Source organism: Panicum virgatum, chromosome 4K, assembly GCF_016808335.1.
Source record: "Panicum virgatum strain AP13 chromosome 4K, P.virgatum_v5, whole genome shotgun sequence".
In the NCBI taxonomy this organism is placed as follows: domain Eukaryota; kingdom Viridiplantae; phylum Streptophyta; class Magnoliopsida; order Poales; family Poaceae; genus Panicum; species Panicum virgatum.
Genome location: NC_053139.1, coordinates 4,064,392 through 4,125,714, shown reverse-complemented (window position 1 = coordinate 4,125,714; position 61,323 = coordinate 4,064,392). Strand labels below are relative to the sequence as shown.

At 46.5% G+C, this 61,323-nt stretch overlaps 4 protein-coding genes and 1 long non-coding RNA gene across 5 annotated transcripts; 2 read left to right on the top strand and 3 right to left on the bottom strand.

The window, feature by feature from the left end:
- Positions 1-32,053: 32,053 nt before the first annotated feature.
- On the bottom strand, positions 32,054-33,538 carry LOC120704964. Its single transcript, XM_039989515.1, has 2 exons — positions 33,146-33,538; positions 32,054-33,085 (listed from the first exon to the last, which is right to left on the bottom strand). The coding sequence occupies exons 1-2, from the start codon at positions 33,536-33,538 to the stop codon at positions 32,054-32,056; spliced, it is 1,425 nt and encodes a 474-aa protein (XP_039845449.1).
- A 2,657-nt stretch (positions 33,539-36,195) lies between these two features.
- On the bottom strand, positions 36,196-39,834 carry LOC120702616 (nucleosome assembly protein 1;1). Its single transcript, XM_039986479.1, has 12 exons — positions 39,633-39,834; positions 39,498-39,541; positions 39,264-39,359; positions 38,078-38,170; positions 37,871-37,961; positions 37,734-37,795; positions 37,472-37,656; positions 37,182-37,359; positions 37,056-37,099; positions 36,768-36,960; positions 36,651-36,674; positions 36,196-36,544 (listed from the first exon to the last, which is right to left on the bottom strand). The coding sequence occupies exons 1-12, from the start codon at positions 39,697-39,699 to the stop codon at positions 36,485-36,487; spliced, it is 1,137 nt and encodes a 378-aa protein (XP_039842413.1). The 5' UTR covers positions 39,700-39,834; the 3' UTR covers positions 36,196-36,484.
- A 51-nt stretch (positions 39,835-39,885) lies between these two features.
- Positions 39,886-41,651, top strand: LOC120702618. Its single transcript, XR_005686467.1, has 2 exons — positions 39,886-40,104; positions 41,159-41,651. It is a non-coding gene; the product is annotated as an uncharacterized LOC120702618 (long non-coding RNA).
- Positions 41,652-42,933: 1,282 nt separating this feature from the next.
- LOC120702614 lies at positions 42,934-49,635 on the top strand. The gene is made up of 9 exons (XM_039986477.1): positions 42,934-43,199; positions 43,304-43,502; positions 43,740-43,935; positions 44,542-44,745; positions 45,301-45,612; positions 45,702-46,565; positions 46,677-46,819; positions 48,281-48,365; positions 48,475-49,635. Exons 1-7 carry the CDS (start codon positions 42,975-42,977, stop codon positions 46,681-46,683), a joined length of 2,007 nt encoding a protein of 668 aa, XP_039842411.1. The 5' UTR covers positions 42,934-42,974; the 3' UTR covers positions 46,684-46,819; positions 48,281-48,365; positions 48,475-49,635.
- On the bottom strand, positions 49,174-50,850 carry LOC120702615 (GDSL esterase/lipase APG-like). The gene is made up of 4 exons (XM_039986478.1): positions 50,546-50,850; positions 50,329-50,459; positions 49,665-50,154; positions 49,174-49,560 (listed from the first exon to the last, which is right to left on the bottom strand). The coding sequence occupies exons 1-4, from the start codon at positions 50,790-50,792 to the stop codon at positions 49,364-49,366; spliced, it is 1,065 nt and encodes a 354-aa protein (XP_039842412.1). The 5' UTR covers positions 50,793-50,850; the 3' UTR covers positions 49,174-49,363.
- Positions 50,851-61,323: the final 10,473 nt, after the last annotated feature.

Below are 61,323 nucleotides of genomic sequence, written 5' to 3'. Positions count from 1 at the left end.
GCGAACGGGTTGAGAGCGATCACGCGGTCAGTGCCCTCGGTTATGAGGACCCAGCCACACTTCGAGAAGAACACGACGAGCTTGCTGTCGCCATGGAACAATCCTTTCCCTTGGCAGTTGAGGTCGTAGTCCTTCGCCGTCATGGGATCGAACAGACGGTACCTGTCTCCTGAATTGGAGCAGATGGTCATGAGCATTGGGTACGATCTGCTGCCATCTTGAATTGGCGTGCTGCTCCCATCCAGCACGAGAGTCTCGCTCAACTGCAGAAGCAAACTTGCAACTGTCAAAGCAGCCATCAAACGAACAGTGAACATCGTAGCTAGTAATAAATGTTGTGAACTTGGGCATTTTGTCTCTAAAGAATCAACGAAAACAGCTGCTATATTATTTGTCAAGGAACTTTCCCAGCACAGAAGCGTACACATAAATTTGTGTCCAAACAAAACGGAATCTACTTAACTACGACATGATGAAACAGACGATGCTCAGTCATGTTCTCGAGAAAAAAAGAACAGGAAGAAGCATGAGCCATATGAGCTAACCTTGCTTGAGAGAGCACCCACAGGCTGAACCGTGTCGACACCCGGAGATTTATTTGGTGGTTCCAGATGTAAACTGCAAATAATTAAAACACAATGTTAGAGAACGTATCAGGTGCAAACCAACCTCTCCGTGCAAACTATAGAAATTTCAATCTAAGTCATTGGATCAGCATCCAAGGGATATAGACGATTGGTTAATTTTACAATCTGAACCTACCCTTGGATTGGGTAATCACACTTTTGCAAATCCCCCCTCCCACCTCTCTGCGCCCCCCTCCTTGGATGTTGATCTGATGGCTCAGATTGAAATTTCCATAGTTTGCACGGAGATGTTTCATGTTTCTTTTGAAAACCATAGATGATAACTACTACAGTGATGCTTCAGGAACCTTTGTGGAATAGCCCAGTGCAATGGACGGCAATCCTCCGTAGGTACCAAACTGAACGTGACAGTCCTGTCCCTCAATCCGATTGTGTACAGCCGGAGCCCATCAGCCCGGGACGGGTACACGAGGTGGACGCAGTCCGGCAGGGTCCCCGCCTCCGACGCCGGCGACACCGCGACGGAGTCCATGGCCGCGAAGACGGTCATGTCGCCGACGTTCTCCACCAGCTCGAAGCTGCGGCTGGAGTCGAAGCGGTGGATGTCCACGTCGCGCAGCACCATGCTGTCGAAGCCGTGCAGGTGGAACCGCAGCAGGAACGTGGCGCCGCCCGACTCCACCCACTCCGAGAGGTAGTCGCCATTGACGGGGCAGAGCTGGTAGCAGGGGACAAGCAGACGGGCGGCGTCCTCGTCGTCAGCGCCACCGCCGCCGTTTTCGATGTGGACGCCGGCGGCGAAGTCCACGTTGACGACCAGGAGCTCCCTATCTATGCTAGAGGTCGCGTAGATCCTGCCGCCGGAGCCGTGCATGGGGCGGAGGAACGCGTCGTAGCCCGGCGGGGAGAATTTGGACCACTCCTTGTCGCCGAGGCGGCAGTGGAGGAGGAACTCGGCGCCGTCCACGGTGACGACGACCACCGTGGAGTCGGGGAGAGTCGCCGCGGACGAGAGGGCGCGGCCACGCCGGCAGCGGCTCCGGCAGCGGGGGGAGAGGGATCGTCGACAGGGAGGCGAGGTCGAGCAGGAAGCAGTAGTTGGTCTCCTCGTTGAGCATCAGCGACCAGTCCCCGAAGCAGCGCAGGCACTTCGTCGCCGACGACCCCTCGACCGCCGGCAGGTCCACGTCGACGGAGCTCCCGTCGAAAGGGTTGAGGAGCATCGTGGTTCCGGAGAATCTGATGAGCCATGGTTTAGTGCCGAACTCCGGCAGACCAGAGGTGCCGCCCCGACGATGATCCATGCCGGCGTGAGCTCGGCAGAGAAGAAGAAGATGGAACCGAGACAGATTAAAACGGACCGGAGAAGTCTTTTGTGTATACATAAAGCAGCAAATTCGGAGTATTATTATTACATGGATGATGAATCAAACTCTGTTTCGTTCCAAAAACAGAGTCCGCATTTCTTTCTAAAAAAAGTAAAAAACAGAGTCTGCATTGCTACGTATGGAAAGGATGATTAGGATTCTGAAAACATATTCATATTGGTCAACTGTCCACTGTTTCGGATGAGCCATGATGCTGCAGCACTCTGGATGGTTACAACCTCTTGCTCTCAGTTCCTTCCTTTGCACTGTAGGTGATTCAGATGACAAATTGCTCATCTGGTGATAAGGTTGAGGCGCCGAGCTGAGCCAATCCTTACACCCGGATCCTGTCTTCTTCTTCTTCTTTTTTCCTTTTTTTTCTTTTGGTTCTTTGGTTACATAAGTTAACGGTTTGGGTTTTGTAAAGCAATGGTTCCTGCATGTGCCAGGGTTTTGAACGCTGTTTATATGTCGCAACTGAAAGTGAGTTGTTTTTTGGGGGCTTCATGGACAGAACAAGTTAGTCAATGGAGGGCTGGGGAAATAATGAAAAGAATTATGTGTTACAAACTTTACTTGTTTCTTGGAAGAAGGGGGAGACATCTACTCTAAATCTCTAATTGTGGAGTGAACCTGTTTGGCAACTCAATGTGTTTAAAGCTTTATTAGTTGGATTCTCATAATGTCATCCTTAGGCTATGTTCTGCTTCGGATATTTGACCTTGAATTTGATGTGCGTTGTTGAGAGGGATTGGCTAGGAATTGAACCATATTCCATTCCATTCCATGCCAGTTCCTGCCAAACATTGCACAACAGGGACAACTTATGACAACGAATTGGCGAATGCCCCTTCGGCTGAGAAACCACACAAAAGTAAATCAGACATTAGCTCCACTTTATTACACAAAATATAGCACACTGCTAACTTACAGCACGACCATGTGAAAAAAAAAAGATTCACCCAGTTCCCAAATTAATTTCAAATGTAAGGGACAAACGTTCACGAGAAAGCACATAACCGTAAACCAGACAACAACTCTGCTTCATCCTTACAAGAACAGCACACTGCTAACAACAAGATCCACACTGTATTGATTCCAGCTGAAGCGGACGCAGTATGCTTCATTCTAGAACAAGGGCGAGGATGAAGACTGTTTTGATTCCTCAAACCGGAGAATCATGTGCAGGGGCACCATTGTTACCTCCCACACCGTCGGTCGTCGAGGGGCGCTCCAGAATGCCAGCGTGTGTGAGCAGTGCCCAGAGGTGGGTCATGAACTCCCCGCCGGCGGTGAGCTTCTCGGCGTGGATCTCGGCATTGCTTGACGGCGCGAGGAAGAGGATGAACTCCGCCCAAAAGTCAGCCAGCACCTTCCACCTCCGTGCCTCTGGAACCACGCCTCTGAGCTCTCTCCCGAGCCTCCCCCCCAGCTCTAGGATTGTGCAGTTGCTGTCGCTCGGCAGGACCATCATCGTCAGCTTCTCGCACCTGCTGTTCACAGTGTCACATGTAACACTCGGGATGTTCCGAAGGAGAGCCGGATCATCCGGCCCCGTTGGAACGCAGCCTTATATTTCCCCCGGGGCTTTTTTCTCTCTCACTCTCTCTTCCTGTTAACTCTCTCTCCCTCACTCCCTCGCGAGCTCTCTCTCTCCCTCGTCCCTAGACTCCAAATCCTCCACCCAAACTCGATCTCAAGGTCAAGGACGTTTCGAATCGGCATGCGGAACCTTCTTCTCCACGTGCTCCTCCCCGGGGTGCCCTCGATGTCAAGTTCTTCGTGCATGAAAAACTCATTCTAGGTACTTCAAACTTGTGCCGTCCCGATCTATCTTTCTAGGAGGTTCTAAGTGATTTCTTTTGGTCAATCGTCTCTATAGGCATCCCTCCACCTTCCCCAAACTCCGGCGGAGATCATCCCCGGCCAAATCAACGGGAATCGACACTCCTCCGGCCGTTCACCATTGGAGCCACTCGAAACTCAAGGCCACCATCGATCTGCTCCCTCCGGCTGTTTCTCCTTGCCCCGGACCCCAAGAATCGATTCCCGGTGAGCCCTCAACCTCCCCCGCCCTTTTCCCCATGATTTCCTCGCCGGAGCACTGCCACACGCCGCCTGCGCGCCCAGGTCCGAATCATCTGGCCTAGGGCCGGATCATCCGGCACCTTCCAGTGGCAAAAAGTACTGTTTGGCCAGATCATCCGGTCTAGGGCCGGATCATCCGACCAAGGGGACTTAACGGCAACCCGAAGTCCAAACTTTCTGGTGATAGTCGGATCATCCGGCCTTACTTCGGATCATCCGATCAGCACAGACCTTCAGTGCTTGTAAAATGCGTAGAAAATTGTAGAAAAATAGGAAAAAACAAAATCAGTTTTGTTAACTTTGTATTTTTATGCTCTATAGGATAGAGTCATGGGTGGTATTATTTGACAATTTTTTCCATGCAATTTTGTTTATGCTAAGTAAAGGCCTTCATAGCTTGATAAATGCATAAATAGAGAGTTAGAATCATGCATGCATTTCTCATATCATATGCATACGTGTAGCAAGCACAGCGAAGGAGGTTATCTATGAGGTGGTTGCGGAGCCACAGGAGCCGCTAGAGCAAGCCCAGCCGGAGGAGAGGCGTGTGAACCCGGCCCAAGGCCCAGTTCACCCTAGTCCCGAACAGCAGTCCGAAGGCAAGCCCTGGTACATGTCCTATTATTTCAAATTATGACACCTATATATGTCTCTATTACTTGTGCATTAGGTTTAGGAATTGTTTGGAACCTTAGTTCTATGATCCCTAGGTTCCCTGGAGTTTATACTAGTATGTATAGGACGATAGTAATGCTATGCTTAATAGTTCTCGATAGAAGTCGAGTGATTTTGCATCACTTGAGAGATATATGATGTTTAGAAGTCGAGTAATTTCTGGTTTTATGTATGTATGTATGTATGTATGTATGTATGTATGTATGTATGTATGTATGTATGTATGTATGTATATATGTATGTATATATATGTATGTATATATATATGTGTGTGTGTGTGTGTGTGTATATATATATATATGAGATCCAGTTCCTGAGTTGTTGAATTCGATATGAAATGAATGGAAGTTTGAGACCAGACGGGAAATGATGATGATATATAGGTATGGCAGCAGAACAGGGTTCCTAGGTGTCTTAGTCCCGTCTGTGTCGGTTAAGGACCGTACTGTTGTTGGACCTGCTGATCATGTTTGAATTGTACTAACCGCATGCCGGGAGTAGGAGGTAGTCGAAACCAGTAAGCCGAGTACTGCCTTACTTCGAAAGTACAGAACTTCTACCCATCCCTTAGAGCGAGTCGAGTGGCCGCGGAGAATTGGGATGTATGAGTTTACTTTTGGTGGTCTCTCGTAGGGCTCGGCTGACTATATGCAAGTGGGGCGGTTCTGTAGTTCGAGGCAGGGAGGGGAATGGTTGGCATGTATAGTCCGACAGGGCAAATGTGTGCCGTGTTTGTTAGGTCCACATTGCAAGGTTAAATCGGATTGATTTGCCGCCAGTCGCTCTCGGATATGGGCACCTTGATCTTCGAGTCACATTGTAGTTTTATGTTGGATTGATAATGATATTTATGATTATGAGTACATCGAATTATTATTTGTTGCTCCACAATGATTGTTATAGATAGTATATGCAAATGTTAGAGTATGGTTAAATTTTTATAGAATCTGGGGCTAAAATTTTGAAAATTAGGACTTATTTTAGTCGCCTTTTTCTGCAAAATAACCACCAGTCAAACGTCTTGCATGTCTAGGTATGTGGGCTAAGTTATACTCACTAGTCGGTTAAGTCTTGCTGAGTATTAGTTGCTCAGGGTTTGTTGCCACCAATTATTTCAGGACCTGCAGGTGTAGACTTTTGTCCTTGCTGCGCCAAGTTCATCCGCCTGGACGCGGATGGTTGGAGCGTCGATGACCCAGACTCTTAGTTTGTAGCCCGTGGCATTGCACACGCATGGGCAGCGTGTGTAATTTCTTATCACCTTTATAGCTCGTAGTGGTCGGGTTTTATGTTTTATCCAACTCCTGTTAAATAACATGTAAATTATCTATGTATTTGAACTCTATTTGTAAAAACTAATGTTCCTTATTACGTATTGTAATTGTATTTTCAAGTATTTGTTGTGCTTGTACTATCTGTGCCCGCCTTTGCGTGGGACTACTGGTGTTGTTTCGATCGGACCGTGGGTTGGGAAAGGACTGTCAAATTAAGCCATTAAGCTAATGCGCCTGATGTGTTCAAATGACGGCCATTACGCTTAATTGAGAGTTTTAATTTGGCGGTTCCGTCACAGCTGGTATCAGAGCCGAAACGCATTGGTGGTGGTACGAGCATGACTAATTTTCAGAGATTACAAATTAAAAATGAATTCTGACTTACAATGAAAGTAGTTAAATGGTATGGTTGGGATTAACTGTAATAGCCCTATATAGTAAGTAGTGATTGAGTGTAATAGGTATGGTTTTATTGAAGAGGATAACATAGGACGTTCACGCATCATATGTGTTTATATTTTTAATTGCATTTGACAGTTTCCATAGGAAATCATGCATTAAATCATGCATCATGGCATCTATTATTTTCAAATTTGCATTTGAGGATTTGGTTTAAGGGGTGTAGCACGCAACTTTAGCTCTGGACTTGATTTCTAGGTGGTGACCAGTCTAACCGGTCTTGGCTACCAGTCTGACCGGTTGGTCACGTGCACAGTACTGCGCAAGCCATACAGACCGGTCTGACCGGTCGGTTATACCGGTTTGACCGGTTGATGCAGACAGAACCTTGCACGATGCATTCAAATGTTTTATTTTCTGCGCTTTCTTCCATGATTCGGATATTAGTTGCGGTCATGATTATTTTTATGTAATCAAAAAAATGTAACTAATCCAATCATGGTTGAATGCAGAATGGCAGACCCACCGAACCCTCCTGATTTGGTTCAAGCCATTGCGGCCATGCTCACTGGACGCGATGAGCAGACGACACTCCTCCGTGAGCTTGTGGCGCTGGGCAGAGCGCCGCGACCTGACCATCCCCACCAGCCACCGGCTCCTGGATACCCGGAGTTTTTGGCTACTCAGCCACCGCTCTTTCATAAGGCGGATGAACCACTGGAGGCGGACAGTTGGCTTCGGACCATCGAGTCCAAGTTTACCCTGCACCCATACAACGATGGGGATAAAGCAGGATTGGCAGCCCAGCAGTTGAGGGGCCCCGCGCGCACCTGGTGGGAGAATCACGTGGCTATGTTCCCTGCGGACACTCGGTTCACGTGGGCACAGTTCAAGGAAGCCTTCAGGGCACACCATATTCCAGCAGGGGTGATCAGAAGGAAGCTTATAGAGTTCCTGGCTTTGAAACAAGGTAACAACAGTGTGCTACAGTACTCCCAAGCATTCAACACCTATCACAGTATGTGGGGTCTCATGTAGACACCGAAGAGAAGAAGCAGGCTTGCTTCATACAGGGGCTTAGTAGCAAGCTCCAAGATCGACTGGCGATGATTAAGTTTGACACTTTCAGTGAGCTAGTCAACAAGACTATCATTCAGGAGGACGCCCACCTAGCTCACAAGGCAGAAAAGAAAAGAAAGGTGCCGGCAGCGGGATCTTGAAGCAGCGCACCCTAGAGGTTTCGTCTGGTGCAGTCAGGCCCACAGCGAGCTCCCTTTCAGCACCAGCCACAGCAGCAGTGGGGGTATCGGCCACCTCAGTACACCACGCCACATGGGACCGTCAGGCCTCCTGCTCCTCAGCAGAATGAGCAAAAGGTCTGGGTGCAGCAGCCGGGGGTGCGCCCCAATTTGTTTCCTTGTTACAACTGTGGGCAGTTGGGACACTTTGCAAGTAACTGCTCGATGCCACCAAAACAGGGCCAGCAACCGGGTCAGCAAAGCCAAAAACAGAAAGTGGCTCATTTCAAGCCAATACAGGTGCACTACACCACCTTCGAGGCCATTCCTGAGGGAGCACAAGTGATGACCGGTACGTTCTCCATGAACGGGCACCCTGTTACTGTGCTATTTGATTCTGGGGCATCCCACATATTTATTAGCAAGGAATGTGTAAGTAGACTGGAATTGGAAGTGGAGAGTATAGCCAGGCCGTATAATATTCATTCACCCGGGGGGGCACTTAGTTACTAATCAACTTGTTAGACAAATACCCTTGCAGATACAAGGGGGGATTTTTGCCACACAGCTTATAGTATTACCATCTCAGAAGATGGATATTATTCTTGGCATGAATTGGATGGGAGTTCACGGAGTCATTCTTGACACTGTTTCTCAATCTGTGCACATCAATTCTCCTATCCATGGTTTGATGACCTTGTGTCTCATGAGCTCCACCCCGTGGGTCCATATGGTGAACCACGCCGAGGGAAAGAAGCTAGCAGATATACCAGTAGTATGCGAATATCCAGATGTCTTTCCGAATGATTTGCCTAGAATGCCACCTGATCGTGATGTGGAGTTTGCCATTGAACTGCAATCAGACGCGGCACCAATTTCTCGGAGGCATTACCGGATGCTACCTAATGAATTAGCAGAGCTAAAGAAGCAATTGCAGGAGTTGCTTGATAAGGGCTATATTCTTCCTAGCACTTCGCCGTGGGGCTGTCCTGCACTCTTTGCCAAGAAGAAAGATCAGAGCCTCAGGATGTGCGTGGATTATCGGCCCTTAAATGCCGTCACAATTAAGAATAAATATCCTCTGCCCCGAATTGATATTCTATTTGATCAGTTAGTCGGGGCTAAGGTGTTCTCAAAAATTGATCTTCGCTCGGGCTATCACCAGATCAAGATCTGAGCTGAGGATATTCCCAAGACGGCTTTCTCTACCAGATATGGGTTGTATGAATATCTGGTCATGTCTTTTAGGCTAACAAATGCCCCTGCTCACTTCATGTATCTCATGAACTTGTTATTCATGCCTGAGCTGGATAGGTTTGTTGTGGTTTTCATTGATGACATCCTTATATATTCCAAGAATGAAGAGGAGCATGCAGAGCATCTGCGCGTTGTTCTCCAACGCCTCAGAGAGCACAAGTTATATGCCAAGTTCAGTAAATGTGATTTTTGGCTCATAGAGGTCGAATTCTTGGGCCATATCATTTTGAAGGATGGAGTTTCTGTTGATCCTATCAAGATTCAGGATGTCCTGAATTGGAACGCTCCCACCTCTGTTCCAGAGATCCGGAGTTTCCTTGGGCTAGCAGGGTATTATCGCCGGTTTGTACCGGACTTCTCAAAAATTGCTAGACCCATTACTGAATTACTCAAGAAAGGGGTGATATTTAATTGGGACAGCAAATGTGAGCAGTCTTTTCAGACATTGAGAAAGCTCTTAACGTCGGCCCCTGTTTTGGCTCAGCCGGATATTACTTGGCCCTTTGATGTGTATTGTGATGCATCAGGTACGAGTCTCTGCTGCGTCCTCATCCCTGTTTAACCCAGCCGGCTATTAATCAGCCCCTTGATATTATTAAATGGAACAGGTATGGGCCTCGGCTGTGTACTCATGCAAGATCATAGGGTGATTGCTTATGCTTCCAGAGCCCTCAGACGATATGAGGAAAATTATGCCACTCATGACTTGGAGTTGGCAGCAATGGTGCATGCATTAAAGATCTGGCGTCATTATCTTCTGGGCAATCCGGTTCATATATACTCAGATCACAAGAGCCTCAAATATATTTTTCACTCAGAGTGAGTTGAATTTATGCCAAAGACGATGGTTAGAGTTAATTACGGATTATGATCTGGAGATTCATTATCACCCGGGCTAGGCTAATGTCATTGCCGATGCACTGAGTCGCAAGGCAAGTTGCAGCTGCATCTCAGCTACAATTTTGCATGAAACTTTGTGCCAAGAAATGGAGAAGATGAATCTGGCCATTGTAGCTGAGGGTACACTTACCAGCCTTATCCTCACTTCAACACTTCGAGATCAAATTATTGCTGTTCAGAAAAGTGATGTGGGCATGAGCAAGATTAGACAAAGGCTCAGTAAAAATGATCCCAGAGTTCAGTGTTTTCATCAAGATAATGAGGGAGTGTTATGGTTCAAGAATCGATTAGTGGTACCTAAAGATTTGGAGCTTCGGAAACAGATTTTTGATGAGGCTCACCTCTCTAGGTATTCTATCCATACTGGTGTTGTCGGTGGAAACCCACCGGCGAGCAGCGACAGGCAACACGAAGAGCCGGGAGGTCACCGGGGTGCTGGCAGGCACTGCTCCCTCGTCGACAGCCCGCAATTCCGTCACGCGCCCGGAGATTCCATGGAAAGCCGGGCGTGCCACCTGACCTATACCCGATCAGGAGGGTGCGAACGTGCTCCAAACAGTTTCCTGCGTACAAAGACACGTGTAAACATAAGTCCGAGCTGTGGTCGGCTCCCCGGGACGACTCTTGCATCGGCTTTAAAGAGCCGATCGAGTCCTGGTGTCAGATTGGATCTGTTTGCATCCGGATGTTGATGAATAAAGCAAATAACTGTAAAGCTGCTTCAATTAAAGCTAATTAATCTAATCCACGATGGTAAAAGCTTCACTACTAGATCGAAACATCCTACACGTGACTGGGCCTAATGAACGTAACAGATAACTAAATCATAACCCAAAACAGAGGCCTAAGAACTAGCAAGAGCCGATTGCCGAAACAATCCCTATCAAGGCTAAGATAAAGCATCTACTACACCACCGGATCATCCAACCCGTTTGCAAGGCCTAACCTAGCAGATATTATGCAAACTCTTAGAGATAAGAGCAAACCATAACAGATTAGATCTACTGGACATAAAAGAAGCAGGGTGTTGTCTCTGTGCAGCTAATTCTATTCGACAAGAACTAGCATAAGATTGAAACGTGACTGCACAGAAACAACATGATATTCGTAGATGATAAGCAACAAAGCACAATAGATCTACTAAAAGCCATGCTACGAACATCGAGATAACTAGTACTACTCGCCATAAAAAACACTTCAGTACGAGTAATACCAAGGTAAAAGCAAGAACAACGCTGCCCTGATCGCGAGACGCGATCAGGGCAGCATGGCGCTTACTTGGATGAAACCCTAGAATTAAGGGTGGCGATGCGCCGAGAGTTGTTGTTTGCGAGACGTGATGACGCTCTTCTCTCATGAATAACATAGGGTACATATTTATAGTCCGGAGACTTGGGAAACAATCTAAACTAATCTTGTCCCGATCGGACTCTATCTCTAATCTTGAACTAATTCTATAAATACATGGCCCATGTGGCCCAAATGCTCACGCAGGAGCCGATTTACAAGCCTTCTTAATCTTCTGCTTTAAGCCCATCTTGCTTTCGGCCCATAAATGATAACACATGCCCCCTGGTTTTGGCAATGATAGTTCCAAAACCACTCCGTCGCTTTATCTTCTCGTTAATGCTCATTAAACACACTGCAACCACCAAGGAAGATGCAATGTCTCTGCAACTGGCTCCTCGTAGAATGTGAAACTGCCGATCCGTCTTCCATCTTTTCACTATTTAATCTCACCCCGAATCGGCTCTTCTTCACGGCAAAACTCATTCTTCCTCCCAAAGCCAGTAGCGCAGAAAACCCCAATCCTCCAGCACCAGCAATGGCGATCTCTTCCTCCTCCGACTCCAACTCCTTCGGAGACTCTTCCTCCTCCTCTTCTCCTTCTTCTTCCCCCTCCCTGCTTCTTCCATCGACTCCATTCCGGAGAGTCGGGAGCCGACGCCGGAGTGGGACCCAACCGCAGCGTACGAAGCGCTGGCTCCTCTGCACTAGGATGCAGAGGAGTTCGACGTCGGGGTCATCTCCGAGGAGGACGAGCCCGAAACTGAAGGAGAAGACCTCCGGCTCCTGTTCCAGGAGGAGTCGGAGAGCAGCGAGGAAGAAGACCCCCCTTCGGACGGAGTCGACTCCTCCTCGCAAGAGGAGATCGACTCCCCCTCCGACGATGACGAGCCGATGGGCGAAAAGCCCTTTCGGTTCCTCGGGTCCTCCGAGGAGGACAGCGAGGAAGAGAACAGCGGCGGCGGCGACGGCTGGAGCGACTCCGGGTCTGAAGGCGGCAGCAGCGCCTTCAGCAGCGACGACGACGACGACGACGACGACAGCGATGACGACGACAGCGGGGATGCGCCGGCCCGAAGCCCCAAGCATCGTAGGTACTAGGTACCTATGAGCAGTAGCAGTAGGTAGCATCGTAGGGGTAGGATCACAAAGTTGAAGGATTAATTCCTTTGTAACAATCGGCTTTCCTTGTAATGATCTTTCTTTTTAATGAAATCGAATTTCCTTCAATTTCGTGTATATCCGCTTACTTTCCGAAAAGCCGATGGCAACGCATCAGACTTCTATAAATATCCAAGAGCCGACGAAATTCAAACTAGAAGCAACCCGCACAAGAGTAGAGTATCACTTCCACCTTGAACCGAACTCGACAAACTCTCAAATTCGAGCGTAATTCGAAAACTCAGCTCTACAAATTCGAGCAAGAACTCTCCAAGCACCCGGAATACGAATCAGAACCCACTGCAACCAAACCCTAAGTCAACGGATCTGAACCATGGCAGATTCTGCAGCTCAGACGACTAGCCCTGCAATCGACGATGTGGCAATCTGCGGCCTGAAGGTAACATTCGGCCTAATCCTTTAGTTTTTCTTCAGCTTACTAAGCCTCTGAAATACTAAACTCTGAAACATGACACCATATGCATACTTCTGAATTTCTGAACTTCAGGTGTCAGGCATTCTTCTGCCGCATCCTTCCAATCCAAAATCTTTCTGTCTGGGCCCACGAACCCATGAAAACCCCATAGATTTGATCTCTTGTGAAGCAAATAGGATTCCTTTTGTGAGTCAAAACATCGACTTGAACCTCTGGGCCGACTGCTTAAGAGCCTGGCCTAATCCCCCTGAGAGCTGGATTACATGGTACAACAGAGTAGCAAAAACTTACATGCCCTTGTGGCAGGATTTGAACATAGCCGATGCACTTATCTTATCATTGTCTCCACTTGACAAAGATGAAAATCTTCTGAAAACCATCGGCTATTTTTGGTCTGATGCTCTGAACTGTTTCTTCTTTGGTCATGGACCTATGACCCCTACTCTGTTGGATGTCACCATGATGACTGTCCTAGACATTAGTTCTCCTAATCCTGCTGCTCACAAAATAGCAGAAGTCCCCTTCAAACTTTCTTCCAAGGTTAACTGCACAAACTGGGGCACTTACATGAATCAGCACATGAAAACAAAAGGTCCAGTGACTGAGAAGGAACACACAGCCTTCTTAAATCTTTGGCTAGAGCACTTCATCTTCTGTTGTCCCTCTTTAGCTCCAACTAAGAACTATCTTCCCTTGGCCTATCACTTGGCCCATGGTAATCACACCAGCCTAGGCAAACTTTTCCTTGGAGAAACCTACAGATATCTCCATTTGATGACATCTAACTTGCTTAACCAAAAGAAACTGAGAACTGGAGGCCCTTGGTGGTTTATTCAGTTGTGGGCACAACTGTACTTTCAGCACCATATCCCCAACTTCCAAGGCCTGACCAAGAACTCTTTTCCTGATGAGAGTGGCAAATCAATTAGATGTACTAGCTATGGCCAAGCTTTATTTAGTCTCTCTGGCAGTAAACTGAATTCAGCAGATGCAGGAAACTGGTTCAGAGTCTTCTACAAAGGACTAGATAATCCACTCTATTTCCCATTTACTGAATCTGAACCCTTTGAGAACCCAACCGCCTTCAGATTAGACAATTTTGCCGATGACGACAGCACTCGGCATCTATACTCTTTAATGATCCGACCTGGCTTCCTTCCTGTTGGCATTAGCACCTCCAATAGAATTATCAAGCCAGGTTATGAAGTTTACCAACCAGTCATAGCAGCTCGGCAATTTGGCCTAGGACAGGTCCCTCCCCACTTCCATATTCACCACTTGGTGGAGAGTAGAGTCGATCTGCCTGATGGCCTTACCAGTTCAAGATGCTACGGCATGTTTGATGATTTCCACATTCCAATACCAGCCGATCTGTCCTTCACCTCCTCATCAATCGACTTCAGCACATGGTGGGAAATGTGGAAAACTCATGTATTCAGGAAAGCTCTAGGTCATCAACTGCAGCAAATTGATCCTGAATATGTAATCCCCAAGGAAGAGGAACTGAATTTATGCATTTTACTCTTTCTAGATCACCCATTCCTTTACTTGACTAATCCTGCTCACTATGTTAGCAGCAACAGAATGGTCCAGAACCTATGACCAGCAACGGGGAGCCATTCCACTTTCTTCCAACTGCCCCTGACGTACTCTTCTGCAAGGGATCATCACCAATGAAGAAAGTGATAATGACCATTCAGCCAGACTTACTTCAGTCGGCTTCCAAACGAAGACAAACTTCTGCAAGTGTTGCCCCCCGAGTCTTGACTAAGAAAAGGAAGATGATTACAAGGCAAGTCATCAAGAAACCAGCACCAGCTTCCCCGAGTCCATCAGAGTCGAACACCAACCAGGTAACTCGTCTTTCTAAAACTTTTCTTTATTGCATACACATGTACCCTGGTTGACTGTAATTCTACTTTCAGGACGCAGCTGAAGACATCTCCAACGCAGAAAGCCCAGTACAACATGAGACGACTGCAACTCTGATAGAGGCAAACGAGGAACAAGCCGATACTGTCGATGCTCTTGATGTCAACACAAGCTCTAACAGGACGATCGCTCTTGAACCGCCCAATGCTTCTTCTTCAGAACAGGTAACATTACAAAACCAATTCTGAACCAGCCGATAGCTTCATAAATGCACCTTGTTCTAACTTCAGATATGCCCATAGAGCTTTGATATTTCAGGTTTGCTTTCCTTTGACCCGGCATCAATGGGTCTAACTATCCCTGGAGCAGAAACACCATCCTTGTAGCAATCGGCTAATTTGGCACATCAGCTTCAACTCATCAAGGATCTTCTATCTGCTCTGATCACTGCTCTGGTTGATGATTCCAGCAAGATAAAAGAAATTCTCGAGCAGATAGAAACCCAGCTTCCAGAATCACTTCAAGTCAAACTTTGGCCAGCCGGCCATCTCCTTTTCTTCCGAGCAGAGGTGAAGGCAGCTCAACAAAGAATAGAAGCACGTCGTTCTCAAGCTTTTCTGAAGACTGACATAGCTCAAAAGTGCAAAGCCCTCAACCAAAAGAAAGCAACTATGGATGCTAAAGCTGATATCTCTGAGAGCACAAAACGACTCAACCTCTTGGAAAAGGAACTGATGGAACTTGAAGAAAAAGTCTGCAATACCCAAAGACTAATCCAAGAGGAGAAAGCTTCGATCGCAAACTCTAAACAGGAAGCCCAAGAAATGACTGAACAAATACGGGCAGAGTTTGCAGAGATAAGCACCTTGAGTCGGCAGATAGTATCAGGCGATGACAAGGACGACGAAGAAATAATTGCAAAAGCTGACGCTATACGTGCAGAAGCCATCCATGCCATAGAAAGATTTCTGAACTAGTAGAACCATTCAGAACATTTGATGTTGCCTGTAAAACCTGAAACTTGTACTCATTTAAAAACACCTTAAGTCGATGGTTACACATCGGCTGTCTTGCTTCTCATATGTATTTTTACTAGCCAACTCAACGTGTTGGCTTCCCATTCATTTTTTTTACTGGCCAACTCAATGTGTTGGCCTATCTCTTTTTTTTACTGGCCAACTCAACGTGTTTTCCTCTTTCTCTCTCTTTTTTTTACTGGCCAACTCAACGTGTTGGCCTCTTTCTTTTTTTACTGGCCAACTCAACGTGTTGACCTTTCTCTTTCTTTTTCTTTTTTTTACTGGCCAACTCAACGTGTTGGCCTATCTCTCTTTTTTTTACCGGCCAACTCAACGTGTTGGCCCATCTCAGTATAGCCGGATGGATCTCATCGGCTCTTGTCACTCGCCTTCCCACATGCTCGGGAAATACTTCTTGAGGTGTTGACCATTGACAGCAACAGGAAACTTGACGCCGTCCAATTCCTCGAGCATGTACGCATTCCCAGGCAGAACCTGATCAACCTTGTACGGCCCGTGCCAAGTTGGAGACCACTTGCCATACTTTTTCTCTTTAGTCCCCAATGGTAAAACTGCCTCACAAACCAAGTCTCCAACCTGGAAATTCTTTGGCTTGACTTTCTTGTTGTACGCACGAGCAACTTTAGCCTTATTTTCCTTGATCTTCTCCAGCGACCAAAGCCTTAGCTCTGTCATATCTTCCACATTATCGTTCATCAAGGCTGCATATTGTTCAGTTGTCAGATCGTTCTAGAACTCGACACGCCTTGATCCAGTCGTAATTTCCCATGGTAGCACAACGACTTGGCCATAAACTAAATGGTACGGCGATGTCTTGGTGGATCCGTGACATGAAATACGATATGCCCACAAAGCTTCTAACAAAACCTCATGCCAGCGCCTAGGATATTCATCAATCTTCCTCTTTATGAGCTTGATGAGGCTCTGGTTGGATGCTTCAGCTTGTCCATTAGCCTGGGCATAATATGGAGACGATCTGATCAGCTTAATCCCCATGTCATCGGCAAACTTCCTGAATTCCTCTGATATAAAGACCGATCCTCCATCGGTTGTAATTGTCTGAGGAATCCCGAATCTGTGAATGATATGCTTTTTGACAAAGCCGATCACATCTTTTGACGCTACTGACCTCATGGGCACTGCCTCTACCCACTTTGTGAAATAATCTGTTGCAGCTAAGACCCATTGGTGACCCTTGCTAGACGACGGGTTGATATGACCAATCATGTCCATGGCCCAGCCTCTGAATGGCCACGGTTTGATGATAGGATTCATTACTGATGCTGGCACTATCTGAATTTTACCAAACCTCTCACATGCCTAACATCCTTTGTAATATTTAAAACAATCCTCAAGCATAGTGGGCCTGTAATAACCCGATCGCCTAATCAGCCATTTCATCTTATGAGCCGATTGATGAGTACCGCAGGCTCCTTCATGAACCTCATGCAAGAGCCGATTCGACTCTGAAGGTCTCAGACATTTGAGTAGTAGTTCTTCCAAGGTCCTGTAGAATATGTCATCCCCTATCAGAACATACTTCATGGCCTTGAGTCTTGTCCTTCTGGGTGCCCCACGAGCCGAATCCTTCAAGTAATTGAAGATATCGGCTCTCCAGTCTCCGGGTTCTAGAAACTGAACCTCCACATCGACTCCATCGGCTGTTTCCTTGTACCCAGAAGCCATCTGTGCCAAATCATTGGCTTCATTGTTCAGAGTTCTGCGTATCCAGTGGAAATTGATATACCTGAATCGTGACATCAACTCACGGCACTGCATCCATATCGGAAAAAGAGCCTCGCTCTCGCATCTATACTCTTCCGTGAGCTGAGAAATCACCAGCTTTGAGTCCCCAAAAATTTTCACCACTTCTGCACCAGCTTCGAGAAGCAGTTCCATCCCTTTGCGAACGGCTTCATATTCCACCAAATTATTGGTGCATGGGGCAGTCATCCTGATGGAAAAGAGTAAGTTGCCCCTCGAGGCGATACCAACAGAATTCCCACACCGCACCCATCATCACAAGCCGATCCGTCAAAAAACATAGCCCACGCATGAATAAATAGTGCAGCAATATCAGTACTGATCCTATCTGCAACAAGATCCGCCAGTGCTTGTCCTTTGACTGCTTTCGCAGGCTGATATCGAATATCGAACTCTGACAATGCAAACATCCATTTTCCAAGCCGGCCTTTCAGGACAGGAGCTGACAGCATGTGCTTTATGACATCCGATTTGCATATGACAATTGTTTCCGCCGAGAGCAAAATATGACGAAGCTTTGTACATGTAAAGTATATGCAAAGGCAAAGCTTCTCGATTTCAGGATACCTGGTCTCGGCGTCTAACATGCGCCTGCTGAGGTAGAAAACCACCATCTCCTGGCCGTCGTGCTTCTGGACTAACACCGAAGCAATAGAAGTGTCACCCACGGATAGGTACACGTAGAACGGCCTATCTTGCTGAGGAGGAACCAACACTGGAGGCTTTGACAAATATTCTTTGATCTCATCAAAAGCTTGCTGCTGTTCTTCCCCCCCCAGCGAAACTCATCATCGGATTTGATCTTGACTAAACTCATGAATGGTTCGATGCACCCAGACAGATTAGAAATAAATCGTCTGAAAAAGTTAATTTTATCGATGAGCTTCTGCAACTCTTTCTTTGTAGTAGGTGGCTTCATCGTCTTCACAGCTTCTTGACTCTTCAGGCCGATCTTGATTCCCCGTTCATGCACCAGGAATCCCAAAAATTGACCGGCCGATACGCCGAAAGCGCACTTCTTTGGGTTCATCTTGAGCCCAAACCTTCGAGTCCGCTCCAAAACTTGACGCAGATCTTCTAGATGCCCCCCAGCTGATTTGGATTTGACCACGACATCATCAATATAAATTTCTACCAGTTTGCCGATGAGATCATGAAAAATGTAGTTCACGGCACGTTGGTACGTTGCACCGGCATTTTTCAGTCCAAAGGTCATAACCAAGTACTTGAACAAACCGACTGCGCCTGGTACTCTAAACGCGGTCTTGTTCACGTCTTCTGGGGTCATGAAAATCTGGTTGTAGCCGGCATTACCGTCCATAAAACTCATCATTTTGTGGCCAGCAGCTGCGTTTATCAATGTCTCTGCAACACGCATCGGGTATTCGTCCTTCGGCGTCGCTCTGTTGAGATCTCTAAAATCGACGCAGACACGCCATCGGCCATCCTTCTTTTGAACCGGTACAACACTGGAGATCCATTCTGCATACCGGCACGGCCTGATGAATCCAGCATCCAACATCTTCTCCACTTCTTTCTTGACTTCTTCTAGGACTTCTGCCTTTATCTGACGTGCTTGTTGCTGAAATGGCTGAAACCCTTTCTTGAGCGGGAGCCGATGCTCGACGATGCTTCTGTCTAGACCGGGCATCTCAGTGTAGTCACATGCAAAACAATCCCGGTACTCTTTCAGCAGTGCAATCATCTCCTCTCGCAAGACCGGATCCAACTTCTTGCTGATAAATGTCGGCCGTGGCTTATCCCCAGGACCGATGTCAACCTCTTCCAAATCATCAGCTGACGTGAACCCGTATCCTAGTTTGCCGTCATCTGAAAAACCAGCTGCGAACGCAGGCGAGTCCTCGTTATCCTCAAGATCGGCGGCAAACACAGGGAGATGACAAGAAAAATTATTTGGCCAACCACACGGGCTGGCCGATTCTATAATTCCATTATCATTCGAAACCAAATAGTCGATGAGTGGCCAACTGCCAGAGCAGGCCATCGTGTGTACATGATGTAACAATTCCGAACCCAAACATGATTTTTCTATCTTTTGGGGCCGGTCGCGGGGACCGGCCTCTCTATCTCTATTACATCCCGTGGCATGCCAGGATGCACCTACTCTGTGAGGCCAGTGGATAAGACCAGCCTCAGTCCGTTTTTTGTCGCTTCGATCCGATCACAATCTTCCAGGGCGATCCCTGAGATCGGCTCTTGCCCTTCCGCATCCCAGGCGTTCATGTCTGCGAGCGAGACCTTGCTAGAGTCATCTACATGGACCACCTCCACTTCATCGCCATCCCATTGGACGAGATACTGATGCATTGTGGAAGGGATACAATAGTTGGCGTGAATCTAATCCCTCCCAAGCAATACCGTGTATGTACTTTTGATGTTGACGATGAAGAACGAAGTCAGGATCGTCTTGCGGCCCACTGTCAACTCCACATTAAGAACCCCCATTGCCCCTGATGGTTGTCCGTTGAAGTCGTTGAGCATCACATTGGTCTTGATTAGGTCGGCAGAAGAACGACCCAATCGGCGCAGCACTGAGTACGGCATCAGATTGACTGCAGTACCGGTGTCAACCAACATCCTGTTCACAGGCTTGCCATCGATGAAGCCCTTGAGATACAATCCCTTCAGGTGCTTGTAGCTTTTCTCCTTGGGCTTCTCGAAGATGATCGGCTGTGGGCCCAGATCCAGCTGTGCAACAGGCAAGTCCTCCGGTTGGGGTGCCCGAAACTCCGATGGGAGCACGAACACCATGTTCACATTAGCCGATGGCTTCTCATCGGCTTTTGTCTGCTTGGGGCGCCACTCTTTTCTTGGAGGGCACTTTTCCTCCCTTCGCGGTCGCCTGACTTGCTCCGCGAGATCCGGACGCGCTTTCCTCAGCACGTCAAGGTACTTTGCTTCTGCCTCTTCTAGATTGCGCAAGCGCTGCACTCTGTGCTTCTGCGAGCGATTAAGCCCGTCAGGACACCGCCGTGGGCGATGGTACCTGTCTTCTTCTTCTGGCTTAGAATCACCCTGGGATGGCCACCTCACACGGACATCATGACGTGTTCTGGGCCCTAAGCGCTGGAACACCGATGTCTCGTCCTGCTGGCGTCCTCGAGGCCTGCACTCCAAGCAATCATCTATAGTAGGCAATCGGCTCAAGCCGGAATTCCAACAGTACCTGAAGAACGGGCAATGCCAGTGGTCGCGTATAGCCTGGCGTCTCCCCAGTGTCCTTCCTGTGCGGTGCTCGTACTCATCTTCTTCCGATTCGTATCGGTGGCACAACTTGTACTGGTACTGGTACTTTTCCAGAAGTCGATTAGAAGCTGCAAGCTGGTTGCGGATGTGATGCACTTGCTCTTCAGTCACATGTTGTTGTTCCAGCTTGTGTTCATCTTGCGGCCGTTTGCCAGAAACGGCCTTTCTCCTCTGCTTGTCATGGCGGCGCATGGGTCCCACCATGTTGATCTGGAATGCCAAATTCTGGCCCTCGGATCCGAAACCTGACAGCTCCACCACGTTAGCTTGTGGGAAGGGCTTCGTGTCAACCTTCATGGTGTGTTGAGCCAGGATTAATCGGCCTTGCTCAATAGCCGATTGGATCTGTCGACACAGCTCCTTACATTCACCCGTGGCATGAGTGAACGAGTGGTGCCATTTGAAGTACAGCCTCCCCTGCAGCTCTTGTGTCGTCGGTAGCTTGTGATTCTCTGGGAGTTTCAGCTGTTTTTCTTTGAGGAGCAGATCAAATATCTGCTCTGCTTTGGTTACGTCGAAGTCGAAGCCCTTCACAAGCCGAGTCCACTCTGCCACGACCACTTCTTGCTCCTCGCCAGAGTCATCAGATTCATCCGCCTGGGCCATGTTTACATGGCGCTTGAACTTGTCCTGGTACAGCTCAGGATGGTAAAGCTCATATGCCGTAAGCTTCTGCACCAGGTGCGCCAGAGACGTGAACTCCAACTGGAAAGCCAGATCCTTGATCGGCTTAGCGAGTCCCCGAACAGCCAGATCGACTGTCTCCTTCTCTGTGATGCGCGATGAGTAGCATCGGTTCTTGACTTCTCTGAAGTGCTATACGTACTCGGAGATAGTTTCCCCACGCTTCTGCCTGACTTGGGCGAGGTCGGCAATCCCAGCTTCAGCAGCCTCTGAATGATACTGGGTATGGAACTGATCTTCCAGCTGCCTCCAAGTTCGAATAGAATCCGGAGCCAATGACGCGTACCATCCGAAAGTTGGGCCTGTAAGAGATTGGCCAAAGAACCGGACCCTCAACGGATCCGACACTGAGATCATCCCAAGCTGTGTTAAGTATCGGCTCACATGCTCGATGGAGCTGGCTCCTTCCGACCCGTTGAACTTGGTGAACTCAGGGAGCCGATACTTGGGTGGCAATGGGATCAAATCGTAGTCACTTGGATATGGCTTGGAATAGCCGATCGCTTTCCTCTTGGGCAGGATGTCAAACTGGTCTCTCAGTATTGCACTGACCTGCTCCACACTAAGAACTCCTGGGGCCGATGGCTCAGCACTCGGCCCAGTAGCGTACTTTGCCAACCATGCTTGTTTCTCCGCGTCTGCTCCAGAAGCTCCTGGGTTTACCATCTATACCGAGCGTGTTGGATTGACGCTGTCAGGGATGTAGTCGCACGTATAGCCGTGCGAGATCTCCTTGGGTGGCTCGGTGAGGAACTGACCTTCTCCAGGATCACCGCCGATCTTGTGGACGACGTAGATTGGCGAATTTTGTGGTTTTGGAGCCGCAAATGAGAACGGCAATAGCAGCCTAGAATGTAGTGCAACTTCCTCTGTGTGACTCCCCAGGGTTGGTCCCGATGGAGAGTATTGGTTCTTGATTATCTCCTGGATGACGCGATGTGCCACGCGCTCGAGCTCGTTCATCAGGCTCTGAGAATGCCGATGAAGAGTATGGGCCACCATGTAGTTCACCTCCTGACGCAGGGCCCTGGTGCGCTCCTCTGATGGTACAGACAAATCTACGTTGTCGAGAGCGCCTTCAGGTGAGAACCCCTTCCACTTAATGCCATGGTTGCGGGTCCTCTCAAAAGAGCCGATGAGACCGGCTTCCAACAGAGCTTTGATCTCATCATACTTCTTGTGTTCAGGAGGGAGCTCTTCATACATGACAGGCTTAGGAGCGAGTTCTTGATCTTGAGCTCCAGACATTGTTGCAGTGGAAGTTGTTGCCGAGAAGTGTCCCACCGGGCGTGCCAGAATGTGTTGTCGGTCGAAACCCACCGGCGAGCAGCGACAGGCAACACGAAGAGCCGGGAGGTCGCTGGGGCGCTAGCAGGCACTGCTTCCTCGTCGACGGCCCGCAATTCTGTCACGCGCCCGGAGATTCCGTGGAAAGCCGGGCGTGCCACCTGACCTATACCCGATCAGGAGGATGCGAACGTGCTCCAAACAGTTTCCTGCGTACAAAGACATGTGTAAACATAAGTCCGAGCCGTGGTCGGCTCCCCGGGACGACTCTTGCATCGGCTTTAAAGAGCCGATCGAGTCCCGGTGTCAGATTGGATCTGTTTGCATCCGGATGTTGATGAATAAAGCAAATAACTGTAAAGCTGCTTCAATTAAAGCTAATTAATCTAATCCACGATGGTAAAAGCTTCACTGCTAGATCGGAACATCCTACATGTGACTGGGCCTAATGAACGTAACAGATAACTAAATCATAACCCAAAACAGAGGCCTAAGAACTAGCAAGAGCCGATTCCCGGAACAATCCCTATCAAGGCTAAGATAAAGCATCTGCTACACCACTGGATCATCCAACCCGTTTGCAAGGCCTAACCTAACAGATATTATGCCAACTCTTAGAGATAAGAGCAAACCATAACAGATTAGATCTACTGGACATAAAAGAAGCAGGGTGTTGTCTCTGTGCAGCTAATTCTATGCGACAAGAACTAGCATAAGATTGAAACGTGACTGCGCAGAAACAACATGATATTCGTAGATGATAAGCAACAAAGCACAATAGATCTACTAAAAGCCATGCTACGAACATCGAGATAACTAGTACTACTCGCCATAAAAAATATTTCAGTACGAGTAATACCAAGGTAAAAGCAAGAACAACGCTGCCCTGATCGCGAGACGCGATCAGGGCAGCATGGCGCTTACTTGGATGAAACCCTAGAATTAGGGGTGGCGATGCGCCGAGAGTTGTTGTTTGCGAGACGTGATGACGCTCTTCTCTCATGAATAACATAGGGTACATATTTATTGTCAGAATACTTGGGAAACAATCTAAACTAATCTTGTCCCGATCGGACTCTATCTCTAATCTTGAACTAATTCTATAAATGCATGGCCCATGTGGCCCAAATGCTCACGCAGGAGCCGATTTACAAGCCTTCTTAATCTTCTGCTTTAAGCCCATCTTGCTTTCGGCCCATAAATTAATCCTGTTAATTTATGGCGATAACACCTGGCAGCAACAAAATGTATCAGGATCTCAGACAGCGTTTCTGGTGGACAAGAATGAAATGGAAAATTGCTAAATATGTGTCCGAGTGTGACACCTGCAGAAGGGTTAAGGCAAGCCATTTGAGATCAGCCGGCCCTCTGCAGCCTTTGAGTATTCCCTCCTGGAAGTGGGAGGATATTAGTATGGACTTCATTGTTGGATTACCCAGAACTTCAAAAGGGTATGACTCTATTTGGGTTATTATAGACCGTCTCACCAAGTCTGCCCATTTTCTCCCTGTAAAGATCATTTTTACAGCCAAACAATATGCTCAACTATATATGGACCGTATTGCGAGCCTTCATGGGATTCCCCGTACCATCATTTCAGATCGTGGCGCTCAGTTTATTGCCCGGTTCTGGGAACACTTCTGTGGCAGAACCACCTAAATTATCCCGGCTCAAGTGCGCTGGCCATCACCATAAAGGAAACACCGACACAAACACACTTCAAACGGAACAATTCTTGGTCTGTCGGGTAACGTCCCGATACAACCACTGGTTCTTGGATCGAACAAGTATACCCCGCACGATGGCGAGTCCAGAGATATTACAACCACATATTTTACAACAAAAGCATAGTAGTTATTACAAACCAGTTCAAAGCAATATTACAGGTCCAAACTTAGTATAACAGTTGTACAAGCCATAACTTAAAGTTCAGAGTTAAAAAGCAGCGGAAAGAAAACACGACGGCTACAACACGTCGTAAAATGGTACCAAGCTAGCCCAAGCAAGGTATCACTCGTCAGGGTCATTGCCAGCCGAAGACGGATCCCATTCTACGGACCAGCCAGGAGGCAAAGAGCAGGGCCAAGACAGACTAGCGATCTGGTCCTCAAAACTCATACCTGAAAAAGGTTTCAACAGCAAGGCTGAGTATACTAATACTCAGCAAGACTTAACCGTCAACAGGCATACTTAGCCCACCTAACTAGACTATGCAGGGTTCTGTGAGGCTCTGGTTTTCCTTTTACTGAAAAGCAATAAAGAGTAGGTCCTTACTTTCAAATTTTAGCTTCCAAGATTCTAGTTGATTAACCATTCTATGTAAGCACTAATCCTATTCAACCATGGTAGAACTTTAATCAAACATCAAGACTGATCATAATAATGTTGCTCTTATTACTCTGTGTGGCAAAGAGATCAAGCAGTCCCAAACCGTGAGAAGCGGATGATTCAAATCAAATTTGTTCACCTGGCCAGGCAGACCTAACACACACATTTGGAACACCGTCGGGTCGTTCCCAAACAACCGTTTACCTTTCTTTCCGGCTTGTGGATAGGGTCACTCTCCCCGACTACAGGGCACCAACCTCGTCCCTGCAGCCGCGGTGTTGAGCAACATAAACATAAATAAAACCTATCTCTAAGAGAGAGTGAAAGGTACATCCACTCCACAGTCCAATCGGCTACTAGGCTTACCGCGTACCATATTTACGGCATGTGGCTAGTACGTTCAAAAACTTAACCAGCACTACCACACACCGCGACCTTAGCAAGTTCATCAACACAGATGGGGTCTCACACAAGGTCATGATATCGAACATGATCCCATCCGTCGTCCTTATATTGATAGTAGAAAGTAAACAAACAATTCCTATAGAGCTCGCGAGTGACAGGCAATCACTCGACTTTTACCGGTCCTATAAGCTTAGCAGTTATTCGAACTCAGGTCTAGTGTTCAGTACATAGGTTCCTAGGATCATGCATCTAGGGTTTCAATTCAAATCCTAAAAACTGTAAATGCACAAGTAAGTAATAATGATAAATGGTAATAATTTGAAATATAGGTTATGTCTGGGGCTTGCCTTCTCGGTAGTCGCTAGCTAGGTTAGCCTTGGGCTCTTCAGGACTTTGGTCCGGGGCTTCAGTCAATATAGCGGCGTTCACCTAGGCTTCAGGATCACCTTCTTCGGGCTCTAGGATCAACTCGTATGTCCCGTCCGCTAGAACATTCGTATCTATATGTGATGCAAGAACAGGCATTACAACCACATACATTTCACGATAAAGTTGTAGTCTAACAAATAGCAACATACATTCACATGGGCAGGCGTTTATAGAGTAGTTATTTAACATCTATGACTACACAAAACAACATGGTTAACATCACAAGACAATTTGATTAAACTTACAAAGTAAGTTTCAAATAGCTTATATAACATGTCAAACATGATTTGCAAAGAAATGATTAACTCAGTACACAAAGAGTATTTAAATTCAACAAAATTACTTCAAACAGTTAGTACATAGAGTAATCTACCTTGTAAAACTCATGTCATTTCATGCAGCCAATTATTCAGAATAAATCATTCATTCAGGCTACACCTAGAGCAAGATCAAATTCTACAGGTTAAACTAGAGCAAAACAGAAGCTATAATTTAACAGCCAACCAAAACAGTGTTAACTAAGTTTCTGTAAATTTTTCATGATTTTATATGCATATAATTAATTCTGAGAAAATAAACAAAACAGACAGCAACAAATCAAGATTCAATTTTAATTCCTGTTTTAGACATGAACTAGTGGTAACATTTCACAGGCCTGAACATATGATCAAATTAAGGCTCCACAAATATTATCAAGATTTTCTAAGCAAGGAAACTATTTATCACAATTAAAGTTCACTTAATAAGCATTAAATCATAGCTATAGCTACACATGAGAACTGACCTCAAAATTTTTATAGTAACTCTGGAATAATATTATTACTCTACCATAAAAACTTCACAGCATAACATTGCTTCAAACATCAGTTATGGAAAAGATAAAAACAACTAGCATTTAAGCACTAGTAACACAAATCTATTTTTACAACAAAAACCCTCAACTAACACCCAACATATTATGATTCTAATGCATAGAGCTACTCTCAAGGATTCCAAAACATCTAGATTTGCCATTTTCTGATTTTTCTACGAATTTCTATGAAATTTCAAAGTTTATAGCCAAAATAACAAAAAGGTCCCTAGTGTCACTATTCACTTGAGTCTAGGTCTAAGCAGATAACCCCCTGGGTTTCTTTAAATTCTAGCAAAGAGGTCCCTGGCCGGATGGGGAACAGGGAAGGACGGTGGCCGGCCTTTTCCGGCGTCTAGGATCGCCGGCGGCGAGGGAGAGGTTGGGGGAAACGAAGAAGAGATCGAGCCGCACCCTCTAGTGCTCGTGGCGCGACAGGAGATGGTCGGAGGAGGGCGGTCCACGGCGGACAGGGTTCCGGCGGCGGAGGGGCTCGTCGGCAAGGGTGCTCCGGTGGTGGATGGTCGACGAGGGGTGGCCGATTAGCTGCGCGAGAGCGAGGCGGAGCTAATGGTGAGGTCGGCGCGGGCGGAGCGGCCTTGGAGGAGTGGGTCGACGGTGAGCTTGAGGCTCGCCGACGTTCGGGTGAGCGGCGGAGGTGTTCCGGGGTCTGGGGTCGGGGAAACGGCGCGATAGTGAGGAGAATAGGTCGAGGAGATCCTCCTGGTTTTGATGTGCGCGAAAGAAAGGGCAGCTGAGACTCTATCCGAGCTTGCCACGACGACGAAGATGTGGCGGCCGGCGGTGGTCTCTGGGGCGCGTGGCAAGGAGAGGAGAGCTCCAGCGCTAAGGCAAGGGCGGTGGAGAAGGTCGGGCGCGACGCATGGGCGCCCAGCGCAAGCAGGAGGTGGCCAGGGCCCTCCACGGCGGCAGGCGGCGCTGCGCTCTGCGCCGGCGGCGTGAAGCAGAGGAGCAGGCAGGAGGAAGAAGAAAGTGGATCTTTCTACAAATTCCAAAAATTTCAGGGGTCCCACTGTAAACCAAAAATAACTTCTAAACTAGGGCTCAAATGAAAAAGTGCCCGACATGAAAGTTGTTCAACTTTTCAAGATCTACAACTTTGATGTTATACAAAAATGGATTTGACCAAAGGTTAAAGAGTTATTTTGAAAACAAAGGAAGGATTTTGAATTTAATGGACTTTTGTCTTTTCCAATGTAAATTCACCTCAAATTTAGACTAAAAAGTAAAATTTTCTGTCATGTAATGATTGCACTGAATTTTGCAAATAAACCCTCCACAAAAACAATATTCACCCTTCCTATTCAAAGCAAACTATAAGAATGACCCTACATCAATTCATATTTACACAAATGGGCCTGATATTTTTAAAATAGACCCTTGCTCAAGCAATTTTGCACATGAAGCACAGAAAATAAATGTTGTTCTACTGTGCAGACACCTAGGGTGTCACAACTTCCACGCCGCATTGGGTACTCAGTTAATCCGCAGTTCATCCTATCATCCCAGACTGATGGTCAGACAGAGAGGGTGAATCAAATTCTGGAGGATATGCTTAGAGCTTGCGTACTCTCCTATGGTAGGAAATGGGATGAATGTCTGCCTTTGGCGGAATTTTCTTACAACAATTGCTATCAAGAGAGCATCAAAATGGCTCCCTTTGAAGCATTATATGGGCGCAGATGTAGAACCCCATTAAATTGGTCAGAAGCCGGTGAAAGAAATTTCTTTGGACCTGATATGGTTACTGAAGCCGAAGAACAAGTTCACCTTATTCAAGCAAATTGAAAGTGGCTCCATCTCGACAAAAAGGGTATGCAGATAAGAGACGTCGGCCTCTTATGTTTGAGGTGGGCGATAATGTTTACCTTCGGGTGTCTCCCATGAAAGGGGTGCAACGGTTTGGTATGAGAGGCAAGTTGGCACCTCGCTATGTTGGGCCATTTCCTATTAGCGAGCGTTGTGGGCCGGTAGCATATCGTGTGGAACTTCCCCCACATTTATCGGCAGTCCACAACATTTTCCATGTTTCCCAGCTCAAGAAATGCCTTCGTGTTCCAACCGAAAAAGTTGATATGGAAAGTCTCCAACTGGAACATGATCTTGTCTATCCCGAACATCTGTTGAAAATTGTGGATCATAAGACTCGGGTTACTCGGACTCAAACTAGTAATTTCTATAAGGTACAATGGAGCAATCATTCCGAGCGAGAAGCCACATGGGAGACCGAAGAATTTCTTAAATCCAAGTATCCGGAGTTTTTGGCTAACCACCAAGGTACTCAATTAACTCCACCAATTTACTTTTCAAAGTTGAATTCACATCGTAAATCTCAGGACGAGATTTCTTTTAGGGGTTAGGATTGTAACACTCTGGATGTTCCGAAGGAGAGCCGGATCATCCGGGCCCCTGTTGGAACGCAGCCTTATATTTTCCCCAGGGCTCTTTTCTCTCTCATTCTCTCTCCCCGTTAACTCTCTCCCTCACTCCCTCACGAGCTCTCTCTCTCCCTCATCCCTAGACTCCAAATCCTCCATCCAAACTCGATCTCAAGGCCAAGGATGCTTCGAATCGGCGTGTGGAACCTTCTTCTCCACGTGCTCCTCCCCGGGTGCCCTCGATTTCAAATTCTTCGTGCATGAAAAGCTCATTCTAGGTACTTCAAACTTGTACCGCCCCGATCTATCTTTCTAGGAGGTTCTAAGTGATTTCCTTTGGTCAATCGTCTCTATAGGCATCCCTCCACCAACCCCAAACTCTGGCCGAGATCGTCCCCAGCCGAATCAACAGGAATCGACCCTCCTCCGGCCGTTCACCATTGGAGCCACTCGAAGCTCAAGGCCGCCATCGATCTGCTCCATCCGGCTGTTTCTCCCCGCCCCGGACCCCAAGAATTGATTCCCGGTGAGCCCTCAACCTCCCCCACCCTTTTTCCCATGATTTCCTCGCCGGAGCACTGCCACACGCCGCCCGCGCGCCCAGGTCCGGATCATCTGCCCTAGGGCCGGATCATCCGGCACCTTCCAGTGGCAAAAAGTACCGTTTGGCCGGATCATCCGACCAAGGGGACTTAACGGCAATTCGAAGCCAAAACTTTCTGGTGATGGCCGGATCATCCGGCCTTACTTCGGATCATCCGATCAGCACAGACCTTCAGTGCTTGTAAAATACGCAGAAAATTGTAGAAAAATGGGAAAAATACAAAATTAGTTTTGTTAACTTTGTATTTTTATGCTCTATAGGATAGAGCCACGGGTGGTATTATTTGACAATTTTTTTCATGCAATTTTGTTTATGCTAAGTAAAGGCCTTCATAGCTTGATAAATGCATAAATAGAGAGTTAGAATCATGCATGCATTTCTCATATCATATGCATACGTGTAGCAAACACAGCGAAAGAGGTTGTCTACGAGGTGGTTGCGGAGCCACAGGAGCCGCCAGAGCAAGCCCAGCCGGAGGAGAGGCGTGTGAACCCGGCCCAAGGCCCAATTCACCCTAGTCCCGAGCAGCAGTCCGAAGGCAAGCCCCGGTACATGTCCTATTATTTCAAATTATGACACCTATATATGTCTCTATTACTTGTGCATTAGGTTTAGGAATTGTTTGGAACCTTAGTTGTATGATCCCTATGTTCCCTGGAGTTTATACTAGTATGTATAGGACGATAGTAATGCTATGCTTAATAGTTCTCAATAGAAGTCAAGTGATTTCGCATCACTCGAGAGATATAGGATATTTAGAAGTCGAGTAATTTCCGATTATATATATATATATATATATATATATATATATATATATATATATATATATATATATATATATATATATGATCCAGTTCCTGAGTTGTTGAATTCGATATGTGAAAGTTTGAGACCAGACGGGAAATGATGATGATATATAGGTATGGCAGCAGGACAGGGTTCCTAGGTGTCTTAGTCCCGTCTGTGTCGGTTAAGGACCGTACCGTTGTTGGCCCTGCTGATCATGTTTGAATTGTATTAACCGCATGCCGAGAGTAGGAGGTAGTTGAAACCGGTAAGCCGAGTACTGCCTTACTTCGAAAGTACAGAACTTCTACCCACCCCTTAGGGCGAGTCGAGTAGCCGCGGAGAATTGGGATGCATGAGTTTACTTTTGGTGGTCTCTCGTAGAGCTCGGCTGACTATATGCAGGTGGGGCGGTTCTGTAGTTCGAGGCGGGGAGGGGAATGGTTGGTATGTATAGTCCGACGGGACAAATGCGTGCCGTGTTGGTTAGGTCCACCTTGCAAGGTTAAATCGGATCGATTCGCCGCCAGTCGCTCTCGGATATGGGCACATTGATCTTCGAGTCACATCATAGTTTTATGTTGGATTGATAATGATATTTATGATTATGAGTACATCGAATTATTATTTGTTGCTCCACAATAATTGTTATAGATAGTATATGCAAATGTTAGAGTATGGTTAAATTTTTATAGAATCTGGGGCTAAAATATTGAAAATAAGGACTTACTTTAGTCGCCTTTTTCTATAAAATAACCACCAGCCAAACAACTTGCATGTCTAGGTATGTGGGCTAAGTTATACCCATTGGTCGGGTAAGTCTTGCTGAGTATTAGTTGCTCAGGGTTTGTTGTCACCAATTATTTCAGGACCTGCTGGTGTAGACTTTTGTCCTTGCTGCGCCAAGTTCATCCGCCTGGACGCAAATGGTTGGAGCGTCGATGACCCAGACTCTTAGTTTGTAGCCCGTGGCATTGCACACGCATGGGCAGCGTGTGTAATTTCTTATCACTTTTATAGCTCGTAGTGGTCGGGTTTTATGTTTTATCCAACTCCTGTTAAATAACATGTAAATTATCTATGTATTTGAACTCGATTTGTAAAACTTAATATTTCTTATTACGCATTGTAATTGTATTTTTAAGTATTTGTTGTTCTTGTACCATCTGCGTCTGTCTTCGCGTGGGACTACCGGTGTTGTTTCGATCGGACCGTGGATTGGGAAAGAACCGTCAAATTAAGCAATTAAACTAATGCGTCTGATGTGTTTAAATGACGGCCATTATGCTTAATTGAGAATTTTAATTTGACGGTTCCGTCACATCACACCCCGCGAGGCCTTCCCGAGCCTCCATGACAACGGCGTCGAAGATGCGCTGGGTGTCATAGCCATGGCCGGGCAGCATGTCCGGAACAAATGCTACCAGGTAGGTGCAGTAGTCCGACAGCGTCTTGGCGACACGGTGGTCGCCGGTTGGGGGGAACCGGGTGCCCATCCATGGCAATGGTCGTCCCGATGTGCCATACAAGAATCTTGTGGATGTGTGTGGGCACGGTGCAGGCCCATGAGAAGTGGTTTCCTAGTTCATTTTTGGCTAGAGCCTGCTGCCCATCTTTCAATTGCCTGTTGCTCTCTTTGAACCCAGAAAGGATGCGCTCTATTATGACCTCATCTGTCAATACGATCTTTTCCCCAGCCTTCTGTCCTTCTCTTGTTGCGTCGACAAGTCCAAGGGACAACAGACAGCACATTCCACGGGTGGTAGTCGAAATCCAGTAACAGAGAGTACTGCCCAAACGCTCTCTGCCAGCACTTCTCTGCCTCACGTGTTACAGAAGACAACTGTGCACGCTTTACCATAGGAAACTTCCGTGTCCATTCCTTGGCAAGCAATAAACTTGGATCCTGCATCTCATGCACTGTGTCCCACATCGAGTTCAGGCTGGTAGGTAAAAGGGACAATGCTAACACAATGATAGGCAGCAGAATGGTGACCATGTGAATAACATCGATTCCATAAACTCTCTGTTTCAAATTACTACTATGGTAGTGCCGGCTAAATGCTCCAGTGACACAATTCCAAACAGTAACAGTGATAGCAAAGTAAAATTGTGAGCCCTTATACCTATAAGACACTGTATCGAATCTTGTATAGAGGAAATCATATAGGAATGCCAACTCCATCTCTATAACTCTAAAAGCACGGGCATAGTTACCATCTTCAGAGATAACCCCATGAAGCACAAAATCTAATGTCTTGGTGAGACCAGCTTCACCAATCCCGTATCCACACAATCTCCGCTTCAACAATTTAAACAATGAGAAGGAGAGTGCAACATCCTTCGCAACTTTCTTGTCGAGAATGCTCTGACTCTCGATCCATCGCCACACGGAATCAATGGTGCTACAATTTCCAAACTCACTCCTTGGGAAGATGAACATGCTGAACCTTCTACGTGTCTTCTTTTTAAATCCAACTCTATATTCAGGTGCAGTGGGAAGCAAAGAAGCTACTTCTTCTTCACCATGGAATATGTACTTGTAACCTTGCATGGTTTTAGGATTCGGAGTGACACCCTGAGGTATTTGCTCATGCTCATTCATCATATAATCAGCAACCACTTTCGACTGCTTCAACAAACCTCCTTGTTTGCTCGCGTTGCTCAGAACCCCAGACTTTCTGTATGTCAAAAAGATGCTCTAAATCCAGAATATCCAGATGGTCACAGTATAGCTTCTGTTATGACCTTTGCAGTTCACAATCAGCCATAGCACGAGGATGATCTGTAGCACGTGCTGCACAAGCATCCTCTTCCTCTGCTCAATGTCATGGATGCTGTAAACGGTGAGGGAATCGACACTCACTTGGATGAGGAGGAGGGTGGTGCCCCACAAGACGAACGTCTGGTCACGGAATGGACCGTCCTGCAGCAATCCAATGGTGTACGGGCCAAGCACGGTGAAGAGCGTGTACACCGCCCACACGAAGAAGCGGAAGAAACCATGGCTATGCTGCCGCCGGCGTGAGCCAAGCAACTCGACGAGGATTCCCATCAAGGCGCTGAAGAGGACAAGGACTTCCACGCGCACGAGCCGGCCTTGAGTACTGCTCCAGCTCTGGGCAAAGGTTGCGGTGGAGTTCTTGATCCCCATGGTTTCTCCTGTGTCTGCCGGTTGTCCAAACTAGTCCAAGTGCTAGACTAGGTGGAGGAAGAAGGGGCAAGCCAAACTAACATGAATGATGATGAAAAGGTCGCTACCCATTCACAACTACTCCCTCCATTTAAAAAATCATTATAACTTTGACCGGTATTTGCTCAAATGTATCATTGATGTGATACAAAATCATAATAAACTGTTTTGTCCTAATAAAAAATGCAACTACTAATTTAGAATGGAGAGGATCTTGTAGTAGTTTACTAATGAATACCCCGATCACAATCCAGATTGCAAGCCTGCAAGGCCTAAAAAAAATAAGAGCAGGTTTGATAAGCCTGGGTATAAGCCAAGCCAACTCATATCAATATACAATCTCAAGAGACCAAGCATACATCAATTAGTGTCTGTGGCTTCTCCAAACTAGTCCAAATCAAGGCGCTGAAGAGGACGAGGACTTGCACGCGCACCAGGCGGCCTTGAGTGCTGCTCCAGCTCTAGGCAAAGGTTGTGGTGGAGTTCTTGATCCCCATGGCTTCTACAGTGCCTGTGGCTTCTCCAAACTAGTCCAGGCTAGAGGTAGAGGGAGAAGGGGCACACCAGGTTAACCTGAATAATATGGTTAACCTGAATAATGGTGATGAAAAGGTCTCACCAGGTTAGCCTGAATAATATGGTGATGAAAAGGTCTCTACACATTCACAAGTAATGAGGCCATGTAAAATCATTATGCATATTTCGCAGAACACAGCTGTAGCATATTTTTGATAGGGCTATTACGGCGCACAATACTACCCGGCGGATCCTGCTTCTGCGCCACCGCCACCACTGCTCTAGCTCATGACCGGCGCATGACAAATTTCTTTCCAAAATGGTATGGGTTATTATCCATATTTTTCAATTAGTTACTGACAAACAACACTACTGTGTTGTAGGATTACTCACAATCGTATCATGTTAGTTTTTTTATTTATTCTACACTATCTTCATATGTTAGAGAATGAAAAAGACCTCTTGGTAAGTTGGCTCAATAAAAACATCTAAAGCTTGCTTTGGTTGCAGCTCAAATTGTGTTAGTGAATATGCTAATCCTGCTTGTCTTGGCATGATTGTAGGGCCTTTTCAACTGGAGAGAACATGACACATTTCGACGATTATGATAGCAGAAAGTGGTCCCCTGAGCACATCCAGAGAAATTGATGTCCGAGAATCAATTATTTGTACACGAAAGAAAACTGTATTCTTTTAGATCCATGCGAATTGAAATTTATAGGTTTTGCGTAACCTTGAAGGTCAGATCAATGTACTACAAGGATACCAGGAGAGAAAATACCAAAATTTCCAGGAATGCCGACGAGGCAGATTCCCAGCTTATACTTAAGAACCTAATACAGTCTAGCTGTAAGCATGTCATAATCTTAGTAGCTGGTCAAATTCACAGCAACAATCTTGCCCATATCCATATATGAAAGGTGTAGTTGAAATTTATCGGAAGTTACTAGCACTGTGCAGTACAATTACAGACTATTTTTGCTTCGTGTGGTCAATATCTGTAATGTCTAAGGTCAATAACCACCTCCAAAATCCAAATGAGGCCCGGTTTAGTTTCTAAAAAAATTCATACAATACTCGTCACATCGAATATTCGAACACATGCATGAAGCATTAAATGCAGTTGATAAAAATAACTAATTATACAGTTTAATTAATTAGCACGAGATGAATTTTTTAAGCCTGATTAGTCCATAATTGGACATTATTTGTCAAGTAACAACGAAATGTGCTACAGTACCAAAATCCAAACCTTTTCACTAACTAAACACACCCCGAATGATTAGACCGTTAATACAATTCATTGTCTATGCAGCAAAAAAAATTTAGTTAGTGTCCACCAGTATATCTTTATTTCGGACCGAGATCAGGTGCAGTCCTTGTAGGGACTGCAACTTTAGCAGTCGGACAATCCTGAGCGTCAGGTAGAGGTTAGCTGATCATTGCAGGGTTACCAACTTACCATGGTATGACTGACCTGGGCCGTCGAATCAGCAGACTGACATGGTAGATGAACATTTCAGAATCAGCAGTCAGAAGCGTCTAGAGGAGGATACTGAAACAGGCGGACAGCTTCTTGCCGAGCTGAGGAAGGAATTTTGATTTTTGATTCAGAAAGTTCAGGAGAACGCATTTAAAAAGTTAATTTTTTTACTTTTGAATTGGTTTGTACGTGCCTCTGAACTTGACAGCAGGTAAAGGTCTGCTCACCAGTCATGGCCGTGTTTGGATGAAGGGTGGAAAAGTTTTGATGAGAGAGAAACGATGCTTTGACTACTAATTAGTGGTATTAAATAAAGTCTAATTATAAAATTACCTCCACAACTGTGGTACTGTAGCAGTTGCTCTAGCTAATGAGGTCTTTGACCGCATGATTAGAGGATGATTGAGCGCGGTTACTGTAGCATCACTGTAACCAATAATGATGAAACTTGGCTCATTAGATTCGTCTCGAAAAATTACACCCATTCCTAAAAGACTTCGTTTAGTACTTCATGCATGCATTCGTCTTTTTTGCAAAAGTTTTGATGGTTTTATCCAAACATGGCCCATAAGGTTTGGACGGAGATTGACTTCCTCACTTCAGAATTCGGACTCGACAATCAAGCATGGCAAAAACCCCAGACACCCTTATGGGCAGAGTACAAAGATAATTACACAATCATATAATAATACCATCCGATTGCATGCAACCGAAACATAAGACGCTGCTAACAGAGAAGTTTCAAACCATTCACCATCCACCAACACAGCACTAGGTGCTCCAGACAACAACCTCACCACCTAATACGGAGTAACATCTAACCCGCTCACAGAAACAACCGAAAAAGCTCCTGGGCAGTTCAATGGAAAATACTGCATCAACCAAGCACCACTGATAATGGGGGCAGTTCACTGCTGCTTGCACTCTGCTGGTTGATCAGCATTTCCCTGCAGCACCTTCTGTGTTACCTGTAACATACCATGTGTTAGACATGCACATTGAGTGCTACCAGGAAACTAGAAAAAAAAAAGTACAAGGACACTTCAGTTATGCGTGGAATTTCAGAGCTTGTACCTTTTGTTTGCGGCCAGAGCCCGACTGCTCAAACAATTAGAAAGGAAATGTATTAGCACGGAACCAAGGTTGAATTTCCATATTTTAACAGATTGCTGCCCTACTGCAAAAGCCTACCTTCCTTGCTGGTTTGCTTTCTTCTTCCTCGTCCTCATCATCCTCATCCTCTTCCTCTTCGTCCTCATCATCATCCTCGTCCTCCTCATCATCGTCATCATCGTCACCAATGTGCTCAAAACTGTCAGCTTGCACAGCCTCACCAGTAAACCAGGAAACAGCATGAGGGATGATCTTATCCCTTATGGTGGTCCTGAAAGCCAGTTTTAGTAATACAAGGAAATGAGCCACAAGACGCAAAACAAAGGAATACCATCAGCAAGTGCAGTGGATTCAGGGTGCACTTACCCAATGTCATAATCATGCTCCATTTGACCCTGCAGCTCATCAGCCTACAGAGAAAATTGAATATTGAATATAGTTGTTACAGAGAATAGAAAGTGTGATAGCTCAAAAAAGTTAAACGACACATACAGTTTCTTCATCAATGTCTTCGTCATCATCAGGGACCTGTGGAGGATTGAAAAAGTTGAAGAAACTCTCGCACACTTCAGTTTTAGTAATAGGCTTAGCATTCTTTGAACCTTTCTTCGGTTTCTTTTTTAGAATCTTCTGAGTAAGGTTTTTCCCAGGATACCACTCGATTTCAGTTCTGCAGTCAATAATGTGTGTTTAATAAGACAAGCACACACAGGCCGACAACGATAAAGAACAAAGCGATAGAGCACCAGATGAAAAAAATTACAAAACATCAGAGTACCGACCCAATTGGTTTCTCCAGAATCGGATCATCTTCGTCAACCATGTGGTAGGTCTTTGATAGGACGGAGTTCTTGAAGAACGGATTTGTATCAAAGAAAAACTCCAGCTTGAAACCCTTAGGATCCTCAATTCTAGACCACTTGATATCTTTTAGATATTTCAAAGCAGGTTCATCACGCTCTTGTATCTAAAAGCAGAAATCCCAGTCAACAATAAAGCAGTGTATCTAAAAAACACACAGGAAGAAGGCAGGCACAATATTACCTCCTCAGACAAGACTTCATTCGTTTTCATAGCAGTAAGCCAAAAATCTGGAACTCCTTTAGCTGATAAATGGCGCAAATATAAATCAGATATCCAGAATGGGAACTATATGCAGGAGTTACAGTTCAGTCTCATACCATCTGATTCTTTTCCCTCAGCAGCATTATCACTGGTTGGTTCATCACTGACGCCATCTACCTCAACTACTCCATTTACAATTTCATACCTCTGAAAGAATGCAAAACAGATAAGTCCAGCAATTTGCGCAAACAAGAACACTCTAGAATCTTTTAACAAATTATTGTGAAACAATACAAGCCTATGAACATAAAGAAAAACTATACCTTTGTGTACAAAGGTTCATACAGCTTCTGGTACTTAGCTTCAAGTGCAGCTCGTTCTTCAAAAAACTTCGCCTCGATCTCATCATGTTGGCCCTGTGTCATTAGTGCGGAAAAATTTAGTTAACTCCTTCAGCTAGTACCCTTCAATCCAGTTTTTTTTTGGCTGACCCCATTAATTGATAAAAAGTTAGCGCAATGAAAAACATTCAACTCATCAAGAAAAATGGAAGATCTTATGAACTACATTGCTACTTTGAATAAACTGGTTCCTCAATTATGTAATAGAAGTTTCCTAGCAGTCACCATGAATAAAGATCTGAGATAGGACATCACAGAAGACAACCGAACAATCATCAAATGAATCATCACAAATTCAGTGCACATTCTAATCTAAAGGGAAAATGAAAATATGAAGGGAGTGCAGCTGACAAGTCTGACTATTTGACAACTTAAATAACAACAAAGGCTTCTACCCCACACAAAAACACACACACACAAATAGTCAATGGTATTAGCTGTAGCCATTTCAATTATTCGGTACAGCAACTTGATGGAATCTACAACATCACTTATTCATACATATATTTGACAGACTAAAACACAAGGAAAATATGAATGACCTAAACTATATGTTAGAGAGGTTTTTATTCAAGTACACAAATTCTGCTAAGAGAGAGCACATCTTAACAAAGCAAACATCATGGTAAATTCAAAAGCAAATAGAATATTTCTATAGCAACAGAAACGGAAGAGTGTGAAATGTATTAACAGTCAACAGTAGCCACATACACCAGAGGCAATTTGGATATCTCATTAACTGATTCAAATGAAGCATTCCACTAAAGAAATCAATTTCTGAGTTCAATATATGTTATATGGTCACCAAAAGACGGACCGGTCAATCCAACAAATCAAGAAATTGCTGATGCCCTTCATAGCATAGGGAGAACACTCTGATTACTCTCAGCTGCAATTATAACTAAGGTTAAGAATCTGCTGAACATTTTTCAATGCATCCTATAAAGGCAATGCAGCGGAAACAACCTAAAACTGAAAAATCATAACACATTAACACTTGCATTCCACATCACGTTCAAATGATGTTCCTAGTGACGTCAGTGAAAAATGTTGGTACAAGATTTGTATGAAAATAGAGAAAGGGATTAGGGAACCGTCTCAAATCTACCTGGATTTCCCTCAAAAACTCGACGCGCTTCCTAACGTTGGGCGAGAGCGTCTCCAGCACATCGGCGTGCGGACCTGCCAAGCTCTGCAGCTTGTCCTGAAACCAAATCAGATCAAAGATGAAGGGAAGGGGATAAAATACATCACAATAAACGGGATGGAAATTACATAAAACATCCCAAGCCAACAGGATCGAGCGGCAATTACAGGCGCCCAATCACCCAAATCGACGTACCTTTAAGGCATTGACGAGGCCGGCGCGGTCCTCGGCGCTGAGAGCTGAAGGCAAACAGCAAGAGAACACGGATCGATTAGGGGGTAACCCAGGGGGCTAGCGGATGCGATTCGGTGTCGGCAGAGCGGAGGTTACCTGCGGCGGCGGCGGGGAGGGCGGCGTTGAGGTCGGAGAGGTCGAGAGTATCCTTCTCGCCGCCCATCTCCGGCTCTTCGGTGAGGCTCGGATCGCGCTCGATTCGAACTTCGCCGCCGCGGCGCCGCCGGATACAGGGGCCCGGAGGAGCTGGGCGGCGAGAGGGTAGAGAGAGAAGGGATGCAACTAAAACCCTAGTCTCCCCCCGCGGGTATAAGAAGGGTGAGATGCTCCTTGAGCAAGAGGCGCGTGTTTTGCATTCAGGCCCTTCGATGTGTGAGAAACTACCAATTCCCCCCTCCAACTGATGAGAAACTACCAATGTCCCCTTCCCCAAATCCCTTCCTCTGCATCTGTCTGAACTCTGAAGCCTGAAGGTCTCCCCACCAGGCTACCGCCGCCGCCGTCCGCCGAGCGCCGCTATCCGCCCGCCGCAGCCGAACGCGCCTGCAGGTTTCCTCTCCTACCGCCGGTGAGTATCCCGTTCCTTCCTCTGGGATGTATTGCTTTTGCTCGTTCTGTTCTGCGGGATCTGCTACGACCTTAAAACCGAAATCTCGTTTCCTGGCTGTCCAATTTGCCCCCACCAGGGAATCCAATTTGCCCCTAGGCGTAGCGCTAGCTTGGATCTCGAGGTGGAATCTGTTTTAACTGTAGTGTTTGCTCGAGTGTTTGAGTTTCAGGCCTTGCTTGAATTGGGCCTTAGGTTAGCTGCGGCCGCAATAGGCATGAACCAAACATGCTCATGTACTTGTTGCTTGAATTAGTTGCGACTGGTTTGTCCGTTCAAGTGAAGCTGATTGGTGCTGTAGGCAGATCAGCTGGCACTTTTGTACCCTGAGCCAGGATTATGTTGTCTCATTTTGGTCATCTGGTGGATATGCTAGGTTGCCTTGCCCTGATCTTTCCCCTGTGAGTGTTAAGTAGGTTGGCAAGTAGTCCTGAGTAAAACAAACTATGAAGAATGCCAAGCCTTGCAATTCTTGGCCAGTTACCTAGGTTTGATGTACCGTATTTATTAATCAGCATGAATGCTTCATGCTGCAAACTTGTGGCTCTATGTCATCAGGACTTTCCACTAAGTTTTCTCCATCTTCTTGCATGTTAGGTGCCCCAGTGTATTTCGCATTACACTGCTCTATCTCAGTTTACTTACTGCAGAACAGAAACACCATCTATAGCATTCACTGTTTCCCCCCTTTTTAAAGCAGTACCTTGGCTAGCCCGTATCTTATCATCTATTGCGCTCAGCTGGCCACAAACATGATTAGAAAGTAACTGCTGTCTGCTAGAAAAGAACAGTTTCATTAGAGTCAAGAAATAGCGGGATTAGCTAAAAGGGAACACCATTGCCAGTGAAAATACTGTAGGTTGTATGATCATTACTATTCTTTTACCTGTAAGTTATCATTGAGCCGAGGGGAAAAAAATATTTACAATTTACTTACATCGAATGTATTTTGAGAAGTGTGGCACTTGCATTAAACTTGTTCTGAAATTGCTGATGTATGCTTAAACTGCTTCAGGAATATACCATGGAGGTCAGACCGATGGTAGCTCTACGTGCTGCTCTAGTTGGTGGGATAGCAGCATTTGCGAAGATTGGTGGGGCTATGAAAGCTGCAGGAGGTGTCAAGGTTGGTGCAGCTGCTGCGGCTGTGACAGCGGCAGCATCAGCTGCCATATCCGGAAAAGACACGAGCAAAGACACTTCAAAGGAAGAAACAAAATGATATAAATCATGGATTTGTGGAGAAGTATGAAATTGCTTCTCCAGAGGTCTAGTAGAGAAAGGACGGCTGTAGTCAATAAACTACTGGAGCAGGTTTTCATGCTCCATGTTTTTTTTAATCTTGGGATAAGAATGACTGTTGAGTTTCCCCAAATTATGGTACCCCCATGCAATAGTTTTGGTTGCTCAATGTCATGAGCTACCTGTTACTCACACTGTGTATGCCTAACCTGATTTCTGCTGCCATATTGTGAGGGCAATGCATCGACTATGATCTGTTTGCACTATGCAGGTGGATCCTGAAGCTCTTGTGCAGTTTCAAAGTGTAAAATCCTAGTTATTTACACCAGGACTCCAGGTCCCAGGATATGTGCAACTGAAGTATCTCTAATTGTAGATTGTAGAATATTGTTAATGTAACTCTGCCTCTGGCTGCATCTCTTGTTTACTGGTGGGCATTGCCTTTTTTTAATGGACGACACAGTGTTGTTCAAACATCAAATGCAGAGGAGAAAAGTCCTATTTACCTTGAACTGCGTTTCCACCTTGAACTAAAAAACCGGGTATTTTGCCTCCCCGAACTCGCAAAATCGGATATATGACCTCTCTTCTTAGTGGTTTTCCTCCTTTTTTTAATGTTTATTTGTATGAATATTTGAAAAATTGTAGTAAATAAAAAAAATCATAAGATAGAAAACTAAATTTTGTTGGACTCCACCAGAGTAGATAACATATTGTATGATATAATTTAGAAAATTATATTTTTTTAATTTTAAATATATAATTTTCTATAATTAATTCATATCTTCATATTCCTTGGTCCAATTATAGCAAAATTTTTATGGTGGTCTAATAATTATATTATTAAGTTGCAGTAAAAATTTCATGGTCATTGGATTATTTATTCTTAACAAATTGAAGAGTCTGGTATAGCTTGGAATTAAACTCCTGAATTTATAACTCAGGCATATGTGATCCAATGAGCATGAATTTTACTACAGCTTGACCATTTAATTATTAGATCACCATAAAAATTTGTATCATAATTGGATTACGAAAAATGTAGATATGAATTAATTATAAGAAAATATATATCTAAAATTAAAAATACAATTTTTTTACTATATTATATCATATGTTTAATGCATAGAACTACTCATGTGGAGTCCAACAAAATTTGATTTTCATTTTATGAATTTTTTTTGATTTACTATATTTTTCCAAAGATTTATCCAAAATAAATATAAAAGAAAAAGATGAAACCACTAAGAAAAACCACCCAGAGAGGTTATACGTCCGGTTTCGCGAGTTCAATAAGGCGAAATACCCAATTTTTGAGTTTATGGTGGAAATATAAACTTGACGTATAGGTCAAAGAGATAAATAGAACTTTTTCCAATGCAGAGTGCATCGCTCCAACTCTTTTCCTTGAGACTTGCTCGCAGAATTTTACTGGGCTGACTCATGGGCCTCAATCTAGGTCGCCAATTTGTTTCAGCCCATTACCCAATTTCAGGCGCACATAGCACCACGGCACGCTGGATGATTCCTTCCCCCTTTTCCGTTCTCGCGGCGGCCACCGTTCCCTCCCGCCGCTCCGCTTCCCGAAAATGGCTCCTCCCCTCGAAGACCTCACCCGGGTGATGGCCAAGCTCGCCGCTCGCCTCTCCCGGCCTCCCGCCGCCGCCGGCGATGCATACGTCGGGGACGCCCTTTCGGCCTCCATCTCTTCCCTCGCGGCCACCCTCAACCCCAGCGGCGGCAGGGGCGGCGCCTCATCCGGAACCAGGGTTCTGGACTCCGCGCTCTCCCTCATGTGTTTCGACCCGCTAGAGGCAAGGCGACATCCTCGTCGTGTTCCCAGTTCGATTGCCCATTTGCGCCCGCTGTCCATTTTAGCTAAACCCTCGCGCTGATGGAAGTGTATGTGTGGGTACAGGTGAACAGGGCTCGCGTCGACTGCCTGGTCCGCACCCTTGTCTCCGCGCTCTCCGCGTCAGTCTCGTGCGGCGTGGTCCGGCCCGATGGGGGTGCTGGTGAGGAGATGCTCTGTGTTGGGAGCTCCGTCTCGCCAGGGGATTGCCACGAGCTGCTCCGGTCGTGTGCAGCCCTTGTGCAGAAACTGGGGGATTGTGATGGTGAGATTTTTTTTACTGGATTCTCTTCCGATGCGTTGCAATTAGGCTTTTTTGGTGTTACAGGAAATGCCTATCAATGTTGTGGTCACCAAATGACTAAAAGATAATGCGACATTCTTAGTGTTTATTGTGAGCAATTTTGCAGTTGAGAGATCAGCTTGTAAATGTTATGTTATCCCCTGTAGGTTGACTGTCTGTCTTATCTTAACATTGTCACTTATTACTTCTTTAATACAGCTGGAAGGCATTCTTATGATCTGTTGTATGCTGTTGTGAAAATGGCGGTCTTGTCCCCTCACTTCCATAGTCTTTTCCCATTACCATATTATAAGGAAGAGGGAGAACGCGAATATGATGTTGGAACAGTTGCTGCGGAGTTAATAAACCATCCTTCCAATCATGCCCCTCCTACTGGTAACTCAATCCCACTGAGGTATGCCACATACTAGAAGCTATTACTTGTGGATCATTGTGTGCTATTAATAAAATGGAAGACATAAGTAAAAGATGTGTTGGTGTTGTACTTTCCTGTGCTATATGAATAAGAAAATTCTCCCTCTGACTCCAAATGTAAGTCATTTAGGAGGACATTTGCATGGTCTCCAGTGTGACACTGTTGCTTTCCATGAAAATATGTTATTTCAGATAAAAATGAATTATACATTGTCAAAGTATTTGTAATGAGGGGCAATTTTATGTTCTCAGTCTTCATAATTTTACATTTTGATGGTTAGAAAATTTAAAAGTTTGACCAACCCAGATCCTAAAACGACTTACATTTGGAATCCAAGGGAGTACGTTGCAAAATGCTAAGGGGGCTCTTGAAAGCTTGGAGTTAAATTTTTTGCTTACTGGATAATACTTCCATGGTGTTGTTCACCAGTATACCTCTACTTTTTTATTTGTAGTACAGTGACAGGCAATACCATCTTAATTATGCTTATGTGCATCTTGCTGCTACTGCATTGACTTCAGAAAATCTTCTTTGCATTTCTTTACATAGTATACTGATTTTAGTCACATATTCTGTTTGTGGTAGGTTGCTTTTATGGCATCTTGATCCATCAATTATTAAGGATGATCTGTCAGCGATGCTCCAGGAAGTAACTAGAAGGCCCTTACTTTGCCTCAGAAAGGAATTACATAATCGAATGGAGTGGCGTATCATCATAATTTGCCTGGTTTGCTCCCCAACAATGTTTACCGAGATGGGATCACTATTGCACTTCTGGTTCCTAGCAACGTAAGTTCACACCCCCAAACTTTTGTATGAAATGCTGTATACTCTCATTAACACTAAGTTTCATGTGTCTCAGTCCATTGGCTTCTACAAGTACTTTATTCTTACAAATAATAAAACTGCTGAGCAGTAGACAACTGCTGATAATCTCTGGCTTGCCACAATTTCCACCAAACAGTTATCTAAGAAACCCTGGTATGACAAAGCTTAGGCGTGGCAAAGTTAGGCAGTGGACCAAAACCAAACAGGTCGTGAGTTAAGTTGATCTCAATAAAGTGGTTTGAAACAGATGTCATGGTAAACCCTACCGAATTAACTCTGCAGAGGTTGATCCCAAATTAATTCTAACCTTACACATTTGAAAGAAATAAATTGATTGATATTTTATAATTTTTGTACCATTGCTTCCTCTATGTCTAAATGATATTTTACCAATAGCACTGTTATGGATGTTACATTTACACAGCTTTGTATACTTTCTGAATCAATTATACAATGGGCTCTTTGTTTAAGGGCCGGTTCTTGTAAAATCTGTTTATTCATCCTTTATTTGTGCAGAGGTTTGAGTTCTGTGCTAGAACTTCACAGTGCATTGTTATCTTCAGCATTAGACATTCTTCTCAAGCCAATGTCATGGGGAATATCAATAGAACTGGGACAGAAGTTCCCCTTTTCACATGCTTACTTCCCAAGCCAACATAGTCACTTGCTTGCAATACTAACTGGACCCTTATCATGTAAAACCTTTGTGGACCTAGTTTCTTATATCAATGCGTTGGTTCATTTGGACAACACGAGAACCAGGTGCTCTTCACCGAAAAACACACAACTACAACCTGTGACGGGATCGGTAAAATATAATTCTGCTTGGTATGTGTTTTTAAATACACAAGAAAGCTAGATGTTTTGGATAGTTCTGACAGAAGTTAACTACTCCTGCTGCAACTGTATCTCTGCAGGTACATGATTATAAATTTCCCTATCTGGTTCAATTTTGCAACTGCTTTACTTTTCCACCGAGAAGGCTCACAAGATTATTTATCAGAAACATTATCCAAAGAGATAGCTGCTGATTCTTTAAGTGATGTCAGTCTTGCTCAGAGGGCAGCCTTTTACCTTTCTTGGGTCCTATGCCCTTCTAATGATGATCAGTGCCAGATGCTAGCTAACAATATTTTGGAAATATCACAATCTTGGGCTAGGAACAACAAAAGGCGCCCAAATAGTAATGTAAATCATAGGAGGAAATTGCGAATACCCACAGCTGTGGACTCAGAGAAACTCCATGTGTCAACCAACACTGTAAGCACCCTGATAAAAGAATTTGATGATCGATGTGTCAAATTTTGTAGCACAACTGCCTTTCCTCAAGTGCAAGCTGAAAAACTCTCAGACTTCCATCCCTCTTGCCATAATCTATTGCATCTGTTGATTCCGTTGGGAGTATTGCTTGTATCATCTAGTTGTGTTAATGAGCAGAATTGCAACATGCTTCTGCACTACGCAAGCACTGGGCAGGTTCTGAAGTCAACTGAAGTGGAGATGAAAACAAAAGATCCTGCCAGTAATGAAGGTTTCTCGAGCACCTTCAGTGGTACTGCTCAAAGATGGGCTTTGAGTGGTGCGCATCTCATCTTTGGCTGGCTTGATGTTGTTGAGGATATGTCCTCACTGGTTTTTTATTGTGAAGATAAACGCCAGCATTTTGTTAGTCAACTCAGAACCAAGACAGGCCCATACCTGATCAAGTGTGTAAAGTTATTAGTTGAGATGCTGGATGATGCAGATCAAGATAGAGATTTTGCAATTGATGTTCATAATAGGTTGTTAAACTGGGATAAGAATGGGCAGGGCTGTGAGATATTTGGCGATGTTATCCTCAAAATGAATAAAAAGTTTAAAGTTCCTTTGCAGTGACCATGGATTTTTTGCAGCTATTGAATATTTGAATGGGTCTAAATTGGTTGTCGATCTCCATTCTGACGGTAGTGGTAATATGGTTGAAGGAAGCACAATACTCGGAACTGTTGAGCTGCACCAGATCCATTGCAGCTAATGATCATTTCCTTCCAGAATTGTAAGTCCTGTCTATTTATGTAGTGCAATAAATCCTGAATTCCTGCCAGTTCAAGATAATGTAATCTAATAGTATATGTCAGTTATATATAATTTAAAATAATAACTGTAACACGTACAAATATTGAAATATGTCACAAGCAGGGTTTTACTTACCGACCGGTCCGGCCATACCGGTGCGGTCCGGTACCGGTATACCGGTCCGGTTTGGCCGGAAACCGGTCGGTACCGGTGGAAGTCAAATTTGAATTCAAATTTCGCAGTTCAAACGGTTCGTACCGGTTTACCGGCCGGTTTGACTGGTAACCGGCCGGTTTGACTGGTAACCGACCAAATTCAATTTTTTTTCTTTTTTGGTTTAAATTCAAATGCCCGCAAAGTATACTAAATGAATGTTTGTATAACATGTTTTAGTCTAAATGAACCCTCAAATCCTTTTTTGTACTACTTTTATATTTTATTTGTATACTTTTGTATGCACGCTTTTTTTTGTTTAACTTCAAATCCCCGCAAACTATACTAAATGAACGAATTTTTGAGAAAATTTGACACCATTAGATTCGTCGCACCTTGAAGTATTTTTAGGAATTTTTTGAGAATTTTTCATTTTTTTGAATTTAAATTTGAATTTTGAATTTGGGCCGGTTTGGTACCCTGGTCACAAAATCAACTTTTCGATTGAAAATGTAGCTGCTGGCTCCAATCTGGAACTTTCCACTGTAATTTACTGTGACGAGCTTGTGCGCTGCACCTTGTCGGCTATCTTTCTGATTACAATATCAAAGGATCGATCTTACTTAGCCAACTTCTCTTGACATGCTTACTATAAATGGTACTTCTTTTGCAATGTGGAAGCTTTGACCTGCTTTTACAGGAACCAGAGTATCAAACTGTTTTTGAGGAACTAGTTATTTTACCTATTTTCTCTTTGAGCTATAGCTTATTTTCCTTACCTGCATACAAGCTCCAAAGTGACATAAGCCAAAATATTCTGGAGGACTCTTCATGATTTTGATGCAGTTGTTTTAGTTGTACCTTGCCAGACAGGAGAAATTGTCCTGGCAAGTTATGAGTTCCATGTCTTCACTACATCCTTGACTTTTCTATCGTGAAGTTGCATATGGTAGCTTAGAACTTTATGTAAAAGAACTTGAATTTTGTGCAGTTGCGGGTTAATGTCAAATCTACTGTGGAGCCAATGCCTCTTTTTTTTTTCTTCTCTGTCCTGATCCCAGATTCTTAGTAACTGTTCACATCTCCACAGACGCTGCACCGTGGTCTGAGTCATTGATTGTGTCGGCCATCGGCCTCAACCAACAAGCAATTTAATAATTGCACCACTTGCTCAGTGTCATGAATGCTAACTATTCTTAGTAGTTAAGGTTTATCACGTGCTGAACTGCTAATTTTATTTTATGTGCTAGCATTTCCCACTTCTGATGTGTTGGTTTCTATTTTCAAGGTTTCAGATTCACGTGACTTCTGCTTCAGAGTTCAGACGCTCTGTTACTGCAAGTTGACCGGTCCCTGTTAAGAAGAAACATCAAGTAGGTGCATGATTGAACTTCCATTCAGTTTGTATTTCAGTGTTTCATTTCTTCTGGCTTTACTCGGTGATACATCTTTGTGTTAAGATATCCTTAAACTGCTTTCCAGGAACAATGGAACCTGCTTGTCATGTGAACTGAAGTATGGACGGCATAATGTCTTCAGGTGCAGCATTCATTGCTCTGGTACGGGTTCTGGGAGAATTGTCAATTCTGCAACAGGGTTGGTCTACAGGTATCAGGTAATACGGTCTTTTCCTTCCTGAGTTAATGCAAGCGAATGAATTGTGTTTTCTTGGGTCATGAGCGTTCATTTGACTGCTGGATTTGGTATACACCTGTACTCCTGTAGGCTGTTGCACTTAGTTTATGGCTTGTTGGTAGTAGTTCGTCGTTGGCTGCTGGTGTTGTTTGGCTCTTATACAAACTCAACTTCAAAGTGCAAGCAAACGAAAATACATATTTGTTATTAGTAAATATAATATGCTATTGGATGAGAAGTTTCAGTCTATTTGCTGTTAGTTTCTTGCATACCTATAATGTCATGGTCATTTAATGTATTAGTATTAATGCCCTATAACATTGCTAGGAGGATAGAGCTCCTGCAGTTGTGAGGTACTCCCTCCATTTGAAATGGCAATGCTTGTTTCATTCCAGTAGGACAATCCTTTTATGATAATATGATTATGGTTCATATCGCATTAGTGAAATACTAATTGAGTAATTATTAGTTAAATCATCATCCTAACGAAATGGAATAGGGTTTTTTACATAAAAAAAGAAAATGGAGGGAGTACAATCACGATCCTTAGGCCATGGCACCAATCAATACTTTTTTTATAACACATATACAAATTTATATATAGGAAATCACGTCTACTAACAGATTAACAGTATGCTGTAGTTTTTTTCGGACGGAACGGGAAACCGATAAGTAGCAACACATGCATGGATATGGCCTGCCTTGTTTTGCAGCACCTGCAGCTGCTATGCCATTACTAGGTGACCAGCTCGATGCCGGCTTCAACCATGGACTCCGCCATGAAGACGTTCGCGGCTTCGGACGGGTGGACACCGTCGAAGAAGACGTAGCTGCTGGCGTTCCGGCACGTCCCAGCCGTCGTCGGGTTGCAGAGGTACACCCTCGTCTTCGCCTTGCCCGTCCGGCAGCACGTCCCCCTCGCGTTGGCGAAGCCTAAGAATAAGGGGCAAACCACACAATCGTATATGGTTATCAAGTTCCAGCACACGTGGGAATCTTCACATCGTATTTTTTTTTCTCTGATCCAGCACGAGTACCTTGCTCCACCGGCGCATCGGCAAGCTTCCGGAGGGGCGTGTAGATATCGAAGATGGCTATCTTGAGGTCCGCGTGCCGCCCCTTGAGCGCTTCGACGGTGGCGTTCAGCTTCCTGTTGAAGGTCTCGGCGTCGCGGTTGAGCCTAGCCACGCACCCGCCGTGGCCCTCGCCGTACAGCCTGATGGACGCCGGGAGGCACCCCAGCGGCGGCATGGACGTGACGCCGATCCGCCGCGCCCCCAGCTTATACAACTTGTCGGCGAAGTCGGAGAAGATGCCGATGAGGAGGCCGCAGTACCGGGCGACGTCGTAGCGGCGGGACAGGGAGGCGTTGTGGTAGTAGTTCTGGAGGAAGTCGCCGGTGCCGGTGCTGACGACGTACAGCGCGCCGGAGAGGATGGAGCGCGCCGCGGCACGCCCGGCCACCGCGGCCAGCTTCGACTGGTACTCCTTGTAGTACTCGAGCTGCTGGGTCAGCGTGATCGCGTCCTGCACGTGTGCACAAGTAGTAGCAGAAGTACTTGCTGTCAGTTGCCACATTAGCTGGTCTCATCGTGCAAAATCTTGTGCTGCTCAAGATGGGTGTTGTACTGACCCAAAGCCTTTTGCTGTATATGTGGCAACATGCTGGCATGGAGATAGAGCTGAGCTTATGGTACTTACATACATGGCCGCCGTGTCGTCGTGGTAGCTGGACGCCGCGGAGGCGAAGTTGGCGCCGACGAGCAGGTTCTTCCCCGACGCCTGCGGGCTGAGGTACGGCGGCGCGTAGCTCTCGAAGCCCAGCGTGTCAGCTGCAACCACACACGGCCGCCGTCAGTCGTTCGTCACGGTCGCCGGAGCATGCACACGTGTGGTGGCAGTGCATAGAAATCTCGACCGGTGATGTCGGTGACGATCTTGCCGTCGGAGAAGCGGCCGGTGGGCTCGTGGCGTGCGAAGCTCTGCCCGTAGGGCGCGTAGTTGGCCTTGAACACCGCGCGGGGGAGGTAGTTGTTGTTGCCGACGTCGACGGTCGAGTCGCCGAAGGAGATGACCGCCGGCACGAGCGGCTGCGCCTGGACGCCGCCGCTCATTGCGGACGCCGCGAGCAGGAACAGGGCCAGCAGCGCTGCCATGGACGTCATGCTCTACTAGCCTCTTTACGCTCGTCTGCCCTGCACCCGTGGCCGACATACTGGCCTGTCAAGATACTTATATGCGAGTTAGCATAGTATGCCCTCCGTTCCGAATTATTAGACGTTTTGGTTTTCTAAATTTATAAACTTTGTTGTACATCTACATATATTATGTTTAAATATATAGCAAAGTTTATAAATTTAAAAAAGTTAGAACAACTAATAATTTGGGACGAAGAGAATATATTGTACAATGCGTCCACGTCGATGTAGCTCGCGGTTGGGCGTGGAACTGAAGGCGTCGTCCAAGCTGTACCGACGGAGCCCTGATTATATGCACGTCGTTTTATACTGTTAATGCTAATGCATCTGTGTAACAACCACCACGCGGACAGTCCGCGAGGTGACGGCGGACAGTCCGCGAGGCGTCGCCCAGATATTCATCTGGATGGGCTTGGGACCCACTCGTCAATCCTCTCTTCTTCCTCTTCTCTTGCAGAGCCGAGCGGAGCTCGAGCTCCCGCGCCATCGTCGCCCTTGCTTCGATCTCCCTCCTCCGTCCACCAGACCTCGATTCCTCGCGCAGGAACCTTCCTCGTCACCTCCTCCACCTTCCCAAACCCCTAAACCGGCTTATCCCCGGCCGGAATCTTTCCACCACCGCCGGACACCATTGGGGGTGCTTGAGGCTTGCTCCACCGCCGATCCGCCTCTCCGGTCGTCCTCCACTCGAACCGACCGCGGGAATGGATTCGTGGTGAGTCCCTTATGCTTCACAGCCTTTTTCCCCTTCCATGACGTGTCGCCGGCGCCGGAGCACGGCCTCCGCCGTCGCCGCCGCCCTTGCTGCCGCCTAGGGCGAAGGTCAGAAATTAGTTATCGCGGACGGTCCGCCTGGGAGGCGCGGACGGTCCGCCGGTCAGGTTAGTTTTTGTCCAGAGACGATGTTGCCTCTGGTTGTTTTTGCAAGGTTGACTGCGGACAGTCCGCTATAGGGGAGCGGACGGTCCGCCGTTGAGGCTTGAATTTGTTCCAGAGACGATGTCGTCTCTGGGGGTTCGCAGGGTTGAACTGCGGACGGTCCGCCACTTGGGCGCGGACAGTCCGCAGTAGAGTCTAGGGAATTGTCCAGAGACGTTTTCGTCTCTGGTGGGTTGAGTACTTGAACTGCGGACGGTCCGCCAGGGGTGGCCGGACAGTCCGCAGGTAAAATGGGAAAAGGGTTCCAGAGACGTTGTTGCCTCTGCTGGGTTGGTAGGATAGTGCGGCGGACAGTCCGCCACTCGGGCGCGGACAGTCCGCAGGGTATTTCAGTTAAAGTAAACTAGTTACATTCTTGGGCTGCACTCATTTAATTCATATGCATACGTGTAGCATCCGCATCTGAGGGAGCCGTCTTTGAGGTGATCGCGGCACCACAAGAGCAAACGACGCAAGCCCAAGAGGAGAGGTGTGAGCACCCGGCCCAAGGCCCGTCTGGCCCCAGTGTTGAGCAGCAGGCGCAAGGCAAGCCCCGGTGCACATCCTAGTATTTTAAATTAAGACACCTATGTATGTTTCTACTACTTGTGCATTAAGTTCAGGAATTGTTTGGAACCCTAGTTGCATGATTCATAGGATTCCCGGAGTTATACTAGCATGTATAGGACGATAGTTGTGCTAAGCTTAATGTTACCGGTAGAAGACGAGTGGTCTCCTGCACTCACGAGATGTAGGATGTTAGGAGTCGAGTAATTTCCGGTTACTCGCGAGATACGTTATTATCTTTATATAATTCAGTAGGTGAGATTGGTTTCGAAATGAACATGGAAATGTGAGACCGGGCGGGGATGATGGATAGGTATGGCAGCAGGACAGGGTTCCTGGGTGTCTTAGCCCCGTCTGTGTCGATTAAGGACCGGTGGATGTGGCAGTGCTGATCGGGGATTGAACTGTACTAACCGCATGCCGGGAGTAGGAGGTAGTCGAAACCGGTAAGCCGAGTACTGCCTTGCTTCGAAAGTACAGGAACCCGCACCCAACTCCTGGGGCGAGTCGAGTAGTCGCGGAGAATTGGGATGCATGTGTTTACTTTTGGTGGTCTCACGTTGAGCTCGGCTGACCATATGTCGTTGGGCTGGTTCCTGTAGTTCGAGGCGGGGAGGGGAATGGTTGGTATGTATAGTCCGACGGGGCAAATACGTGCCGTGTTGGTTAGGTCCACCTTGCAAGGTTAAATCGGATCGATTCGCCGTGTCTCGCGGTCATGAGGGCCTTGGTCTCTTTGTCACACCGTAGCAAAAATGTAGAATATGAGTTAGGTATGTTTATATAAAATATTGAGCTCATCGAATTATTTTGCTTGCATCACCATGATTGCTATAGTAGGTCTTTGCGAATATGAGATGAGAGTTAATTTATATAGAATCTGAAGGTAAAATAATGAAAGTAAGGAATTACTTTAGTTGCTTTTTCTGCAAAATAACCACCAGCCAAAAGCCTTGCATGTCTAGCTATGTGGGCTAAGTTATACCCACTGGTCGGGTAAGCCTTGCTGAGTATTAGAATACTCAGGGTTTGTTGCCAACATTATTTCAGGGCACGCAGACGTAGACTTCTGTCCCTGCTGCGCCAAGTTCATCCGCCGGGATGCAGAGGGATGGGTGGTCGTGGAGCCGGACGTTTAGTAGGGATCTCTCTAGGGTTCACTTTTGGTAGCTGTAGGCCCCGTTCCTCTAGACGAACCAGGATTTCAGTATTGTAAAGTTTGTGAATTATGTATTTATTCAACTCGGTTTGTAAAACTTAAGGTCAAGTTCTATGTATATTTGTTGTATATTCAAATATGTGTCGTGCTTGTACCATCTGCGCCCACCTTCGCGTGGGACTATCGGTGATGTTTCGATCGGGACGTGGGTTGCGAAAGGATCGCCAAATTAAGCCGTTAAGCTAATGAGCCCGATGTGTTCAAGTGACGGCCATTACGCTTAATTAGAGTTTTAATTTGGCGGTTCCGTCACAGCTGGTATCAGAGCCGAAACTCACCGAGGGTGGTACAGGCGTGACTAAATTTCGAGTTTTTCTAAAAATATAAAAATGGGTTTTGTGCGTAGGGCGAGCATGCATCTCATTTTTGAAGGGTTTTTGGGGTTTTTCCGTGGGAATTGGTGGGGGTGTGAGTCTACGATCCTAAGGACCTTTGTAGATGACGTACGGATCGAGAGGGTTGGTAGGGGGCGTAAAAGGTTGCGAGAGTATCGTCGGCCGGACCGGAGGCACTGTCGCGAGGCATGTTCAGCGGACAGTCCGGTTAGGACCCGCGGACGGTCCGCCGGACCTTGAGAAAAATTTACCAGAGCCGGGTGGAATTGAATCTGGTTGACAGTGCGCACGGCGGACGGTCCGCAGACTCTCCGCGGACAGTCCGGTCAACTAGGATTTTGGGAAGCGGACGGTCCGCCCATGTACTGCGGACGGTCCACCGTACTAGTTTCGGCTGGACCAGGGCAGCTCGGTCAGACCAATTGGTGGCGCCGATCGATCGCCTGGCCCCGCCTGCTAGTATCCTTCAGAATTCTTTTGAAGCCCTACATTCTGCATTGTGCCATGACTTGCAAGGATTAGTTGCTATCGGTTTTGTCTTGATTTACCATGGATGATGGAACTAACCTCGTCATGGTTGAATGCAGAATGGGAGAACCACCGAACCCTCCTGAGTTGGCCCAGGCCATTGCGGCCATGCTCACTGGGCGCGATGAGCAGACGGCACTCCTCCGTGAGCTCGTGGCGCAGGGCAGAGCGCCGCAGCCTGGACATCACCACCAGCCGCCTGCTCCTGGATATCCAGAGTTTCTGGCTACTCAACCACCGCTCTTCCATAAAGCGGATGAACCGCTAGAGGCAGACAGCTGGCTTCGGACTATCGAGTCCAAATTCACCCTGCACCAGTACAATGATGGGGACAAGGCAGGATTTGCCGCTCAGCAGCTTAGGGGCCCAGCACGCACATGGTGGGATAATCATGTGACAATGTTCCCCGCGGACACTCGTTTCACTTGGGAACAGTTCAAGGAAGCCTTCAGAGCGCATCATATTCCTGCAGGGGTTATTCGCAGGAAGCTCACCGAGTTCTTGGCCCTGAAGCAGGGCAATAACAGTGTACTACAGTACTCCCAAGCATTCAACACTCTCTCACAGTATGCTGGGTACCATGTGGACACTGACGAGAAGAAGCAGGCCTGTTTCAGGCAGGGGCTCAGTACCAAGCTCCAGGATCGCTTGGCGATAGTTAGGTTCGACAGTTTCAGTGAGCTAGTCAACGGGGCTATCATACAGGAGGACGCCCACCTAGCTCACAAGGCAGAAAAGAAGAGAAAGGCGCCGGCAGCGGGATCCTCAAGCAGTGCCCCTCAGAGGTTTCGCTTGGTGCAGTCGGGCCCACAGCGAGCCCCCTTTCAGCACCAGCCACAGCAGCAGTGGGGATACAGGCCCCCTCAGTACACTCAGCCACAGGGGATGGTCAGGCCTCCTGCTCCTCAGTAGAATGAGCAGAAGGTCTGGGTGCAGCAGCCGGGGGTGCGCCCCAATCTGTTTCCGTGCTACAACTGCGGGCAGCCGGGTCACTTTGCACGGAATTGCCCAATGGCACCCAAGCAAGGCCAGCAGTCGAGCCAGCAGGGTCAGAAGCAGCAAGTGGCCCACTTCAAGCCGGGGCAAGTGCACTACACCACCCTCGAGGGTATTCCTGAGGGAGCTCCAGTGATGGCGGGTACGTTCTCAGTAAATGAACAACCCGTTACAGTATTATTTGATTCAGGGGCGTCTCATACCTTTATTAGCAAGGGGTGTATTGTTAGACTGGGATTAAAAGTTGAAAGCATGCCCAAGCCATACCACATTCATTCGCCTGGGGGAAAGTTAATCACCAATCAGTTTGTTAAGCAAGTACCCCTACAGTTGCAAGGAAAAATTTTCCCTATGGCCCTGATAATGTTACCAACCCAAAGGATAGATATTATATTGGGTATGAACTGGATGGAGGGTCAGGGAGTTACTCTGGACACGACCTCACAATCCGTGCACATCAACTCCTTTATTCATGGTAGTATGACTTTGAATTTGAGGGATCCAGCGTCTTTGACTCATGCGGTGCACCACGCTGAGGGCAAGAAGCTGGAGGACATACCAGTGGTGTGTGAATATCCGGACGTCTTTCCGGATGATTTGCCTGGAATGCCACCGGACCGTGATGTGGAATTTGCCATTGAATTGCAACCGGGTACGGCACCGATATCTAGGAGACCTTACCGGATGCCACCCAATGAGCTAGCAGAGCTAAAGAAGCAATTGCAGGAATTGCTTGATAAGGGCTACATCCGTCCTAGTAAGTCACCCTGGGGCTGTCCTGCACTCTTTGTGAAAAAAAAGATGAAAGCCTCAGGTTGTGTGTGGACTACAGACTTCTAAATGCTGTCACAATCAAGAATAAATATCCCCTTCCCCGGATTGATATTCTGTTTGATCAGCTATTCGGGGCCAAAGTATTTTCCAAGATTGATCTCCGCTCTGGCTATTATCAGATAAAGATTAGAGCTGAGGATATTCCCAAGACAGCTTTTTCCACCAGATACGGACTTTTTGAATATCTGGTCATGTCTTTCGGGCTAACCAATGCCCCTGCTCATTTCATGTACCTCATGAACTCGGTATTCATGCCTGAGCTAGATAAGTTTGTCGTTGTTTTCATCGACGACATTCTTATTTCATGTACCTCATGAACTCGGTATTCATGCCTGAGCTAGATAAGTTTGTCGTTGTTTTCATCGACGACATTCTTATATTTTCCAAGAATGAAGAAGAGCATGCAGAGCATCTCCGCATTGTGCTTCAGCGCCTGCGGGAGCACAAGCTGTATGCCAAATTTAGCAAATGCGATTTTTGGCTCAAGGAAGTCCAGTTCTTGGGCCACATCATCTCGGACAAAGGGATTTCTGTTGATCCTAGCAAGATTCAGGATGTCCTGGATTGGCAGGCTCCTACCTCTGTTCCTGAGATTCGAAGTTTTCTTGGGCTAGCAGGATATTATCGCCGGTTTGTACCGGAGTTCTCAAAAATTGCTAGGCCCATGACCGAATTACTCAAGAAAGGAGTGAGATTTAGTTGGGGCAACAATTGTGAGCAGGCTTTCCAGACCTTGAGAAGACTTCTGACGTCTGCTCCTGTCCTGGCTCAGCCAGATATCACTCGATCATTTGATGTTTATTGTGATGCATCAGGTATGAGTTTTGGCCGCATTCTCATTTCCGCCTTTGACTTAGCCAGGTATGATTCTGGCCTTGATGTTTGTATGTGATGCATTAGGTACGGGCCTTGGCTGCGTCCTTATGCAAGATCAGCGGGTGATAGCTTATGCTTCCAGAGCACTTAGGCGACACGAAGAGAATTATGCCACTCATGATTTGGAATTGGCAGCAGTGGTGCATGCGCTGAAGATTTGGCGTCATTATCTTCTGGGTAATCCTGTGCATATATACTCCGACCACAAGAGTCTAAAGTATATTTTTACTCAGAATGAGCTAAACTTGCGCCAGAGACGGTGGTTGGAATTGATTAAGGATTATGATCTGGAAATCCACTATCACCCGGGCAAAGCTAATGTGGTAGCAGATGCATTGAGCAGAAAGGCAAGTTGCAACTGTATCTCAGTAACCCCTATGCATGCAACTCTATGCCAAGAGATGGAGAAGTTGAATTTGGCTATAGTAGCTGAGGGTACACTTACTCATATTACCCTCACTCCCACACTGCGGGATCAAATTATTGCCGCTCAAAGAGATAATATTGGCATGGAAAGGATTAGGCAGAGGCTCATGGAAGGTGACCCTCGTGTGGCATGTTTTCAGTTAGATGGCGAGGGTGTGTTATGGTTTAAGAACCGGCTGGTGGTACCTAAGGATTTAGAACTCAGGAAACAAATTCTTGATGAGGCTCACCTCTCTAGGTATTCTATCCATCCTGGCAGCAACAAGATGTATCAGGATCTGAAACAGCGGTTTTGGTGGACAAGGATGAAGCGGGAAATCGCAAGTTATGTGTCAGAATGTGACACCTGTCGGAGGGTTAAGGCTAGCCACTTGAGATCAGCCGGCCCCTTGCAGCCATTGAGTATTCCATCCTGGAAGTGGGAAGACATTAGTATGGATTTCATCGTCGGTCTACCCAAAACTTCCAAGGGGTATGACTCGATATGGGTTATTGTAGATCGTCTCACCAAGTCGGCCCATTTTCTACCGGTAAAGACCACACATGCGGTGAAGCAATACGCTCAGCTATATATAGATCGCATTGTGAGTCTTCATGGAATTCCAAAAACAATCATTTCAGACCGGGGTGCTCAGTTCATTGCCCGGTTTTGGGAGCACTTTCATGCCGCCCTCGGCACTCGGCTCCTCCGCAGCTCGGCTTATCATCCCCAGACTGACGGTCAGACAGAGAGAATAAACCAAATATTAGAGGACATGCTTAGAGCTTGCGTGCTCACCTACAGTCAGAAATGGGATGAGTGCTTGCCATTGGCCGAGTTTGCTTATAACAACAGTTATCAAGAAAGCATCAAGATGGCTCCATTTGCGGCCTTATATGGACGGAAATGCAGAACGCCTTTGAATTGGTCAGAAGCGGGGGAGAGAACTTTCTTTGGGCCCGATATGGTGAATGAAGCAGAAGAGCAGGTTCGGGTCATTCAGGAAAATTTGAAGATTGCCCAATCCCGACAAAAGAGTTATGCGGACAAGAAGCGTCAATCCACCCTGTTTCTAGTGGGGGATCATGTCTATCTGCGGGTATCTCCAATGAAAGGGGTTCAACGGTTCGGGGTGAAAGGAAAGCTCGCACCTCGTTATGTTGGGCCTTTTCTTATTGTTGAGCAATGTGGGCCAGTGGCATACCGTTTGGAGCTTCCTGCCCACTTATCCGCGGTTCATAATATATTCCACGTATCTCAGCTCAGGAAATGCCTCCGTGTTCCAGAGAAGGTGCTTGACATTGAGAAACTACAAGTGGAACCCGATCTGGTCTATCCCGAATACCCAATCAAAATCGTTGATCACAAAACCAGGGTCACTCGGAATCAAACCAGTGTTTTCTATAAAGTGCAATGGAGCAACCACTCCGAGCGGGAAGCTACTTGGGAGACGGAGGAATTTGTCCAGGCTAAATGTCCGGAATTGCTACAAGTCTATCAAGGTACACACCAATTTATAACTCTCCCTTTAGCTATTCCTTAAATCTCGGGGCGAGATTTCTTTTAGGGGGTAGGATTGTAACAACCACCACGCGGACAGTCCGCGAGGCGTCGCCCAGATATTCATCTGGATGGGCTTGGGACCCACTCGTCAATCCTCTCTTCTTCCTCTTCTCTTGCAGAGCCGAGCGGAGCTCGAGCTCCCGCGCCATCGTCGCCCTTGCTTCGATCTCCCTCCTCCGTCCACCAGACCTCGATTCCTCGCGCAGGAACCTTCCTCGTCACCTCCTCCACCTTCCCAAACCCCTAAACCGGCTTATCCCCGGCCGGAATCTTTCCACCACCGCCGGACACCACTGGGGGTGCTTGAGGCTTGCTCCACCGCCGATCCGCCTCTCCGGTCGTCCTCCACTCGAACCGACCGCGGGAATGGATTCGTGGTGAGTCCCTTATGCTTCACAGCCTTTTTCCCCTTCCATGACGTGTCGCCGGCGCCGGAGCACGGCCTCCGCCGTCGCCGCCGCCCTTGCTGCCGCCTAGGGCGAAGGTCAGAAATTAGTTATCGCGGACGGTCCGCCTGGAAGGCGCGGACGGTCCGCCGGTCAGGTTAGTTTTTGTCCAGAGACGATGTTGCCTCTGGTTGTTTTTGCAAGGTTGACTGCGGACAGTCCGCTATAGGGGAGCGGACGGTCCGCCGTTGAGGCTTGAATTTGTTCCAGAGACGATGTCGTCTCTGGGGGTTCGCAGGGTTGAACTGCGGACGGTCCGCCACTTGGGCGCGGACAGTCCGCAGTAGAGTCTAGGGAATTGTCCAGAGACGTTTTCGTCTCTGGTGGGTTGAGTACTTGAACTGCGGACGGTCCGCCAGGGGTGGCCGGACAGTCCGCAGGTAAAATGGGAAAAGGGTTCCAGAGACGTTGTTGCCTCTGTTGGGTTGGTAGGATAGTGCGGCGGACAGTCCGCCACTCAGGCGCGGACAGTCCGCAGGGTATTTCAGTTAAAGTAAACTAGTTACATTCTTGGGCTGCACTCATTTAATTCATATGCATACGTGTAGCATCCGCATCTGAGGGAGACGTCTTTGAGGTGATCGCGGCACCACAAGAGCAAACGACGCAAGCCCAAGAGGAGAGGTGTGAGCACCCGGCCCAAGGCCCGTCTGGCCCCAGTGTTGAGCAGCAGGCGCAAGGCAAGCCCCGGTGCACATCCTAGTATTTTAAATTAAGACACCTATGTATGTTTCTACTACTTGTGCATTAAGTTCAGGAATTGTTTGGAACCCTAGTTGCATGATTCATAGGATTCCCGGAGTTATACTAGCATGTATAGGACGATAGTTGTGCTAAGCTTAATGTTACCGGTAGAAGACGAGTGGTCTCCTGCACTCGCGAGATGTAGGATGTTAGGAGTCGAGTAATTTCCGGTTACTCGCGAGATACGTTATTATCTTTATATAATTCAGTAGGTGAGATTGGTTTCGAAATGAACATGGAAATGTGAGACCGGGCGGGGATGATGGATAGGTATGGCAGCAGGACAGGGTTCCTGGGTGTCTTAGCCCCGTCTGTGTCGATTAAGGACCGGTGGATGTGGCAGTGCTGATCGGGGATTGAACTGTACTAACCGCATGCCGGGAGTAGGAGGTAGTCGAAACCGGTAAGCCGAGTACTGCCTTGCTTCGAAAGTACAGGAACCCGCACCCAACTCCTGGGGCGAGTCGAGTAGTCGCGGAGAATTGGGATGCATGTGTTTACTTTTGGTGGTCTCACGTTGAGCTCGGCTGACCATATGTCGTTGGGCTGGTTCCTGTAGTTCGAGGCGGGGAGGGGAATGGTTGGTATGTATAGTCCGACGGGGCAAATACGTGCCGTGTTGGTTAGGTCCACCTTGCAAGGTTAAATCGGATCGATTCGCCGTGTCTCGCGGTCATGAGGGCCTTGGTCTCTTTGTCACACCGTAGCAAAAATGTAGAATATGAGTTAGGTATGTTTATATAAAATATTGAGCTCATCGAATTATTTTGCTTGCATCACCATGATTGCTATAGTAGGTCTTTGCGAATATGAGATGAGAGTTAATTTATATAGAATCTGAAGCTAAAATAATGAAAGTAAGGAATTACTTTAGTTGCTTTTTCTGCAAAATAACCACCAGCCAAAAGCCTTGCATGTCTAGCTATGTGGGCTAAGTTATACCCACTGGTCGGGTAAGCCTTGCTGAGTATTAGAATACTCAGGGTTTGTTGCCAACATTATTTCAGGGCACGCAGACGTAGACTTCTGTCCCTGCTGCGCCAAGTTCATCCGCCGGGATGCAGAT

Coding starts and splice junctions, on each gene's coding strand:
- LOC120704964 (XM_039989515.1), bottom strand. CDS start 33,538: ATGGGGATCAAGAACTCCACCGCAACCTTTGCCCAGAGCTGGAGCAGT. Junction 33,086..33,145: donor TCCTCGTGCTATGGCTGATT/GTGAACTGCAAA, acceptor TTCTGGATTTAG/AGCATCTTTTTGACATACAG.
- LOC120702616 (XM_039986479.1), bottom strand. CDS start 39,699: ATGGGCGGCGAGAAGGATACTCTCGACCTCTCCGACCTCAACGCCGCC. Junction 38,171..39,263: donor AGTTTTTGAGGGAAATCCAG/GTAGATTTGAGA, acceptor CTAATGACACAG/GGCCAACATGATGAGATCGA. Junction 37,100..37,181: donor AAGACATTGATGAAGAAACT/GTATGTGTCGTT, acceptor TTTTCTCTGTAG/GCTGATGAGCTGCAGGGTCA.
- LOC120702614 (XM_039986477.1), top strand. CDS start 42,975: ATGGCTCCTCCCCTCGAAGACCTCACCCGGGTGATGGCCAAGCTCGCC. Junction 43,503..43,739: donor GAAACTGGGGGATTGTGATG/GTGAGATTTTTT, acceptor TCTTTAATACAG/CTGGAAGGCATTCTTATGAT. Junction 43,936..44,541: donor GGTAACTCAATCCCACTGAG/GTATGCCACATA, acceptor TGTTTGTGGTAG/GTTGCTTTTATGGCATCTTG.
- LOC120702615 (XM_039986478.1), bottom strand. CDS start 50,792: ATGACGTCCATGGCAGCGCTGCTGGCCCTGTTCCTGCTCGCGGCGTCC. Junction 50,460..50,545: donor GATCGTCACCGACATCACCG/GTCGAGATTTCT, acceptor GTGTGGTTGCAG/CTGACACGCTGGGCTTCGAG. Junction 49,561..49,664: donor CGATGCGCCGGTGGAGCAAG/GTACTCGTGCTG, acceptor CCTTATTCTTAG/GCTTCGCCAACGCGAGGGGG.